General features: G+C 43.2%; 1 long non-coding RNA gene and 1 pseudogene across 1 annotated transcript; both read left to right on the top strand.

Annotated features, from left to right (window-relative positions):
• The first annotated feature begins 710 nt into the window (after positions 1-710).
• On the top strand, positions 711-1,422 carry LOC147425754 (uncharacterized; annotated as a pseudogene).
• Positions 1,423-41,869: 40,447 nt separating this feature from the next.
• Positions 41,870-42,493, top strand: LOC147425753 (uncharacterized). Its single transcript, XR_015186338.1, has 3 exons — positions 41,870-41,991; positions 42,085-42,186; positions 42,298-42,493. It is a non-coding gene; the product is annotated as an uncharacterized LOC147425753 (long non-coding RNA).
• The last annotated feature ends 29,596 nt before the right edge of the window (positions 42,494-72,089 follow it).

Raw genomic sequence — 72,089 nt, 5'->3', positions numbered from 1 at the left:
TTTGGTCAACGGTCACCTAACGGCTACATTCGACCGGCAACCGACGACCCTTGCTTTGCCACGAGGCCTAGCAGGCCGAAATATAACCAAATCCGTAGCGGATTGATTTACACCAGGAAAGGCTTTGGTGGTGCAAACAACCAGGTCATATGCTGGGTTGACAGCGCTTGCGATGGGTCGATTCTGTGTGGATTTAACGCAAGTCGTAATTCCAGAGGCAATGTGGGCAGGGGCTGCGCCTGCAACAGTATGTCGTGCCTAGTGGATTGAAACAAGGCGCTGAGGTTAGCAGTAGATCAGACCTCATTTCCCGAGAGGACTTGAATGGTGGCATCAGCACCATTGGCATCATCAACCTTGGGCAGTGCCTCATGTGGTGGTGGGGAGAGGCAGCCTGGATAGGATGTTGAGCGGTGAGACTTGAAAAGTTCAACATCAAGGCATGCAGCTAGCGGCATGCTGACGCCAAGCGGGTCCTCATAGGTGCCTGCAGGTTGGACCTCAGCAAGGGCTTGCGAACCAGTATTGAGGTTGCATGAATATGAGGCTGCAACAGAGTCGCCTGCAGGTGCGGCGGCAGCAAGGTTGACGACTGTCATGGCCGTAGAGAAGGCGGCGCAGGAGGCATGGTGAATGGCACGAGCCAGGGACTCACCATCAACAGGTGGCACTGTGTGAGTAGGCAAGAGATCTCCATGGGTTCCAGGGCTATGACGGGCCGTATCAGTGGGCTTGCAGAAAGAACCTTGGGTTGGCTTGTTGCATGAGCAGACGTTGGTTCTACGTCCAGTGCAAGTTCTGCAACAGCCAGGTTCTGCAGGAAAGCGCCAATGATGGTTGCATCATCATCATTGGCGTCTGTTGCTGGGCATGAATTAGAAGGGCGAGTAGCTGCGTCTGCAGGAGGTGTCTGATCCATAAGTGGAGAGCAAGGCAAGGTGTGTGCATCTGCCACTGGGCCTTCGGGCTTGAAGGTGGAGTACCTCGCCACAACAGATGGTCCATCAAAGGCATGCAGGACTCGCTGTATAAGGGCTGAGAGGAGAACCAGGATGAGGTTCTTTGCCCATAGCAGAGGATGCACAGTGGGCATGGCGTGGGACATGGCAGGAGGCAGCATGATGGTGCTTTTCAAGCGGGTTAGCGGCCACCAAGGGAATGTGCAGGGGCTGGTAGGTGTGCGCAGTGGGCACTACAGGGCTCCTCATAGGCCGGGAGACAGGATCTTTTGAGTTGTTCGATGATACCATGTGAGAACTCACAGAAAAGAGAGAGAGAGAGAGAGAGATATATATATATATATAGATAGATAGATTGAATTATCGTCCACGGAGGTCAGATATGACCCATGGGACCAAAAACAAAACATTATAACCAGTTCTTCTAACTGCGGACAATCGATACATATCAGTTAAGGAGTGAGGGTCCATCAAAGAAAAATAAAAGCCTAAGGAGAGGTCCTATGGGCTAGGGACCAGTTTAGGCGTTCGAAACTCCTGAATGATGGCCTTCCCTCCGCGGTATACTGCCCACTTGCCTTTGGCTCGTGCTTCACGCACTTTTTTCAACTCTCCACCTTTGTGCTTGACTTGTGTCGGGGTGAGTTCTTCGGCGATCCAAAATCCGGTGTCTCTAAGGAGACACGATTGCTGGAGTAATCGGAGCCGTTCCTCCTTGTCTTTGAACTCAAGAATGGCATGTCCACTAGGTGTGCGCTTGGTGTTGAACTTGTTGACGATACATTCCACCGAAACGTAGTCGATATGGACCGGTTTAAGAGTTTCGTTGAGGAGGTCAATTAACTTGCAGAAGTCTTGTTGGCACTCATCCCATGCTTGGGGCAGCCCTCCAATGCGAAGCTTGAGGGCATTCTCTTCTTGAAGTTGACGTTCCCGCAATTTTGTCTTCACACAAGTTTCCACTTTGGCGAGTGCAATCGTATGAGCTTGAGTGACCTTTTCTTTGACTTCCTTCACCTTGTCTGTTGTGAGGCCGATCATGGAGTCAAATCGTGCCTCGAGCGTGCTAAGGCGCGCTTTGAGGTCGCGGTTTTCTTCCATGACCATGTCGAGAGCAGCTTGCAATTGTCCGATGCGGTCTGTCTTGCTAGGAGCTGCGAGGACAGCGGCAAAGCTAGCCCGTGCTCTCCCCGATGTTTTGGGGCTGTTGGTGGCCATCTTCTCGCTTGCTGGAGGCTTTGGTGAGAACATGTTCTCAGAGCTCTTGAAAACTTGAAACAAGTTCACCTTCTTGTTGAGGGTGTGAGTCGAAAACTGTTCGAAAACAGAGACCTAGCTTGAAAACCAGAGACCTGAGGGGTGCTCTGTGTAGGCGGGAACAGAGGCTTTTTAATTTAAGTTGAAGCCTTAGGGTCGGTAGCAAATGTGCTTGCTGTATAGTCGGCAGAGAAGCGCTCTGTGTAGTCGGCAGTTGTATAGTCGCGTCGGCAACAACAAATCTGTGTTGTATGCAGAGAAGCCTCAGGCGCAGTTGAATTCGATAGGAGGGCACAGTTGAAGTCCCTTTGTGGCGGGTCAGCAACAGAAGGCAGCGGGCTTGTATTGAGCTTAGGCCTTGGGCGGTGCTGACGCATTAACGCCCCCCCACAGGGCCGCCCTTGCCCAGGGGGAGACGAGCAGAGGAGCTTAGGGTTTCTATGTAGTCGGCAGAAGAGAGAGAGAGAGAGAGAGAGAGAGAGAGAGAGAGAGAGAGAGAGAGAGAGAGCACTCAGAGGCGTGGCAAGCTGTAGGGGATAGGCCAGAATGAGATATGTATTGATTAGGGAAGACACACTTATATACAAGACGTATGGCAGTTACAATACGGTTCACTTCAGGTGATTCATGGGAATGCGAGCCATTTGGTATCTGACCACGTGTGGGTTGCTGACTGGTGTGATGACATGGATTAATCATCTAACATGGTTACCTTTGGTCATGCAAGCTATGGGAGTTAGGCTACTTATGTACGAGGGCGACGATGTGGAAAAATGGGAAAGAGATCTATCAAAACTTATGGTACTTTCATTGGGATTCATGATGTGTATCTGCAGTTTGCAAAGGGTGTTGAGGAATATGGTACCTCCAAATATAATATGACAAACAACTAGTGCTGGCTAGATCGCCGAAATGTTGGGGTGGAAAGGAGCTGTGATTTACTCCGGTTGGATGGGGATGAGATTTCAAACGAATATGGGCAAAAGTCAAGAGATTTGGTCTTGGAGCTGCAGGGAGAATATATATTGCCACCAAAAGACTTCTTGGGAGGATGCCCAAACTTGAAACAAGTGGAAATGCGCTCCGCCTTTGTCAGGCAAGAACAATTGGCCTTAAGAGTTTGGAGGTGGTGTACTTGGGTATTGCCACGACACTAAGTAACACATAACATTAAAGAGAGGGGGGTGATGGGATCGATGGCGTGGAAGTGGACGCAGGAAGCCCGAGGCAGATTAAACCCGGACGCGCGGCAAGTCAACGCGAAAAAGTGGGCGGGCGTCGACTCGATTTGAACCCAGGGCCTCGTCTCCCAGATTGAGACGCATGGGGCAACCCTTCCACCCGCGCGCACATACTGTTACCATGGCTTGTTTTTTTGGGTTTTATTATTAAAACATAGGTGCTGCCCGGTGTCGAGAAATTTGCGGTTTTGCCGGAAAAGCACCGGGCTTATGGCTGTGAGAGTTTGTGAGAGAACTAAAAAAAACTATATGAAGGAGTTAAACCATAGATGCCATGAAGACTAGGGTTTGGACGGAAGTGCAATCAAAGAAGACCCACTCTTTCTCTCTTGCACTCACACACACAAAGAAGGAACACAAAAGAGAATGTCAAAATAACACAAAGATGAAAACATCAAGGCTATGGTCATATCGTATCATGGGTAGTGTGAAAGGGTTAATAGATGAGTTAATGGCATTCAATCTTGGCTGACCAAATAGGCTATGAATTGTTCTTTGGAATTGTAGCTTTGTGCTTACCATAATATATATATTTTGTCTAGTAATTGGGATTAATTGTGTATACAAATCCTCTTGGTTCATAGCAAGATAACTACGCTTACGTCAAAAGAAAAGTTATAGTCTATGAGAGGTAGTATAATGGGATCCGGTGATAGAAGTATCTCATTGAGCCTTTCTGGGCCAAAGAGAAACACTATACGTTGTTGAAAGTGTATTTTACGGCTAATCCATACGTTAATTCTAATAGATCGTACAGAGTGAAAGCGATAGAAATTATCATCATATGGATTATTCATCTACGATAACTTTAGTAAATGTAAAATGTAGATATGAGAGAAGAGAAGGGAAGAGAAGAGAAGAGATTTTCCCTCCCAAGCCCTATTCTTGCCCATAGGCAATAAGGATACTACTTGGAGAGATGTACCTGTAAGCAAGGAGAACCTAAAATTTGTAGAGAGGATGAATTACTAAGAGTGAGAGAGATAGATTTGGTTAAGGAGATGATATTATATATATATATATGTTGGATTAGAGATGAAAAAGAAAACAACAAGAAATCAGGAAAACATCAATGTAGAACACATCTTACTTGACAAACCCTTTGGCACCATTATTGATGGAGAGAGAAGAAGAGGAGAGAACTCCACTTTGATTGATACGCCAAGTGCAGGACCTTCTTTGATTAGAGTTGATCTTCCAAGAATAGCGTACAAGAATGGCTAGTCTTTCTCTAGGAGAAAGTGTAGGCTTGGGCTTATGTTAATGGCTAAGTACAATTAGGCATTACTACTCACTCCCTCAAGAATTCCTCTCATCAATGGCTTGAATACTTGAGTTCTTTTCAAGGAAGAAGAGTTCCCCTTTTATAGGTGAAGGGAACCCCCAAGGGTTTACACAAGAAGAGAGGAGCCAGTGTGAACAGGAATTGGAAAAGTTTGAAATGAGCTGTCCCTGCATGATGTGGGTAGACTGGGGTCCAATATTTTGATCATATCTCCTCAACCGTGGCTCCAAATAAAAAAGTGAAAATATGGGCAGAAACTTCAGCTCATTAGCTACGATTTTCATTTTAAAATCGTTAACCAATTCAGATTGGAACCTTGTGTAAAAAATTCATCAAAATAGGGTCCATTTCTGGCAGCAAAAGTCTTCATGTGGTCCCCTTAGCTTAGACTTTCATTTGATTCCAAAGGACACCTCATGCCATATGAAAGCATGAAATTACTCCTTGACAAAGTTTTGTAATCATGCTTGAAATAATGCATTAAAATAAGTGTATCTTTGAAATCATGCCACCTAGTGTCCCACTAGGATTTGATTCCCTCCTAGTAGCTATTTAAAAAGAAATATAAGAAAAATATGAAAAATACATAGAATATATATATATTGGAGTTTACCCTAAATATAGGATCTTGCTAGGGTGTGAGATGATGATGAGATAGTAGAAATAAAGAATCAATGCTTTTTGTCCCAAGTTAAAGAGGCGGAGCTATTGATGCTTTTCCCATAGTATTTTCTGATGGTAAAGTAAGAATAGGTTACCCTTGAGAAAAATAATAGGATGAGATAGAAGGCTTACTATTATACTTAAATATGCATATGTACATTATAGGAAAGATAATTATGTATCTAAAAAGTTACAAGATAACTCTTGTAGGATACGTTCCCACTATGTACGTGTCACAGCATGACACCGGGTTTAGTCTGTGGTCGGGTTTAGTTTTTAAGTGTCCATCTAAGGCTGCAATCTCCCCGATCTTCTCTGCTCTCAATCCCCTTACCCCTCTCTCTTTAATGATCCGTGTTATTTAGTCCTGAGGCGGATATTGGTGCCATAGAGCTTCCAGATCTTAATTTCTCATCGAGAGCCCACACAATTCTAGTACAAGACCTTAAAGTTGGGTTTGAGATCCTCAGAACCCTCATTATTCACAGCTGCCATGAAATTGGTGGAAATAGTTGGGCTTGGGTCCCTTTCCAGCCTTCGTGTCTTGAAAATTTCAGGGTGCATCAAGCTTTAGAGTTGAGAAGCTTCGAAAAACTGGAAATGTTGAGGGAGATTTCGTGCTTCAACTCGAGTAATTTGAGCGACTTGCACACACTGAGGTTAGAAGGCTGTGCCATCAATCTATCGACGTCAATAACAGCTCATCTGAGTGAGATGGCAAAGGTCAAATATGCGCCGTTTCTGCCTTTCAAACAATAAGAATCGTGAATTTGTCGAGGTGAATTATAGCACTGAATATATATTGTCCAAGCTGGATATTTACAACTAGATGGCCCGACACATGTGAATTTTGGGATACTCCCTGGTGGCTCAATCGTTGAACTTAGAGTTGACCATTGTGACTCGATAGACTTGACTATTGTGATCAATTGCATCTAGGTGCCACGCTCCAAGCCTGTGCCTTTATTTTTCTAGACTAGTAAAACGGCGCCGCCGAAGGCGGCGGCATGCCCCTCTTACCCTCAAGCTCCTCACTCTTGACATATTTCACAAAAAAAGATCAAGAAAATCTCTCTCTCTCTCTGTGTGTGTGTGTGTGTGTGTGTGCTTTTGTTTGTAGCGGGTTTCGTTCTCTCTTACCACCAGTGCAACGGTAAGACCTTCAACTGTGCTTAGGCATGCCAACAATATCTACATAAGCCCTACATTGAGAGAGAGAGGGAGAGAGAGAGAGAGACATGTTTGTTTCAAATAACCTACTATCAGGAATATCAGCATGTATCATACTACCTTGGAACAAATCCTTCTTCTTAGCACAGTTTTCAGTGAGCTTACAAAAGAAAGATGTATTCTCCTCATCTCCATGTTTGCTTATGTAGCAGATATTGTTGCTCTCTCTCTCTCTCTCTCTCTCTCTCTCTCTCTCTCTCTCTCTCTCTCTCTCTCTCTCTCTCTCTCTGGGCGTGGTGAGCAAGAACGTGGATAGCTCTCTTTCCCTCTCAATGCTGCAAGCATCAATCGCCGTAAGTGCAATGTTGAAAAGGGAATGGAAAGGAAACTTGTATGCTTGGAAAAACGATTTTTCCCAAACACTACCACTCGCCAGTACTCTGATCTCTCTCTCTCTCTCTCTCTCTCTCTCTCTCTCTCTCTCTCTCTCCCCACCCCCCTTTACGTCCACAGAGGACGCCAACTCCCACCCATCACCATCATTGTTGTCTTTCGCTCTTTGGGTCTCTCTCTCTCTCTCTCTCTCTCTCTCTCTCTCTCTCTCTCTCTCTCTCTCTCTCTCTCTCTCTCTCTCTCTCTCTCTCTCTCTCTCTCTCTCACTGACGGTGGGTCTGACATGGCCGTTGGCCTTTGGTGGTTACTCAATGGAGCCTTCATGCACACTGAGCGTACGCCAGCCGCGAGCGACTTTATAGGGGGCCAACGAATTGAAATTTGCACCTGATGCCACATGGGGGCAGGGACTCCCGTGTGCCCGCCTCTCTCTTGTGCAGTCTCCTCTCTCTCTCTCTCTCTCTCTCTCTCTCTCTCTCTCTCTCTCTCTCTCTCTCTCTCTCTCTCTCTCTCAGCACAAACAACTGCAAGGATCACTGTCGAGGGAGGCCGGAGCAAGCAGGGTGCCACGTGTTGGTTGGAAGGGGGAGGGGGGGGGGGGGGGCGATCCCTCCCCCTTTTATTATAGTGTCTCATATGTCATTTTGGCCTCTTGAAGACGTTAATATATCATTTTGGTCTCAATCTTGAAGTTAATATATAATTTCATTTCTCTGTGGTGGCCATCAACATCAAATTCAAGGCATTACCTAACAACAATCTCACTCTCTCTCTAGAATGTCTCGCTCTCCAGTTCGCTCTCTCTCTCTCTCTGTCTCACCAATGTGTGTGTCTCTCTTCCTCAAAGTTCCTCTCTCTCTCTCTTTCTCTCGTTTTTTTTTTGGGAAAAACTTGCTCTTTATATTACAATAATTTACAATCTGCTGTCACACTGACAGCTTTTGTATGATCCATACCACTTTGTCTCTGAAGGCTTGATCTGTGAAAGAGAGAGCATCTTCCATCATCCTATCTCTAATGACAAACATGGGAACTGTATGATTGACACTCTGGCCCCGATCAAATGTACATTGATTTCTCATATTCCATACAAACCATAAGAACCATACTCTGAAGGACTGTAGTGAAAATTAACTCAAGTGCTCGATCTTCTTGGATTTGGAGCTTGAAAAAGGTCATCTGATACCTAGATATGGAGATCCCCCAAGCATCATACCACATCCATTTTTCCCACTTCCACTATTCCATAACAGGCTTGCATGACCAGAATATATGTCTAGTGGTTTCAGGGCAAGAGCATCTGATGCATTTGCCAGAGGTAATATCCTTTTTCTTTAGATTCATGGCAGTGGCCAATACACCTGTGAGAGCTCTCCACAAAAACAGCATGAATTTAAACTGGTTAGGAATCAACCATACATCTGCAAGAGTTTTTTGCCACCAATATGCATCTTGATGAAGGGACCATTGTGAATTACATCTTACAAAAATATTTGGTTTTGGTAACAACAAAGCATAAAAGACAGAGGTGTTAGCGATCCACCAATTAACTGCCTGATTAGGAATGTTCCAATCCCGATGTCGTTCTTCCAGATTGAGAGCATCTCTAAGAGGCAAGCCGTGAATCTGAGCACAAAGCTGATGCCAAGGTATTCTGAAGCCAAACCCTACTCTATATTGTTGTTTGGCAACCGAAAAGAGTTTCAAGTCAAGGTTAGAATCAACCATCTGCTGAATTTGATTAAGACCTTTTCTATGCATCGACAATGCAGCCTTACCCAACAACCTGGCTGGTGGGGTTTTAAAAGCAAAGCTCCAGAACAAGCTCTCCCCCCCCCCAATGAGTTCCCTGTATACCTAGCCCTACCTTGCTAGACCAAAGCAGAGCATATCATATTCCAAGAAGATATTAGCATACTTGACACATCATATCCTTTTTTAAGAGGAGCAGCTGAGAAAACTTTATCCCAGGCTAACATATTCCAGATTCCATGGAAGTAAACAACTGATTTGTCAACCAGCTTCCACAAACATAAAGCCCAGTCAGTATCAGAAGCCAGCATATGCTTGATAAGGGAGGCCCTCCTAGCCTGAGCATGGACCTGTAGATTCAAGATGTTTAAGCCTCCCTGAGAGTATGGTACTGCAATTTTGCTCTAAGCAACCAAAGCATTGGAATATCGAGAGGAGTTCCACAAAAACTTAGCCAAGACCGAGATGCATTTCTGAAGCATTTTATCAGACCAGTTGATCAAGGGCAATTAGTAAAACAGCAAATAAGGCATGAGAATACTCTGAACGATTCTGAGCCTGACATGTAAAGGCCATTCATCACAATGCCAAGAAGCAAATTTAGCCAACACTCTCTCCAGAACCCACTGTTGCAAGTGTTTCTGAGAGACCATGACCCCAATTGGGTAGCCAAGGTGTCTAAAGACATGACCCTTAGGAATTCTTTTCCCAGACCAAATCAGAGAGTCAAATTCCCTTGCAGATATGTCAATCAAAGAGCATACACACACACACACACACACACACACACACATATATATATATATATATATATATATATATCTCACTGTCTCTCTAAATCACCTACACACGCCTCTGCACTCTCTCCAATTCTGTAAGATATATCAACATCTTCTTTAATGCCACATGCCTTCAAGGTGCAAACATGGTATCAGATTCACCAGTTTATGTCTCATAGGTCATTTTGGCTCGTCGATGCACTCCATGAGACAACATTTCTGTGTGTGTGTGTGTGTGTGTGTGTCGCACTCACTGTCTTGTCGAGCTGACTCGTGAGTCTCTCTCTTTGTTTCTCTATGTGTGTTTGTGTGTGTGTGTGTGTGTGTGTCACCCTCGCTACAAAGGAAATTAGGTCAAAAATAATGAAGCAATTCATCTCCAAAGCCTACATAATCAACTCGGGTGTGAGGAACAATCAACCAACCAATCAGTCCATACAACTAAGGATTCATTTAAGAGTAGGATTTCCCCGAATATGTAATTTTCCAATAATGCAACAATTTTAAGACCCAAATGAGAATTAGCATGAGAATGGGAAAGAGTCGACGGATGAAAAAGTAGTCTGGAGGTCGTCTCTCTCTCTCTCTCATGCGCAGATACCAAGTTCCAACGCTGCAAGTCGTCTCTCTCTCTCTCTCTCACACGCTCTCTCTCTCTCTCTCTCTCTCTCTCTCTCATGCGCAGATACCAACAAATAGCGCAGGGCTCTCTCTCTCTCACTCTCTCTCTCTCACTCACTCTCATCAGCAGACCATACTAATTACCCTTAATACTCGGACTTGTTTGCAAAAACGATGGGCACAGACACCGTGGGTGTGGAGCTCAGAGCAGGCGTACAGAACAGCCCGACTCAGGCCGTGTAGAAGAAAACACAGGTGCAGTTGAAGGAGACTCAGAAGAGAGAAAAAAACCGACGCAGACGCAGAAACGCTAGAAGGTGCGAGAACACAGGCGCAAGCAACATGGAGGGAAGGGCATGAGAGCAGAGAGAACGTCTATGTTGGAGCTGATGGCATGGGTCGCATCAAAGCTTTCATGAGCCTTCTCTCTCTCTCTCTCTATCTCTCTCTCTCTCGCGTGCGCCAAATAATGGATTAGGCGGCTTTCAGTGCCTAGCCAATAATCTCTTTTCGCGCAGCCGCCCGCCCCCCCCCCCCCCCCCCCCCCCCCCCCCCCCCCCCCCCCCCCCCCCCCCCCTCTCTCTCTCTCTCACAACACACTGAGGGCTATCTGTGATGCCGAGGGCTCGGGCCACACTGGCTGGAGGAATGTACTGCGGCCATGTGGCAAAGGGGGGGGGCGGAATTCCCTCCCCCTTTATCTATTAGTATAAATAATTTGAGGAGCTTGCGGGGACTAGAAGCTCGTGTGTACCACCCGGTGTTGCCACTTACATACCGATTACACCTCTTATAAGCTGCTTCTCCTGCCTTAATTAAGATATTTTCAATAAGAGCTCCTCTCCAAACTCCTTATAATGATCCCACATGTATTTTGGTGAAACCTAGACTTTGCTGACTTTTCTGGCACTTTACTTTTTGAACAGAGCTAGCTATGTCGATGCCACAACCACCTCGGATGCATATAATTGCATAAGTATGTGGCCCCTAACAAGTGAAAAGTCCCAGAATAGGAGGTAATCTAAATGCAATTCTCCCCTCTCAATCTCTGTCACATCTCTCTCTCTCTCGCTCGCTCGCTCGCTCTCTATATGGCGGGTTCCCTCTCTCCCAGGTGGTACGTTGTCCCTCTCTCTGGCAGGTCGGTGCCGTCTCTCCCTTTCTAACTCGCTCTCGCGCTTTCTGTCTTGCTCTGCAGCCCAGCTTTGCTCACATCTGCCTCTCTCTCTCTCTCTCTCTCTCTCTCTCTCTCTCTATCTCTCGCTGCATGTGGAGCACAGAGACGCTCTCTCTCTCTCTCTCTCTCTCACCTGAGCAAGACGGGAGGGTGTAGGTTGAAGTTATCACCATGCCTCGGGAGGGTGTAGGTCGAAGCTATCACCATGCCTATGACGCTCTCGTCCGTGTGTGTGGAGTGAGGCAGCGTCGGAGAGAGGCGAAGAGGTGCAGGAAAAAGGAGGGGAGGGGGGGGGGGGGGCAAGGGGGGGCGAACAAATCTTGAAAAGATTCAAGCCACTCCGATTAAATAAAAGTCCTATACTACTTGCTCTCCTTTAAATAAAAGTTATTAACGGCGAATATTCGGCTCCCCTCACGCCAGCCCCTAACGAAACCCCTGCGTCGCCGCATTACCTTGCCTCCATCGCTCTGCAGCGCTTAGCCTCCATCGCTTTGCTCCACACTTTCTCTGCGTAGCCTCACCTCCTGTCATGCCTGCGCGATTGCTGCACATATGGATTGAGAGAGAGAGAGAGAGAGAGAGAGAGAGAGAGAGAGAGAGAGAGAGAGAGAGAGAGAGAGAGAGAGAGAGAGAGAGAGAGGCGAACAGCCTTGTGCCCTCCTCCCTTGGCCTATCCTCCTCCTCCTGTCGCCCTCCATGGCTTTCCCTCTCCCCAAGGCGTTGCTGACCCCCTCTCTTCAGGGACTGTGAGAGAACGAAAGAGCAACACTGCTGGTGAGAGAGAGAGAGAGGCGAACAGCCTTGCGCGCTCCTCCCTTGGCCTATCCTCCTTCTCCTGTCACCCTCCATCGCTTTCCCTCTCCCCAAGGCGTTGCTGACCCCCTCCCTTCAGGTACTGTGAGAGAATGAAAGAGCAACACTGCAGGTGGAACTCGATGTAATCCTCATGCACGAGTTGCAGTTCCACTGGAACTCCCAAAGCAGAGAATATCTTCGAAGATTCTCTCCCACATTTCTTTTTCACAATGTGTAACCGCTACTCCCAATTTTGGTGAGGGAGTCACTACTATGTGACCACGTTTGTGGTTTATCCTCTAAAAGAGGGAATAAACCAAAAATGCCTCCTTTGATTTATAACCATTCCCTATGTTTTGTCCCTCTCTCTAAATCTCACACGTCTCTCCCCTCGCCTGACAGATGGAACGCCATTAGCTAACTCTCTCTCTCTCTCTCACTCGCGCAGTCGAGAGCGCTCTCTCTGCCCCCTCTGTCATGTCCGCGAACTATCGCGAGCTGCTGTAGCAGGTGGGGGTAAGGAAGAGCTAGTGAGGGACAGAACCGTCTAAGGTGAGGGATGAGGGTGCAGGAGGTGGCGAGAAGGGGGCGAGGGGCAATGCGACAACCTAGAGGGCATCAGGGACAGGGCAGGGGAGGCCGGAGCTTGGAGGGGATGGTCTCGCATGAGGTAGGCGAAGGAGAGAGGAGGGCCTGGGGAGGGAGGGAGGGAGGGAGGGAGGGGTAATCTTCGAGGGTAATGGGATTTTTTAAAAGGTGAGCGAGAAAGAGAGAGAAGAGAGCCAATAAGAAAGTAAGAGAGTAAAGTAAGCATAAGGGTTTTCCCCTCGTTGGGATTTTTACCTTTGGTACTAATAAGCGTCCATGGCTCACCAGTAATCGCTTTAGCTCAACCTAAACTCCTTTCACTCATAGATCCACTTGACTTATCTACTAGTCTACTAGCATAATATTATGGCAGAAGGGGGAGCCCTTGACACGTGTCGCAATCTGCGATCTGAAGGCTAAAATTCAAAACAAAAACAAACCCTTTTGCACGCGATAAAAAGGGAAAGAGGGAGAGAAAGAGAGGCCGCCGAAGATGACCGGCCGTACTAGTATTAATAAAAGCACTCTCTTGATGTGTGTGTGTGTGTGTGTATATATATATATATATATATAAATGTATATATATATTTATGGATTCTCTTGCACAACAAACCTTTCCCTATAAAAGGCGACAACTTTGCAAAAAGCTACTCTCGTCATCTTTTGGTATCAAGCTAGTTTAGAGACACAAAGGCAAAAAAACATAATCTTTTTTTTTTTTTTGGGGGGGGGGGGGGGGGGGGGGGGGTGTGTGTGGTTGGTTGTTGTTGTTGTTGTTTTGTTTTGTTTTTGCATATCTCATCAAAAAAAAGATTTGAAAATTGCATCATATGCCTTGTGAAAAGACGCATTGAATGATACCAAGTTGGATATTTTTTAGATTTTATCTCGATACTTTAATTTAGAAAATAAAAAATTTGATGCTTTTTAAGGTTTAAAGACACTTAAGCCCCAATAAAAGTACACTTTTCAGCAAATCAAGAGACGACACATAAACAATATTCCAAGAATATTCCAAAATAGTGTCCCTAAATTGGGGGTACGTCCGTGTTCCTACAGGGGCGTGGACATTTATTGGCACTCTTACCCTACTGCTAGGCTTGTTTGAAATCACTTTCCCTTTCCTTTTAAAAAAGACATTCAGAGTACTAATTAGCATATGCTCAACCCTTGAGGCAGTTTAGTTTCGTTCTTTGTTGCTAGGAGGGCCTTCAAATTGCACTTTTTGGGTACAAAATTGCATGGCACTTTCTGCATGGAGTCACTCTTAGAATTAGGAATCGTACTATTCTGAATTTGTTGCCACATTTAGGGATTTTACGTTTTACTACTGCTACCCGGTGGACTTCAAGTATACAAACGTTTTTTTAATATGATTGTTCCGGCTCATGGTTTGAAGCAAGATGTTATTCTTTATTGCACAACCAAATCCCAACTGTGGTGGAATATCGCATTGTATGCATCTTTTAAATCTAATTTTTTTCAAATCCCAAAAGGGGGGGGGGGGGTGTTTTCAATTTAAAAATAATTGGAGTGACGCCTAAAATTTTTAGAAAAAGAAAAAAAGGTGTGGCTTACACGAGCATTTTGCTTCACATAAGCAACGCGAATCAACACAAATAGCAGAGCAATGAGCATAAGAGATGCAATTTTGCGACGCTTGAAACATGAAAAGCGTCGTCGATTAAGCGATGTCTGTGAATATCGCATTGTAGGCATCTTTTAAATCTATTTTTTTTTTAATCCCAAGGGGGGGGGGGAGGGGGGGAGGGGGGATAGGGAGAGGGTAGGTACAATTTAAATTGGAGCGACGCCTATAATTTTTAGAAAAAGAAAAAAGGCTGTGGCTTACACGAGCATTTTGCTTCGCATAAGCAACGCGAATCAACACAAATAGCATAGCATAAGCGATGCAGTTTTGCGGCGCTTGCGACATGAAAAGCCTCGATTAAGCGATGTCTATGAATATTTTTTTTTTGGTATATTTTGTGGGTTGGGCTCATTCCAGCACACACACCAGATGAGGAGAGAGAGAGAGAGAGAGAGAGAGAGAGAGAGAGTATGAAAACGAAATGTATATTAACGTCTGCAAAATGTCTGAAAGACCTATGAGACCAAAAGAGGTTACATCATCATGATCATATGATCCATATCTTAGCATGAAAATACTAAACAAAATACCAAACAACCTAAACAAGCAATGGCATCACATGAAGTCCCTCATACGCCTATGTATCATGGTCTCAATCTCCTCCTTGTGAAGAACCTGATAGGGGCGGCTCTATGCCTCTCAATGATGGCATGAACTCCGACAATGAAACATACACCATTGGCGTGATCTACCATAGAGTTGTGGTCATCTGGATCAGCTAATCTGTGCAGCTCTATCTATGAGAGTCCCATGTGTGGGTGTCAGGAGACTCCTCGCGGTCTCTTGAGGATGACCCCCTCTAAAGAAATGAGTGACTTGCCTCTACATTGATACTCTTAATGGAGTTGAACTCCAAATTAATGTTTTGCTATGTCTACGTATCTCTAGTAGAAAAAGCCCAAGACATCTCTCATCAATGTAGTCCATCACTCTAGCAAGAGGACCAAAACCCTCTCTAAATAAATAGTGGAAGAAGCCTGATATCTCGTAACACACTAGGCATCTACATATGTGATGCTCCTATCTATCTGGATCTAGGTGACATAGCTGACAAATCCTTTGATTTGGGGGGAACTAATGTACCACTATCTAGAGTTGGTGTGAGGATGTGTATAGCTCACGAATCAGACATGGAACCCCATGTGAAAGATGCTCATTGCTCATCCATGTAGCTCCGTCGTATGATGAAGCCATCCTCACATGCTTGGAGAAAGTTATCTTTGCACTACAAGAGGCTATTCATATTAGCGACGCTCACACAGCGACGCTCAAAAAAAAATTTTCCGGCATCGCTATGAGCGTCGTAAATTTCTTTGTAAATTTGCGACGCTCATAGCGACGTCGGCTGGGCTAAAAAAATAACCGAGCGCGCCCAAAAACTCAGATCTCAGATCTGAGTTTTTCGGCGCCCTCAAGCAAGGAGCAGGTAACGCTCTCCCTCTCTCTCTTTCTCTCTCTCTCTCTCTCTCTTTTTCTTCTCCACACACACACACACACACACACACACACACGAGGAGAGGAAGGAGAGCCAGGTATGCTCCTTCCCTCTCCTCATTCTCATGTTGCCTTCCCCTCTTTCTCTCTCCCTCTCTCTCTCTCTCACACACACACATACACACACACACATAGTGTTTTGAGAGAGAGAGAGAGAGAGAGAGAGAGAGAGAGAGAGAGAGAGAGAGTACAAACAAAAACAAAAACGCACACACACATACATAAACAAAGAATGCACACACACATTGAGAGAGGAAAAGAGAGAGAGAGCATGCATAAACAAAAAACGCACGGATTGAGAGAGGAAAAGAGAGAGAGAACATGCATAAATAAAAAACGCACACATTGAGAGAGGAAAAGAGAGAGAAAACATGCATACGATCCAAAAAAACGCACACACATTGAGAGAGAAAGAGAGAGAAACTAATTTAACGTCGTAGGAAACTAATTAAAATTAAAAGACCTAAAGATCTAGCCAACGAGGAGTTGAACTCGAGACCTATTATTCAAGAGGGAAATGGCATAATCAATCTATCATACTTGGCATGGGTGATAGAAAGGTTATACCATTTATCTCTTTTTATTGGCACACACATCCACACACGCGCACACACACAAGAAGAAGAGAGTTATAACGTCATAGGAAACTATCTTAAAAGACGTTAAAGATTAGGTTATATGTAGACTTACATTAAATTAGATTTAGGTTTATTTTTAACTAGATTTACGTTTATTTACGCTAGATTTAGATTTACGTTATATTAGATTAGATTTAGGTCTCCATAGACTGCGATGCTGCATGAAGAGGGTGAAGAAAGCCCTCAATGGAATATAGGGTATTGCTGCCTTCACTCATGGTGGGCTCCGTCGATCCAAAAGTACTGGTGAAATGTCTTCAGAAGATAGGGAAGAAGGTGGATCTTCAGGGCGGCAAGAGTCACTACATCCCCGACACAATGACCATCTAGACAACCTCTAGTCATTCAACAACAACTTCAAAGTTAGTAACAAGAGCAAGAACGGTCTAAAGGGCCAATTGCTGTCGTCAGATGTGGATGGAGATGAGGCAGCGTCACCGCCGGAAGTTAACTCTCACATCTTTAGTGATGAGAATGCCAACTCTTGCCGAGTTATGTGAAAAATTATGTGTTAAATCAGTTTTAAGGTTCTTATAATCCCTGTTAGTTTAGTTCTTTGTTTTTAATATAACATAATTTATGTTAGATTTAGATTTATGTTATAGTAGATTAGACTTAGGTTTATTTAGGTTTACCCACACACACACACACAAGAAGAAGAGAGTTTTAACGTCGTAGGAAACTATCCCAAAAGACGTTAAAGATTAGGTTAGATGTAGACTTACGTTAAATTAGATTTAGGTTTATTTTTAGTTAGATTTACGTTTATTTAGATTTACGCTTATTTACGTTAGATCGAGTCCACGCAAGAATTACTTACGGTTTAGGGTTTAGAGTTAGACGAACATTGAAAAGATCTACTGTGAAAAGATGTTAAGATGCTGTATAGTGCTACAGCTAGAGAAGAGGCAAAGGGGTTTTGTCCACTACATGCAGTATCATGTAGACGTGGGTGTGTAGATTTCTTGTACCCGCAAATATAGGTATTGACCAATAAAGACGAGATTATAACCCGGTGGTTCTGATCTCCGTGCACCTCTAGACCGAGGTGTGCGGGGATTGGACATGACTAGAGAATGTGAGGTAGAGAGAGAGAGAGAGAGAGAGAGAGAGAGAGAGAGAGAGAGAGAGAGAGAGAGAGAGAGATAAGACGAAGAATGCCAATAGAATATTAAATTTGTTGTCCAGGATATAAGTTTTTTATCCTCATTATGAGTAGTGACGAGGATGTGGGACCGTCCAACCGAAACACCTATCTCTCAACGAGGGTCTTATGTCCTTGTAATCAATGCAAGCATGCTGTGCAACGGACAAGACGTGTTTCTTTGCAGCACGTTCGCGAATTTGGCGAGTTCGATCCATCTATTATAGATCGAGTTGTTGCCAATTATAACTCGTCGGACTCTGACGCTGGCCAACAAGCAGCAATCTTGCAACCCAATAGACGTGTTCGCAGGCGCTTTGTCAAGCAGCATATGTGAGGCCACAAGATGTAGCCTCTGACAGCTCGGGGGATGATCATGCAGAGCACATTCCCAACGAGGCAATGTTTGAGCCCGAGATTGATGAAATGATCGAGACGATCATGGATTCAGAAAGGCTTATCTATGATGATATGAAAAGTGAAGCCGATACGCCATTGTATAATGGAGCACGTATGTCTATATTGAAAGCACTCCTGGTTCTTCTCAACATGCAGGCAAAGTTTGGATGGAGTGACACTAGCGTCACAGCGCTTTTCAGGTGATCTATTACAATTAGTTTACTTTAATAAAACTCTAAATGTATAATGATCTGATAGATTTTTACACGACTGTATCATATTTTTATGTTGTGTAGATTGCTGAAAGAGCCCATACTACCAGCTGACAATGTGATGCCAGATTCCCGAGATGAAGCAAGAAAGATTTTGCGAAACTTGGGGATGGATTACAATTCTATCCACGCTTGTCCTAATGACTGCATTCTTTTCAGAGGGGAATACATAGACATGGAGAAGTGTTCGAAATGTGATTCCGAAAGATATCGAGTAGATCTCCACGGGACAAAAATTCCACAAAAGGTTTTGTGACATTTCCCTCTGCTTCCTCGCATCAAGCATTTCTTCGAATGTAAGTCCATGGCCGCCCTAGCATCATGGCATGCGGAGAATAAATCTTCGGATGGTGTGCTACGAATTCCTGTAGATTGCGTAGCGTGGAAACATATAGATGGAACATGGTCGGATTTTGCCAGGGAAGCTCAAAATTTATGCTTAGACCTGGCTATGGATGGCGTAAATCCATTTGGTCAAAGATCAACATCTTACAGTGTATGGCCCGTTGTCATCGTCAACTACAACATTCCCCCGTGGTTGACTACGAAGAAGGGGCACTTATGGCTAAGCTTGATTGTGCCAGGGCGATATAAAGTGGGGAATATGGATGTGTATCTTCGTCCACTATTGGAAGAGCTACAACAATTGTGGATTGGCATAGAGGTGGTGGATATGAGCCGACACACAGGACGACGGAATGCTTTGATCAGAGGCATTCTAATGTGGACCATGCATGACTATCCCGGGCTAACAGAATGCTCAGGTGATCTATTGACACTCCTCACTCAGACACTGTAAATCTTGTTTTTTCCCATAGTTGATCTATTATCATGTGTATACATGCAGGGCTTCAAACAAGAGGATACAGAGCATGTGTCGCATGTGGACCTAGACTGAATGCACGTAGGGCACCCTCACTGAAGAAGCAAATCTACGAAGGTCATCAAGCATATCTTCCAGAGAATCATGTGTTACGCGACAGCTTTTTGGGAAGAGAGCCACCAAGGATGTCTGCACAAGCATGGTTAGAGCAGAAGGAGATGTGCGATGACGGATTGCCGCCAGGGATGAAGAGACTATCTCTATGGTACGAGTTACCATACTGGCCCCGACTCATGATCAATCACTTGCTCGATCCAATGCACATATTCAAGAATGTGGGTAATCTACTATGGGACCATCTGACCGGCAAGAAAGATACTTTGGGAGCCAGAGTTGACCTTAGAAATGTGGATCGTATGGAGCAATATTGGCCGCAAACAGCGTCTGATGGATCGATAAAACTCCCTAAAGCACCATGGATATTCACAGGAGCCCAAGAACGCAAAGTAAAAGAGACCATTCGATCTTTGCGGACCCCCACTGGCGTAATGCACTCGCTCCGAACGTGTTTTACTAAAGAAGGAAAGCTTACCGGTTTGAAGTCACACGATTGGCATAAAATGTGTCAGGTACGTTCATAGTGGACTTTAATATCATTGCATAAAATGTGGACTTTAATATCATTGCTGCACATACTTAACAATTTATTTTACCGGTTGCCATTGAGGGATGTTTGTCTCTCGACATCCGTAACACAATCTACAAACTTGCGAAGCTGGTGCAATGGATCTCACAAAAGGAGATCAACGTAGACTCCATACCATTCGCCAAACTAAATGCTGCGGAGCTTGTGTACATGTTTGAGAAACATTTTCCTACTACAATGCTAACCATTCAGGTGCATCTTCTTGTTCACATAGTTGATGAGGTGAAAATAGCTGGCACAGTTCATTCCAGATGGATGTTCTTCTTAGAACGTTTCATGAAAACGCTTAGCGGATATGTGCGTCAAAAGGCATGTCCGGAGCGTAGCATGGCAGAAGGTTGGTGGGTATCAGAGTCCCTAGTGTACATTGGAGAGTGGCTAGACGGATTTGATAAATCCCGGGACACGCTATGGAGAACCATAGATGATGAGCGCATATCTGGGATTGTCATGTGCAATCTCGGTGTTGAGAAGAAGATGACGGAAGATCTAGAGGCTAAAATCAACCGATTTTGCATGCTTCACAATCCAGTGATGCAAAAGTGGATTTCACAATATGAGGATGCAAAGCAAGAGCGACAAAGGGCACGAATCGAGTGGAGACGGGGAAGACGACCACCGATGCACTATCCAACGGGTCTGGAGAGCCTACCAACCTTCATGAGCTTAAGATGGTTGCACAACCAATTGAAAAGCGCACAAGAATGCGGTGACAAAGTGACTGAGGAAGAGTGGGAGTACTCTCGGGGTTGCGCGACCAAGGTAAGTTTGCAATGTACGACTAGCAAGTGACTTTATTTATAAACGTTTGAACGGCCACTCATAATCTTTGTTCGTTGTAGTATAAGTCATACACAGCAGCATGGTGTAAAGGTCGACATTTTAGGGTGGAACGAATCGACAAAAAGCGTTTTACTCAAGATTGTGGAATCATGGCAAAATTTGAACAGTCTAGTAGACGACGTTCCTCTGATGCAGATCCTGTGGTGGCGGAACTCACTTACTTCGGCACGCTACAAGAGATTTTGAGGATCGATTACAGAGGATTTTTTGTCGACTTGTTCGACGTGCAATGGTTCAAGATAATCATGGAGGGTCGCAACGCTACTGTGCGTAGAGGAGAGTCTGGTTTTCTTGAGGTGGATTCTACTAAGAAATGGACTGACCTAAGAGACACTTTCGTACTACCCGAGCATTGTGAACAAGTAAGTATGTAAATAGTTAACATGCCCCTTTTACAAGTTATGTGCCTGAAATCTCTCATGTAAGTTATGTGGCTCTGGCAGGTAATATTTCATCCTACAAAGTCTACATCAAACTGGTGGTACGTCATAGAGGTAGCCCCTCGTAGTGCAAGGACGTATGAAGGCTACCATGTGCCAATCACAACGGCATCAATGGAGGAGATCAGAGAAGATGCTCAATCAGAAGCCGCTGCGGTGGTGCCAGACGAGCCAGACGAGCATCAAGATGCTACTACTCTATATGGGGTGCATGCAGAGGAGCTACAAAATGAAACAGAGGATATGTGTTTAAACGGAGAGCTCTATATAGATATAGGAAGTTATGCTGAGTTATGCGAGGATGAGAGAGAGATCTCTTAAAGCCACAAATATTGTATTTGAACAATTTTGCTCCGTGTTGTAAAAGCTCTGGCTCTCTAAGTACCTTCCATGGTGTATAACGCTCTTTTCTACTCGCGCTCACATCTTTTGATTGAAAATTCTGAGTTTTCGACTTGCCTCTTCTATCACTCAATTCATTGCGTCATTGTATTTATATGCGTCATTACGTCATTGTATTTAATGGTCTTTGCGTCATTGTCTACTCTATTCATTCAATATTAAGTTTAAATATTCGTGTGTTTAATGCAGGTATGGGTGATGAGGAGTTTCTTTCTTCTTTGTCACCGCATTAGAGACAGTGGTACGTGGAGCGTCATCGCTCTGGCGCATCATCGCGCGTTCCTACTCCATCCGCATCTCCCTCTCTTTCGGAGCATTTGGCGCGCTCCGAAGCTTCGGCGTCGACGAGACGAGCTTCACACTCGTCTAGACACCGGCGCTCTAGTGGTGGCGGTGGCGGTTGTTGTGGGGATTCCGCCACCGATGCCTCCACACCGCCTCGTGTTCGACGAGGCTCTTTACCCTCCCCTTCTTTGCCCGCCCCCACACCAGCCACAGCATCGCCATCTACGCTAGGTTTTGCACGGCTGACTGTTCCTAAAAGCTACACACCTCTACCTACTCCGCCAGGAGCCACCCCTCTCGACACTCCTCACTTCGGGGCCCAGAGGCCGGTGGAGACACCTGACGTCCGTACCCCCATCGACACGCCGCTAGAGACCCCTGCCGGGACACCCAGGTTCACGCGTCACCGGCTAGAGGGCTTGTCTTACTCCATCGACTTCAGCGGCGGCATCATCATGGATGATGACGGCAAGAAGGTGATCTCGCGCATGCGTGGTCTTTGCTCTCAGCTGTTTAGACACTACATACTAAACAAATGGAGTGAAGTACCAAGTGATTTAAAAAACAGAGTCGTCAGCATACTTCATGATGAGTTTCCCGTTCCAACACGGGATCAGCGCTTCAATGAAGACCTGATGAAGATTCGAATGCGCGAATACTGCAAACACAAGCGTTCCGAAGTGCAAAAAGCAATCAAGAATGGGTGGAACAGGCCAGATTGGCTGGCCAAAGAAGATTGGAAGAATGCGAAGAAAGCAGCGCGCGAGAATCCCGACAAGTGGAAGCAACAAAAGGATGCAGTCAGAGCGCGAGTAGAGGCAGGGAGCTCGCACCACTTCGGGAGCGGTGGATGGGCATCATTTGAGGCCGATTTTGTAAGTGTTTTCACATTGCTCTTTATGTTCGATAGTTTAGGGTTTATGAGTTTTTTAATTCTAACATAATGAAATCTTTGTATGTTTTGACAGTGGTCGATGACAGGACGTGATCCCACACCGTACGAGCACGAGTACACAGGCAGGAAGGGCTTAAATGCCCTGATGGACATTCTCAGTTCTCGCGGCGGCATGGTTAGTATTAGGGTTTACTCTTTTTTATTTTTTGTATTGTTTTATAAATGTCGTTATATGTTTATACTTACTGAAAGCTGTCTTATTGTCTTTTTTTGCAGAATCCGACAGATACGCCGCTTGGACGCGATGAGACGTCTGACTAGACGACGTCAGTTTAGCCGTAGCTAGATAGCATTAGTTTAGGGTTTCTCATAGCTTATGTATCATGAGACGGATTTTATACGTCTTTTTGAACCATGTATATTATTACATTTGTCACCGCAGTTCCTTTTGCCAATCAATTCTTTATGCCTATGATGTTGTACAATTGTCATTATTACATTTGCCAATCAATTCATTTTGCCTATGATGTGTACAATTGTCAATTTTGCAAACAATGCGTCTTGTGGGTGACTATTTTGGGTCTATTATCTACCCTTGCACTTTTTTTTAAAAGTGAATCAAGTACAATATGGTTGATGGGTGGCAGGGCATTCAATGTCCTGCCACCAAAAAAAAATTCTCTCGGGAGTCGCTATAACCGTCGCTATTTATGGCTCTGTAGCGTCGCTATGAGCGTCGCTATAGTCTCCAGTGTAAACGTCGCTATAAGCGTCGCTATGAGCGTCTCTATATATCGACGCTTATAGCGACGCATATAGCGACGCTCTCGTAGCGACGCTTGTAGCGACGGTTTTAACGACGCCAGGGGTTATAGAAACCCAGTGTATTTCCATCGCTAACAGCGTCACAAGAGCACACAACCTCTTGTAGTGCTGTAGAAGGCCTTTCTTTTCTAGCTCCTCTTGAGGTGACAACCATGTCCTCCTCGTGTCCAACAATGTGAGATCTTGTCTAATAGTCTTGATAGTCTCTCATTGTGTCAGTGCGAGCAATGGTGCATCCTATGAGTACTGAAAAGGTGATAGTCTATCCATAGTGAAGCCATGCATTTGAAACCAGGTTGACATTTAGGCATACCAGCAAGAGGAATCTCCTCCTATAGCAAGGTCTCATGATGACTCTAGTGATAATCTGGTATATCAATGATGTGGAAGCTCCCATAAGCCATGTATATATGATACTAATCTCATTAGTGCCTTGACCACAATCAGTGTCACCCCTAGCTTTGCTCCGACAATGTCATGCAAGATTGTGGCATGGCATTTGATCAGCCTCGATATCATAGTCACTAAAGGTCTCTTCATCACTCTCCATCCATCATAGGTTCGCCGAGTCAGAGTGCATTGGTCTAAGCTAGGGCCCCAAATCTACACTTCATACAATATTAATGTGGAGGTCACCAATGTGTCAAAAGTCCATAGCTTAGTTTAAAGGGCCCCCTAGAATTTCACCTGTGAGTGCATCCGCTCTAAGCATCCTAATGTTGCATTCCCTCGTGTCAATCTCGCTGCTACTGCCTCTCTCATGGAGAAGGACGACTGTCTAAACTGCACTCCCAAATACATGTAGCACTCCAGATATGCTAGCACCTCCTGACCATACATAAGAGTCGGTGCTAATGCCCTCACCCATTGCATTGTATGGTTAAAGATCATTACCTTTGTCTTGCGAAGAATTACCGACATGTCTCTTTCCTATTCAAAGGCTTGTAATGAATCAATCTGCTTCTGCATCCCCTATTGTGAGTCGTCTATGAGCACAATGTCATCTTCATATAACAATCGGGATGTCCAAGTACCTGATAGTTGTGCTCCTCTATCTCCCTGTTTGTCAACTCTTACACTTCATCAACATACATACCAAAAAGAGTAGGTGAAAGTGGACATCCCTATTTCACTCCAATGGTGGAGTAAACCACCTCTATTGTGCGTACTTTTCCCTTCACTCTCTCATATAATGTCATGATTCCCCATCTAAGGTCAGTGGGGACCCCCAAATCATAAAGTCTGCACATCAGCCTCACTCTAGGGACTATGTCAAACACCTTGCAAAAATCCACAAAGCAACAATAGATTCGCTGTTGCCATGCGCTCTACCCTCCTCAATAACGGCTTTGAGTGTGAGTATATGATCCAAATTAGAGTACCCCCTCCTGAACCCTACCTGCCCTTGAGCTCTGATACCCTCTCTCTCTGTCCATCGGCTAAGTTAACGCTCCAATATAGGTCATATAACTTGGCCAATGTATGACCAACCATGATGGTGTGATAGTTTCTAGGAAGCATAGGATGTCTTGCCTTTAGTATGAGCATGATGGTAATAGTGCTCCAACTCCCAGGAAAGGTTCACACATCACTCTATTGAACATGTCTCTCAATAGAGGTGCCATCATATTTTTGAGCATGAGATAGGTGCTCTGATAGTAGCCCATCATGGTCCTGTGCTCTCCTAGTATGTAATTTGTTAATGGCATGATGCACCAGTTCAAGGGTGAAAAAGGTAAATGTAAGGGGACAAGATCTTGGTGGTGGTTGTATGGGGGGCTGATCTAGTGCTGTATATAGACTCGTAGCATGCTCGCCCCATGTGTCTAAAGAGGTGATTGGTGTAGGTGTCGGTTGCTCCTAAAAGAGCCTCCATGCATCTCTAGAATCCTTACTCAAGATTAGTTGATAGATGTCCTACTCAAGTTGTGATAGAAAGGCCATCTTCTTCTACCTCACTAGGTGTCGAAAGATATTCCATGAGTAATCTCCATAGGGGCTACCTCTTGTTGTAAACATGCTCAAGTCTCCCTGCACTCATCATCATACCAATTGTTCTAGGGCACGGTCCTAGTACAAGGTACACATATCGCTCGATAGTGGGGGAGGGCTTTTCCTTCTGCAATGTGGATGGCATCAGTGAGCATACAAGTCTACTCTGTAAGAGTTACATAAGGGCCTGCAAAACTGCTAATGATCTATAAATCCCAGATGCATATATACCCTTTGTCTCTCTAGAGAAATGATATCTGGGGTGGCACTGTCTTTGTATAGCCCTCTGTTGTTTAGTATTCTAACAATCTAGTCATAAAGATATGTATGCATGGTCTACTGCAACTCCAATATGCCTGCACAATACTACTAAATCTCATATCCATGGAATGAGAGTGAGTGGAGAAAGTACATAGTCTACTATACTAGCGCGATGTCGGTGTTGTGTGTCGCATGTAAATCCTCTAGATAGTGACCATCTAGCAACGCCATCGAGTGTGGACAACTTAGGTGGAACTCCCATCTCCAGAATCTACCATACTCAATGTATCCTCTTGCATCCTATTAGGATCTCTCAATGCCAAGATCTAATGAGTCATGCTATCGGAAGCCTTCAGATGATGTGTGAAAGAAAGCCATCTGGCGTACAAAATTAAACAAGTGATACTTGGGTAGTAGAGGTAGAAGATTCACGGCATAATGATACAATGATAGATGGGGGTATGGAGCTCTATGTCTACGAGGGGATGCATGTCTATATGTGCAGGGTAGTACAATCATGAAAATGCATGAAACTAACTAGTTCCATCTTATCTTGATCTAGGGGTATATTACATGGTACATAGGTGGATTTGGGGCGAGAGTAGATCCTAAGAAAGCTATTGGATCCTCCATCATCGGGGATCTCCTCTCCTCAACTACCTGGTGGTTTTAAGCCTGGATCTCCTTGATCTATCTTTGGTGAAGTCTGGGGGCTCTATATCCTGGAACTCGTGATTGCCTCCTAGTTGTGACCCACTCAACCTGCTAGAGAGCAACCCCCCTCGTGTGGTGGGTGTTGGTGGGGCTTTGATGCAGTAGAAGAAATTAGCGAGGAGAGACTACCTCCCACCCTCTATCATGGTAGCTGCGGGCTCCAACAATGTCTCTCTATGTCAATGTATCTTTGATAGAAAGCGGACGGAGCTGGCGCTGATCCTTGGACTCCATAAACTCTTGTAGAGTGGGCTATCTAATAAATAGAGTCTCGTATCTGTCTCTGATACCCTCATAAGCTCTACATCTATAGACAAAGTGCTTTTCACTCTTAACCTCCTCCTTATATACGCGGCATGTCCTCTCTGCTCTGGGAACTATTGCAGCTCTACTAGTCTCTATCTCAAGTCAATGGGATGATACTCTGAGCTGGACTGTAGTACAACATGTTTGGGGGAAGAGGTTGTGTAGGTGTGATCCATGCCTCTCTGATGTGGAGCTGCCATAGGTCCTGTTTGAAACTCTATTACACTCACTATGTGAGAGGTGGGTGTAGGGTGAGTCCGGATGGTACTAGAAGGTTAGCTATGTCTCCATATCCAACCCATGGGCTATAAACCACTGTGTGACCTATGAATACTAGGATCCTTGCTCTCTTGAATTAACTAGTCGCATAGAAGCCTCAAATGCTTTGTATGTGAGTCTGTCTAGTTGTAGCTCCCTCTAGATGAAACAGACTATCTATAAGAAGAGTGCCTCGGCTAACATGGGTGGGGTGGCCAACTCTGCTCTAATAATATCATGTGGATGTGTCATCCATCCTTCAACAAAAGGACATGAGGTACAAAATAAATCATGCGATCTGTGGGTTGCTCGGGTATATAATACATGGCATAGTAATACATGGGGGGGGTGGGTATGGGCCTCTGGTATCCCAAAATGAAAACTGAACTGAAAAGAAACTTCTAACTTACTAGATATGGAGGCTAGAAGCTATGGCTATGTGGGAGTACAATTCATGGGGTACAATAATGTGGGAACAACCATAATGCATTCAGTATTTAGCCCAAGCATCAGGTACATTGTAGTTTGAATTGTGCAATCTAAAGCAAGTACTGCTCCAATAATGGAGTGGAGGCCTTAGAGGGGGTTTGGGATCCCGTCTCGTGTCATTTAATATCTCTCTCTCTCTCTCTCTCTCTCTCTCTCTCTCTCATCTCAACAAAAGGATTTCCTCTTCCACCTAGACGAGTACATCAAGTACCCCCAACTTTCGACATCTCGTGGTTCCCTCATTGCATGGATTGCTCAATCTCTGCTTTTCAATGGAGCTTCATCCCCCTTTTGATGCACTTTCACATTTGGACAACACCCTTACTTTTCTCTGTTAGCATCCCTTGGATTCCACTTACCTCTCCCATCATTTGCCTCTTCTTTCCGCTCAATTTATAAACGAAGAAATTTGTAATGGATATACTTAGCTTATAGTGTCCAAGAGAGATTTTGTATCCAACATACCAGCTTTTGCAACCTGGACCACAAACCCTGCATTATTTTGGGCACAGCCACCACTTGTCCTCACAACCTCAATCTCAAGCACTTCACCATGGCGCTTTAGCAAACAATGACCACAAAATGCAACCTTGTCAGAAGAGTGTGTGTGTGTGGAAGCGTGAGAGAGGAGAAAAAGAAATACTTTTTTACGTCTATTAGAGGCCAAAGTCGGCCTATCAGACAAATCAGATGTACATGTGTCTGTCCTCCGTCCTCCATGAATGAAAGGATAAAAGGTACAAAACAAAACATATGACCCTAGATAACTGAGGTACATGATCTATGGGATATGATGATCATAGGTAATTCCGATTTGAACGATCAAGTACTTGTTAGAACCGGGCAAGAAACTCTATGCATAGAGAAAATCAAAGTTAAGTTTTGTGAAGTTCCAAATTTCTGTCAGACATCTATCGCGACTGTGTTTGGGTCAGGATTTTGGCTTGAGAAGTTGAGGGATCAGTGAGTCCAAGGCGGTCGGTCCCCCATCAGGTGGACGTCGGCACAGAATTTCCATCAGGATTAGGGCCAGAGCCGGGCGTGTCCAGGCGTCGGCGAAGGGAAGAGGCTGCAGACCGCTGTAGGTGGCGATGAGTGTGCTTGCTGTGGCCATGATGATTCGGCGGGTCCAGACTGTGTGACCCGTCTCTTTTTACAATGGAGCGGCATTCAGCAGCAACAAGAGGAGGAGGAGCGAGGGGGCCTGCCGTGAGAATGAGCGCCTGCGGGGTGGAGCCGCATGGAGGGCGGCTGTGCCCATGCAGTCCTTTACACGCGCAGAGAGAGAGAGAGAGAGAGAGAGAGAGAGAGAGAGAGAGAGAGAGAGAAGAAGAAGAGTTTTAACGTCGGCGCGTACGTAGGCACGGTGCAGACAGAGAGAGAGGGGGGGCCGGGGTTGGGTGGCTCCTCAGGGCCGCCGCCTCACCAAGGGTAGCCCCTTGGGCACCCCATGGGTGGGACGGGCCACTAGGGGGTATCCTTGGGCACCCACGTGGCGGCAAGAGCCCTAAAATAAAAATAAATTTTTTTTTTTGTTGCAGCGATGGCGTGCCGATCTGTGCAGGCAAGGAAGGCGATCTTCTACGTCTGTGTGATCATCATGCGGCCGTGCAGCAGAAGCAAAATTTGTTGCTCAGGCCAGCACGCATCTGTAGACCCTCTCCATGCAGGGTGTCATGCAGGTCAAAGTCGGCCCTTTCTCTCCCACAAGCCTTTGTGCCCACGGTTGTACTTGCCGAGCCTGAGCATCCATGCATGCCATATTCCTATCGTACCTTCATGCAATTCCATGCATGCCATATTCTTCTCGTACCTTCATGCAATTCCATGCACGAATTTTGCCATGGTTGTGAGAGAGATTGAGAGGGATGCCTTGCAAGAGAGATCTTCGAGAGAGAGCAAGAACGAGAGGTAAAGAGAAGACCGTGCTTCTTCCCCTCCTCCATGCCTCCCCCTCCCCCTCCCCTGAGCTTTGATACCAGTGTAATTCCCAGGGAACTGCCTGGCCTGGATTCACCACCCAACCTCCCTTATATAGCCCTTGGCTACTAAATCCCTTGTTCCACACTGGCAGCCGGCCACTTACTGGCCCAGGTCCGTGACCTCCCCTGGGTATGCCCTTGGCATGACACTCCCCTCCAATAGGCTCTTGTATTATAGATTCTCCCATCAAGAGAGACTTGCTACAATACAATCTTTGTGTTCCTTGTGACCTAGGTGACGCAATGAAGATGCAAAGATTCATGCATCACGAGCATAACATAAAATTCGCAAAAGCATTAACCATCCCTAGCCTGATTCCCAAGGCCTCAAACACCTTCAAAGGTGGATAGAGATCACAGGGAATAAGGGTAGGGAAGAGGAAGAAGAAACATTCATAAGAGAAAGAAATAGTTCCTAACTTATTATCACTCTTCTTGCTTAGCATACATAATAGCATAGTAATGAAGATGGAGAAGATGGCAAGCTTAAGCATTGGAGCATGGCTCTTGGTTGGATTTGCATTCCATAGGCAAGAGTGTTGGTGTAGGCTCTCAACTTCTCTACAAGCTTGGAGAAGGAGATGGAGCTCTTGAACTTTGCACTTCTTCACCCAATGAGAGTGTGCACGTGCGTGTGGGAGAGTATACCCTACAACCAAGTTCCCTAGTTGCTTGGATCGACCCCTCTTTCTAGCTAATGATTTTTTCTCATTAGATCTCTCAAGCCTAGCCAAACACAAGCCTGGGTCAAGTCAAGCACTACAGGTAGTCTTTGGAAAAGTGTCCCCCTTTCCTCTTTGAGAGAGAGGACTTGAAAAATTCCTAAACAATTAATTTAATTAGCTAAATCCTCATTGGACCTCTGTAATAGGCTTTAGAAACTCCTTGAGGGAAACCTAGCTAGGGGCTTGACATGTGTCCTTCTTGTCTCTTGAGCAAGGTGTGCCCTTTGGGATAGAGAGAGAAGTCATCCACCCATCCCTCCTACTTGCATGGCTCGCCCCCTCCTTTGTAGGCTTGCATGTTGACTTTCAAGCCCAAGCTACTTGGCCCCCTCCTTACTTAACCACCTAGTCATCAATGGCATAGGGTTAGTAAGAGTATGGTCTCTCTCTCTCTACCATCCCCCTGCCTTCAAGGGCTCGCCCCCTCCTTGTAGGAATTGACTTGGACCTTCAAGCACATGCCTAGCTTAATTTTCACCTTAGCTATCAAACATCTCATGCACTTTTAATTATCAAGCACCTCAAGCATAGGGCTAGCTTTAACCTAAGGTCTAAGGACAAACCTTTGGAAGTCTTTAATGAATCTAACCCTAAGGTCTTTAAGCTCCATTAGCTAGCCTTGCGCTTTGACAAACCATCTCTCATTTGGATCCCTTTAACCTCAGCCCCAGGTTGAGACAGATCCATACGCACATGTCTATATTCTAACCCTTGTTCTCGTTTATTCTCCCACATTAAATGATCAATTTAATGACTAATCCATTTGGTGCTTGGGAGTCATAGCTGTCACAAGCATGTCTTCTCTTTAGTCCATTTCATTCTCCCAAGTAGAGTGACAAATTCTACTTGGTGTTTGAGAGATGTCGTCGTCACAAACATGATTGTAAGCATGCATACTACTTAAATCTGTGCACAATAAAGAGAATTAGTCTTATAAGACAAAAACATTGGTCATTTAAAAGAAACATGTACATTAGCTTACTCTAATATAGCATTGTCAGCATTGACAAGGTTCATACTATCCTTAAGATGTATGCCTTGCATCCATCTAGCATCTTCAAAAGGATAATTTTATACTTAATAAGATACCATTGGATAAAATTACCATGGAGTAATACGTTGTCTTCATGTCGAAGGATAGCTTCAAGTTGTAGCACTTCTTCTTGGTCTTTGATTTTTGGAGGGTCTTCAATAATTGGTTCACTTGGGGGCTCTCCTTTGTAGGGCTTAAGTAGGCTCACATGAAATTGATGGCCGGCAGGATTTTTGCCCATTTTTTACCTCAATCGAGCCTTGGGGAAAGATTTTCAAAGTGACCTTTCCAAAAATTAATGGTCATTGTAGGATCTCTATATCACACGATGGATGCTGGTGAGGCGGTCCGGGGCGGGCAACAAGAAGAGCAACCTCTAGACACCCTTCAAGTCTCCCGTGTTGCTCAATGGGGCTGGGGCACAACACAACACAAACCAAAACAACAAACCCACAGCCAAATCCCAACTACACAAGGGGCACCACCTAGTTTAAGAGCGAACTAGGACGCAAAAGAGGAAAATCGTTAGAGCAACCCACAAACAAGCAAGGAATTTACACTAACCCTAACACCAATGGAACATTCTCACACACTAAAACACGAGAGAGAGAGAGAGAGAGAGAGAGAGAGAGAGAGAGAGAGAGAGAGAGAGAGAGAGAGAGAGATGGTGTACAACTTAGCTTCAACTTTATATTTTGCACAAAAAGGAACTTAGAGCTTGCGGAATCAAGTGACAAGATTTGGTTATAGCATCACTAGCACATTGTCTTAGGGTTATGGGAGCCCTCTCACCATCCACCCTCTTACAACGGTAGCCAAACAATAGCCAATGAATCACAAGCAACAAAACAACAACCTTCAATGAAACAAGTCACCTTATGAAGCTGAATGAGTTGGCCAAGCCAAATTGGAGGAGAAGCGTGAGCCTTTGGACATGAATTGCACCCAAAACTACCAATTCATTGATGTTGGGGTAGATACAACAATGGTAGGATGAAAATCTTCTACTCGCACTCACTCAAACTAGCTCAAGCTTTTCTATGCACCAAGGTGATGGTGTATAGAAAGCTTTACAACCAAGATAGAACTGGCGTGTGGTACGCTCAATCTAGTGTGCAATGGTATAGTCATGTCTTTTACAAGGAGGAATGGGTTCTATTTATAGGTTTTAGAAGCCTTGATTAGGATTAAGCCTAATTAATTTTATTAGGAAAGATCAAGGATTATGAATTTTTATGAATTTCAAATGAGAATGGGGTCTCTCTTTTCTCTTGAGTCACATGGATGTGGGCTCAAGTAAGAGAATTATTGATGTGGTGAAAGGAGAGAAACTTCCATGGGAGTGAGTGAATTTGGTTTACTTGTGCGGTTGCCTACTCCATATGTTGATAGTGTGGGTGCATTTTTACAAGAGAAGTTAGTTGTTAGTGCTAATAATCACTAGAATTGTTAGTGATACATTTACAATGGGTAGGATGAGTTGATTTGATGAAGGAAGAGGGGTGAATTAAAAGAGAATCATTGAGATGGTGAAGCTTTGAAGAAGCTTGAACTCACCCTTGTGTAGATTGTGGAAAAAATGACCGCTGGTCTTCTTCTTCTTCTTCGCTTCTTTACGCCGCCGCCACGGTTGACCACCACGATGAAAAGAGGATTTGTTGATGAAAAATCCTCAATTTGCAAAAGTTATCATGGTTAAGATGCTGAATTTTAGATATTTTTAGGAGAGGTAAATGAAATTGTAACATAGAAGCAATAGAGAGAGACATGGAGAGGGTGTATGTATGTAGAGGTTCATAAAAGAACTATACGGATGAGAGAGAAGGGTAATGGTGAAGAGGGTGGGAGAAGCCATGGAAATTGCAGGTTTGAGTGAGGGAAGGAGAGGGAGGGATGTGTAAGAGTGAGTAGGTGTGTGGAAGGGTGAGAGAAGACTAAGGGCTACTTGTGAGAAAAGTGGGCAGACTGGGGTCCACTCAAAAAATCATAGCTCACCGCTGGTAGCTCCAAAAATCATGAAAACATTTGAGGTGATTATTCAGAGCGTGGGCTACATTTTCTCTTTTTACCACCGCTCCAAATTCGGAGTGGAGATAGGTGCCAAAATTCTCACCAAAAAGCCTGTTTTTATGCTTGCAAAAGTCTTTTAGTGGCCCCCGCCTTTGTTGAATTTGTACAATGCATCCAAGAGTGAGCCCCTCCTTTATCATATTATAATACAAATCATCCAATTTACCCTTGACCCATGTATGGAGGAGGATTATTGGTGAATAAAGAAATATATACATGGTGGGACTAGTGTATGGACTATTCATGGACTTTAGCTCAATGAGCACATGGTGTTAGAATAATGAGTAAAAATAATAATAAAAATATGGAGGATTTATGGATATGGAATGATATTGGAATCATATGATATGGTCTCTCCTTGAACTATTTTGGGTGAAAGAGGAAAAGGTATGCAACTAAATAATATAATAAACGTAACCAATGAGTAGAAATCAATTTTTTGTTTTCACGAGGGTGAGGGTGAAAATGTGGGAGTGATTTTTATAAAGGAAAAATATGAGGTTAGAGTATGTACATATTGGAAAAAAATATAATTATGGTGTAAGAGGATGAAAGAAGGTGTACATAGGTTTAATAAAACACACACCTAAGTAGAAATATTTAAATAAAATACCAAAATAATTATAAAAAATCCCTATATTTAGGCCATATATACAATGAAATATTTACACACAAAGAGGCCATAATATACTTTTATTTTTTTATTTTTTTTATTTTTTTGGCTCAACTAGCGTAGTGACTATCTAGCTGAGGGTTTTTAAGAAGATATGCGAAAAGCCCCCTAACTCACACACGCCTATGTACAGTGAAATGGTAGGGATAGCCATAGCGTTTGGGTGAATTTGGTAGGGTGGAGTAACTTACTATGGTAATTATGGAGAGTCGAAAAACGGCTATCATTAGCGCTCCCCCATGATGATGGTATATTCATGTACCATCGTAGAGGATCTTTTCCAAAGAGAGTGCTTTAGAGTCCTTCACGAGATCTTCATTGTTTGGCCCCTCAGAATTTTGGCTGGAGTTACACTCATGCTTCATGTAACAATACTTACATGAGACAGCGGCCTTTGGACAGATCTTTGGTAGATCCTTTGGTAGAAGGCGACTCAAATAGGGCTTCAAGCGATACCCGTTTACCTTCCTAGAGTGCTCTTTAGCCTTCTTGACTATGTATGGCCCTTGCCATCTAGTTTCAAACTTGGCATCAAAACGATTTTCAAGTCGATTGTCATACCTTAGCACAAGCTCTCCTTCCTTGATGCCTTTGTCCTTTAGTTTCTTGTCGTGCGTTTCTTTCGCTTGTGTGGCTTTCCTCTTGTAGCACTCATATGTTGCTTCTCTTTTCCACTCAAGCTCCACTAACGTAAGAAGTCGATCCATCCATACCTCTTGATCATCTTGTGCTCCTTTGCCATGAAGTGACATTGTTGGAATGTTGAGCTCGATAGGCTGCAAAGCCTCTTGACCATAGACCAAGTGAAATGGTGTGAACTCCGTGGCTTCCCTATATGTGGTTCGATATGCCCACAAGGCACCATCCAAGAAGTCATCCCATAATTTGGTCTTGTTTTGCACCATCTTTCTAATGATTCCTGCAATGACACCATTAGCCTTCTCCACCAAACCATTTGCCTGTGGGTAGTATGGTGTGCTATGACGATGTAGAATGTGAAGCTCTTCACAAACTTCTGTGAGCAAGCCCTTCCTAAACCCTGGACCATTATCAGAAACAATCTCCAAAGGTGTGCCAAATCTGCAACAAAGGTGATTGTACACAAACTTGCTAACTGTCCTCTCATTCAGCCTTGCCACACTTTGAGCTTCCACCCACCGGGGATTTCTAATCATCGAGCAAAAAAAATTGAGCGAAGTCACATTCCGAGCAAGTCCAAGGGTAAGCAGCCACAATAGAAACAATTGTGAAATAAAATAATTATGCCATGCATGTTATTTTCATTAACACAAGTATGTGAACCAATGGAGACAAATTTAGATTTTAGAATCATTCATAAAACATAATACTCGACACATTGCGTAATTCTAGGTGATCCTCTCCAAAATAGGCAACCACAAATTTGGCACAAACATTTCCCAAAAAAAGTCAATACATGAACTCTAGCACCTATGATGCTATCCGAGAACCTCCTAAAGCTTGAAATAGCTCTACTTTTGTAAGTGCAGATTGATGCACAAACTCATGAGCAAAGGAGTCCAAACCCAAGATTCTAAAAAACACAAAGTAGATGTGCTTGCAAGGCACATATGCCACTTGTTTGCTATCACGCCTTTGAAAATCCTCACATGAGCATCGAGGGAAGTCTGCAAGTGTGATAGCATACGTAACACCTTTCTCCACCGATCCAGCTGTACTAACATGAAACACATGTGATACATTCGGGACCACAATTACCTCCCTTACTAATTTGGCAGCCATAGTTCTTCCCTGCGCAATCCTATCGTGAAAATCTCTTGTAAGTTTTGATGTCCATCTAACAAGTTTGCCATCTCTAAATTTTGGACGAAATGAACTCGGTGTGCTCCCACTTGTTTTAACATTGCGACTACACTCAGCATTTGCATTTGCTTCTTTAAGAACAAACCCATTGTTCAACAACATTTCAACTTCAGATGGCTGCAAATTAGTGCCCTCATCCACAACCCAAGTCCCAGGTGCAGGTCCTGGAGGACCGACAATCATGTCATCCATATTCCAGGTATGAGTGTTACTACTGTTGCAGAACCATACAAATCCCTCAAAAAATGCCTCCTAGATTGGATCCTTTTGCAGGATATCTCCGCCTTCCCCAGAAGCTTGGTGCAGGCACTCCGTGTTTAACAGAAGGTGCAATTTCATCAATAAACCTACCACATCTTGTTGTATGATTTGCAAGAACGCCAAAGCATGTCATTTTTCTCCGTGGCTCAGTACGCCTAATTGCCCACAGAGTCCGAGACACTTTTTGCTCCAACAACACGAGGGGAGTTGTGGAATCTTTCTGCTGTGCACTCCTAGGTAGCCCATTGGTCGTTGTGACTGTCACATACTCAGTTCTGTGGCTATCATCTTCTAGAATTTCATCAGGCTCCACAAATATTGGTCTAGATCTTCGAACACTCTTTTACCTCATTGATTCTCTGTTCATCTCAGGACATGGCATGCGCATCTCCCTCAAAGAAGAATTAGCCAGGTCTATGAGCTTCTTACCCGACCCACTAGCAGCATGTTGACTCATAAACCTTGCAACCAAATCTGCCACTACTGGTCCAGTGCATGTGTTACTCCCTTTAAGGTATGCATTGTATCTAACACTCTGCAACACAACTAGAGCCATATCTGCACATGTGGCTTCATACAAACCGATACTAGACTTGTATCCAATAGCTGCATGCATGCTAGCATGCTTTGCCTCAGCTAGATTGGTTCTTGGCACAAAAGCACCTGCTGCATCTTGACAAACAAATCTATCACCCCAATGAGGCACTCTTACATCCCACCAAGACAACCATGTTTCCAATGATGGAATCTCTGACTCAATGGCATGCCCAACATGCCAAAATTGTCTAATCTCCTCTTTACAAACATTTGCAGCATTCTCTGTGGAGGCATGCATCCACTTTCGGCATTTAAGTTTGTGCTCTTCTTGGTAAGAAGGTCGGATACATTTTGAAGTATGCCTAACCATACTTTGCTCCCAATGGAAAACGCATGATCTTTCTTTCTCAGGCATTTTCTTATTTGCACCGCCAAAGTAAACCGTGCGAATAGCAATCCAATTTGCATTAGCCTCATCTGCCATGAAACCTCTAAACTTAGGTTTTTGGAATCCCAGATCCATCACCACCTTGTTAAGCATTCTCCAAAACTCAATCTGTGCATGCTTATTTTCAACTGTAAATTCACATATTGCAAAAGTTAAAAGTTCTCGAACGTAAGGATCATATACATGTGCTGACATAGTAGGCCATCCATCAACTCTATGCACATGGTCAAAGTGTACCCACATATCTTGCAAGTTACCTCCAGGACGCATACGATTCACCAAGTCCACCCCACTACCTGGACCCATTGTAGACATTTTGAAAACATGAGGTTGTTTCTCTGCTCCCAACTGGCCTGGAAAAAGAACACTGTGCAGGTATGGGTATTGGCTATTGCTTTTTAATTTCAATATGGACTCAAATCCCATTGAAGTGATGCCCTTGGCTTTCTTGGCTGTTTCCAAAATTTGCTGCACACGATGCTTATTAGAGAGTGGAGTCACTGTGTCAAGGAACGTGACAAATTCATCTTCGTCCAAGGCAGTATTCCTAGAGGAACTTAGCCCCATGAACCTATCCATTATTATCTCTTCTGTTGTTAATCTCTCCAATTGTTTGGCTGTTGTCAAAGGATCTAAAGCTGCGCGTGCAAGCAAAGCTTGGGAAATAACCTTGTCAGTAGCTCTTCTTTTTCCCTCAGCCACTGGATGCTTGTGATAACCAAGATGAAGCACACATCTACTAACAGACTCCTTTTCAATAGGGATGCAATAATAAATGACTGCAGCACAAGCATTTACACAATCTGGCATCTGATGACAATGGACACACACAAGCTTTCCAAATTCTGCTCCAATTAATCCCCTTTGTGGTGCTCGCGATAATCGTCCCTTCCATTGACTCTCATTTGGAAGCTTTGTTCTCAAATGATAACTACAATCAAGATTGACACATCGCAGATGGCCACAGCATCTGCTAAATCGCACGACACCTTTGGACAAATCACTGCTACAAGTCACATATTCTACCCAAGAATGACCATCAAAACGTTTCTCCATACCACTCATACTTGAGTTTTCAGTTTGTGGAGGTAACTCAAAAGCAATATACCCATCATACTGAGATGGACCTCAAACACTTGCACAACTTTCTGAACTTGACTCAAAGCCACAACCAGGTTACTTTGCAGTGGTAGAGTTCTAATGAAGTCAATTACACTCGCACATGGAAGCCACAGGTCATCTAATTTCTCTTTGATCACTATCGGTGAAACCTTTGAGCCATCAACATTAGGCAATAGATAAGAGGTGACAAGAATCTTGTAAAACTGTGAAACTTCATGGTCAAGGGTGTAAAATAGTTCCCCATCATTGTTCTCTCTGGTTTCAAGATGGCCAGTATCTCCAGACAATGTAAGGGGACATAGAGCGAAATCAACATTTTGAATATCAAAATGCTGCTTAATTGTGGCTACCTTGATCTCTTGGAACCGATTGTCAGATAGAAGAACAAGCTTTTGACCTCTCTGGGTTCCGTAAATAGTAAAGTGTCTGCTCATTGCTCCAGATTAGACAGGAAATAGCAAGAAAAAAGAACAGATGTAGTGGGAAAAGAAAGAGAAAAGGTGATACTCGCCACAATAATATGTGTTATTTAGTATAACATTTTTTATATTTTCAAATGTTATCAAAATCGTAGTCGGTGCTTGCTTTTTCATGAGCATAAAAAATATTTTAACAATGATTTGTATTTGAAGATCATCCTTGAAAACGTCGTAGGTGTCAGAGTCTTAAAGTCGTTACTGACAGCCGTGTCGAGATGAAGTGTTGAAAAATACAATATACCTATAACGTGGAAATAATTGCAGACTAAAAATAATACAATTCAAAAAAATCATACTTAAACTTATCAATTTTATTAATTTTTTTAGAGCATTTAGTAGTGATTCTAAATGGACTATAGTATTTTCTTGTTTAAATCTGTGAAAAATATTGCCTTAACATATTAAAATTTGAAAAAAATATTGCTAATTTTTAAATATTTTCCTTTTTTCACGCATTAAATAGTGATTCTAAATGAACACAAGCTAGATTTTATTGCTCCAATTTCCTTGCTCATTCACAGCTCTTCTTGCCTTTGTGGGCGTCCGGCCAAGTTTGAATCTAACATCTATCCTATTGAACCTAATTAATTTGGCTACTGTTGGCGCACAGAGCTCGGGCCATACCTGCGCATGCTCGCCGCCTCCAACCACAGTGCTTGTTGCGGGTAAGTGAACCTCTTCAGTCGCTTGCTACTCTTGCAGTTTATATCAATTCCTTGAATATTATTTCGCCCTCCTGCTGCTCCTCAGCCCGCACGTATTCCAATGGGCAAAGGGCTGGTTCGGTGCTCCAACCAGTCCGCGCCGGCGGGTAACATGGCAGAAGGTTGGTTGGTATCAGAGTCCCTAGTGTACATTGGAGAGTGGCTAGACGGATTTGATAAAGCCCGGGACACGCTATGGAGAACCATAGATGATGAACGCATACCTGGGATTGTCATGTGCAATCTCGGTGTTGAGAAGAAGATGACGAAAGATCTAGAGGCTAAAATCAACCGATTTTGCATGCTTCACAATCCAGTGATGCAAAAGTGGATTTCACAATATGAGGATGCAAAGCAAGAGCGACAAAGGGCACGAATCGAGTGGAGACGGGGAAGACGACCACCGATGCACTATCCGACGGTTCTGGAGAGCCTACCAACCTTCATGAGCTTAAGATGGTTGCACAACCAATTGAAAAGCGCACAACAATGCGGTGACGAAGTGACTGAGGAAGAGTGGGAGTACTCTCGGGGTTGCGCGACCAAGGTAAGTTTGCAATGTACCACTAGCTAGTGACTTTATTTCTAAACGTTTGAACGGCCACTCATAATCTTTGTTCGTTGTAGTATAAGTCATACACAACAGCATGGTGTAAAGGTCGACATTTTAGGGTGGAACGAATCGACAAAAAGCGTTTTACTCAAGATTGTGGAATCATGGCAAAATTTGAACATTCTAGTCGACGACGTTCCTCTGATGCAGATCCTGTGGTGGCGGAACTCACTTACTTCGGCACGCTGCAAGAGATTTTGAGGATCGATTATAGAGGATTTTTTGTCGACTTGTTCGACGTGCAATGGTTCAAGATAATCATGGAGGGTCGCAACGCTACTGTGCGTAGAGGAGAGTCTGGTTTTCTTGAGGTGGATTCTACTAAGAAATGGACTGACCTAAGAGACACTTTCGTACTACCAGAGCATTGTGAACAGGTAAGTATGTAAATAGTTAACCTTCCCCTTTTACAAGTTATGTGCTTGAAAGTTCTCATGTAAGCTATGTGGCTCTGGCAGGTAATATTTCATCCTACAAAGTCTACATCAAACTGGTGGTACGTCATAGAGGTAGCCCCTCGTAGTGCAAGGACGTATGAAGGCTACCATGTGCCAATCACAACGGCATCAATGGAGGAGATCAGAGAAGATGCTCAATCAGAAGCCGCTGCGGTGGTGCCAGACGAGCATCAAGATGCTACTACTCTATATGGGGTGCATGCAGAGGAGCTACAAAATGAAACAGAGGATATGTGTTTAAACGGAGAGCTCTATATAGATATAGGAAGTTATGCTGAGTTATGCGAGGATGAGAGAGAGATCTCTTAAAGCCACAAATATTGTATTTGAACAATTTTGCTCCGTGTTGTAAAAGCTCTGGCTCTCTAAGTACCTTCCATGGTGTATAACGCTCTTTTCTACTCGCGCTCACATCTTTTGATTGAAAATTCTGAGTTTTTGACTTGCCTCTTCTATCACTCAATTCATTGCGTCATTGTATTTAATGGTCTTTGCGTCATTGTCTACTCTATTCATTCAATATTAAGTTTAAATATTCGTGTGTTTAATGTAGGTATGGATGATGAGGAGTTTCTTTCTTCTTTGTCATCGCATCAGAGACAGTGGTACGTGGAACGTCATCGCTTTGGCGCATCATCGCGCGTTCCTACTCCATCCGCATCTCCCTCTCTTTCGGAGCATTTGGAGCGCTCCGAAGCTTCGGCGTCGACGAGACGAGCTTCACACTCGTCTAGACACCGGCGCTCTAGTGATTGCGGTGGCGGTTGTTGTGGGGATTCCGCCACCGATGCCTCCACACCGCCTCGTGTTCGACGAGGCTCTTTACCCTCCCCTTCTTTGCCCGCCCCCACACCAGCCACAGCATCGCCATCTACGCCAGGTTTTGCACGGCTGACTGTTCCTAGAAGCTACACACCTCTACCTACTCCGCCAGGAGCCACCCCTCTCGACACTCCTCACTTCGGGGCCCAGAGGCCGGTGGAGACACCTGACGTCCGTACCCCCATCGACACGCCGCTAGAGACCCCTGCCGAGACACCCAGGTTCACGCGTCGCCGGCCAGAGGGCTTGTCTTACTCCATCGACTTCAGCGGCGGCATCATCATGGATGATGACGGCAAGAAGGTGATCTCGCGCATGCGTGGTCTTTGCTCTCAGCTGTTTAGACACTACATACTAAACAAATGGAGTGAAGTACCAAGTGATTTAAAAAACAGAGTCATCAGCATACTTCATGATGAGTTTCCCATTCCAACACGGGATCAGCGCTTCAATGAAGACCTGATGAAGATTCGAATGCGCGAATACTGCAAACACAAGCGTTCCGAAGTGCAAAAAGCAATCAAGCATGGGTGGAACATGCCAGATTGGCTGGCCAAAGAAGATTGGAAGAATGCAAAGTAAGCAGCGCGCGAGAATCCCGACAAGTGGAAGCAACAAAAGGATGCAGCCAGAGCGCGAGTAGAGGCAGGGAGCTCGCACCACTTGGGGAGCGGTGGATGGGCATCATTTGAGGCCGATTTTGTAAGTGTTTTCGCATTGCTCTTTATGTTCGATAGTTTAGGGTTTATGAGTTTTTTAATTCTAACATAATGAATTCTTTGTATGTTTTGACAGTGGTCGATGACAGGACGTGATCCCACACCGTACGAGCGCGAGTACGCAGGCAGGAAGGGCTTAAACGCCCTGATGGACATTCTCAGTTCTCGCGGCGGCATGGTTAGTATTAGGGTTTACTCTTTTCTATTTTTTGTATTGTTTAATAAATGTCGTTATATGTTTATACTTACTGAAAGCTGTCTTATTGTCTTTTTTTGCAGAATCCGACAGATACGCCGCTTGGACGCGATGAGACGTCTGACTAGACGACGTCAGTTTAGCCGTAGCTAGATAGCATTAGTTTAGGGTTTCTCATAGCTTATGTATCATGAGACGGATTTTATACGTCTTTTTGAACCATGTATATTATTACATTTGTCACCGTAGTTCATTTTGCCAATCAATTCTTTATGCCTATGATGTTGTACAATTGTCATTGTTACATTTGCCAATCAATTCATTTTGCCTATGATGTGTACAATTGTCAATTTTACGCTTGTCAATTTTGCAAACAATGCGTCTTGTGGGTGACTATTTTGGGTCTATTATCTACCCTTGCACTTTTTTTAAAAAGTGATTCAAGTACAATATGGTTGATTGGTGGCAGAGCATTCAATGTCCTGTCACCAATTTTTTTTTTCTCTCGGACGTCGCTATAACCGTCGCTATTTATGGCTCTGAAGCATCGCTATGAGCGTCGCTATAGACTTCTGTGTAAACGTCGCTATAACCGTCGCTATGACCGTCGCTATGAGCGTCTCTATAGAGCGACGCATATAGCGACGCTCTCGTAGCGACGCTATTAGCGACGGTTTTAGCGACGCCGGGGGTTATAAAAACCCAGTGTATTTCCGTCGCTAACAGCGTCACAAGAGCACACAGCCTCTTGTAGTGATCTAAGAGATGAGTTGGTGAATTGCGCAAACATTTTCTCTTCGGATCATGAAGATTACCTTCGTGCATTACCGGAGAATGACCAGAAATTGATCGACACTCTGCGCAAGAGAACCACAAAGGGAGAAGAGCCATGGCATCCTCTTACACGAAGATATCTAGCTAGGCTTCTTTTTGATGTAAGTGTGTTTGACATTGGATCTCTTTTTTGTATGCTTTATCTGAAGCTGTTTGTTTTAAAAAGTAGTAGTTTATTTTGAAGGTTCAAATGTCAAAAGAACTACACACTAAGCTAGAGAGCAAGAAATTATTGCTTTCTAAAGAGGACTTGAAAAAAGAAGAGACTAAGATCATGAATGATCTTTATTATAAATATTCATATCGTGTAGGGAAGGTATATAACGATCTCTTGGTGTTTTTTTTAATACATGGTAAGATGCAATTTTATTTTAATTGAATAATGTCTTTGTTTGGTAGATTCTCAATATTGTTGATCCAAGGTTAGGAAAGGATTGGTTTGATCGTGTGATGAGCCTTCAATGGGGGGAAGATAGTTGGGCCACTCTAGAGAAACTTAACTTGATTGCTCTACATGATGCTTCCATAGAAAATAAAAACCTCTGGGTGTCCTTACTAGAGGCAAGCAAGATCACTCGTGCTGCTTATTGCATGGTGAAAGGAGACCACAAGTTTCGAGGGTGAGCATCTTTATGCAAATGGTTTATGATTGAACTCGTGAATGTTAATAAGAAGTTTGATTCTTCTCTTGCATGCTTGGTGTGAAAGGTGGCTAAAACGAGAGGGAGCTTTGCAAAGGATCTTGGAAAAATCTAAGAAGCTTCTTGTGGACTATGTGGATGTGCCTGGAGGGATTGATATTCCTCCCTCGTGCACCATGGATATGTTTTACACGGAGATTGTGGTGGAGGGAAGAAAATTCTTATTCCCTCTTGAGGTGGCTTTGAAAAACAAAACGAAGGATGTAGAGTTGCAAGCCTTAAAGAGGATTGACTATTGCCGCATGGCTTCTCAGCGACTGGTTTACAGGTAGATAATGATTTGACTATTTTTGTATCATAATATGTGCTTCAACTAATATAGGGTATGCATTCCTTTTTGAGTTTAGAATAATTCTTTGTTGTCTTTTGTAGATACTTTGCTCACCTCTTGACCATGCATCACATTGCTGCGATACCTGTTCTTGCACGCTCTTGGCCACACATTGAGAGCGGTGAGGGATGCATGTATCCACCAACCATGCATCAGCTCTCACAGTGGGAGCTTGATCATTGCCCTTGGTGGATTGACATGGATAGAGGCCATGTCCTTGCTAGAGAGAGAGAATTGCATAATGTGCAGTTTAGAGGAGCCGCATCTACGGATCTTCCACCACCCAAAGCCACAGATGTTGCTGATCCATCTTCTCAATCTCTACCATCTCGTCCACCTACTCGAACTTGTGAGTTAGATTCATTCTCACTTTCTATGTGTCCTACACTTTGCTAATTTAATAATTATTAATAATTTTGACACTTTTTTCTAAATTTAAGCAACAAGCTTTTTGGATAAGAATCAGAATGCATCTGCTACTACAAATCATGTGATTGATGATCTGCCGTCTATCTTAGGTATAATCTTGTTTTTTATTGGAGTCTTGTTGTTGCAGCTCTATTGTATTACTCATATTTATATAGATAATGTGTTTGCTCATGTAGAGAGTGGGGGCACACACAGATTGCGACGTGCCCTACATTTTGTGTATGCACCATTGCCTATTCAGCCTGTTGTGCAGAATGGTTGCAGTGATAGTAGGTGTGTTGCTTTGCATGGTGACTATATTGCGATTGCTGAGGATTTTCGTAGCGGCGTGCAGTCTAGATCATGGATTCCTGTACACGAGCATATGACTAGAGCTCGATCCACAGATATTACATATCGGAGGAGTGGTAGATCAGTGTCATGGGCAGCTGACTTTATCTTTGTTGACTTACCTTTTGGAGGCTTTCTACACTCACCATCACCTCAACCTACATGGGATACATGTACAGAGAATCATGTACGATCAATTATTCATTTGAGCCATAGTACCTTGGCGGACTCGGGGTGGCTACTTGTGATGGCGCCTCCTGCAGGTAACAAAATTAGTCCTAGATATTGATATTGTCATTAATATGTTCAGTTTTAATCATTGATGGATTTTTTCCTTGTAGGAGACACAGTCTTTTGGGTTGAGCGATTTTGCAGGGCATCGGAGTTGATTATTCATCGACGTGTGGTGGTTTTGCATCATGCACCTTATGGATATGTAGAGTCATCCGGTGAGCGACATGAGGTGATCACTCTATTTATAATTTCATGGTAAGTAAGCGCCAATGTGCAGCTTTTGAAATTGGTTTTTTTGCTTCCTTGTAGTGCAACACTTCTATCATGTTCTTGGTCCACAGGCATGGACCACCCCCACCACTTTACATTGCAGAGAGTGCTTCTTTGTTTCATGCACTAGGGATGAGTGCGATGGATAGCACTATGCGCCACTATTTGCCAGATTCAGATCGAGTCCTTATGGATTCCGGATTGCCATGGAGAGGGTCTGCACAGAAGAGCCATACTTTTGTGGCATGCTTTATTGAGTTGTTGTGTCGTCCTGGGGGGTTGTGCCTTGAGTTTGGATGTGGGACGGCTCCTATTTTGACAGGTTGTTTGGTCTCTGGCCGTGCATGTGCATCTCTAGATTTTGATGAGGCACTTGTTTCTACTTGCTTGCAGCCCTTGCTTCGACCAAGGAAGCGAGGGAGAGAGGATGCGACCACATCCATAGATGTGGTGGACGACGGAGACCGTCCCGTGGGTGGGAACTCTTTTGATGATTTGTGAGATTCCCATTCTCGACTTACCACAAGACATTCATAGTGTTTTTCTTTTGTTTGGGTTATGTTAGTAGACATTTATGGTTGATTATCTTTTTGTTGTCTTCCAAAACATTGTATGATTCATGGATAGACATTGCTATTACCACTTGTAGATTTTTTTGCATATGAATTTATGGGTCATGGTTGTTTTGTTGAATTGAAATTTTGTGTGTATTTTGTTTCATTGAAGTGCATTACCTGAATATATCGAGGCGGAGGCGAGACACATGACATTGGACCCACGTTACGATGGTCGTCCAAAAGATAGGCCTCGAAGATGGCATCTCTTCATAGATGATGAGTGTGCTTCAAGTTAATAATTTGTATGTATCCGATGGTATAATGTGGTTTGGACTATTGATCCAGAGTGCAGTTTAGTAATGTTTTTTAGCATTTCTTTCTCACAGGAAGTCCCACATATTTTGTTGGGTACCTTCTCATGTCAATCTCTCGTGTATACCAGCATGTCTCCACAATAGAGTGACTTTGTTTTTGTGTGTGTGTGTGTGTGTGTGTGTGTGTGTGTGTGTGTGTGTGTGAGAGAGAGAGAGAGAGAGAGAGAGAGAGAGAGAGAGAGAGAGAGAGAGAGAGAAGCCTCATTGGGTTGGCACACAACCATCTAGTGCAACTACTTTTTAGTTTTTGCGAAAAAGAATGTAAATTTAATTTCATCCATTTTTTAAACCAGTTTTCTTCTTGAAAACTAGTTTGTCTTTTGACTTTTAAGCTAGTGATAATATGTTAAAGTTTATTTTTTTAGAAACCTCTAGTTATAGCAGTGGTCTAGTATTATGACCCTAGGAGCCTTGGAGGAGCATCATAGGGAATGTATGTGATGTTTCATTGTCGCAGCTCCATGAAAAATCAAGAAGAGGTAGTGGTAGTAAGTGGTGTGGCTACATTTGTGCTAGTAGAGTGACCTATTGTCAACTCATATGGTAGAGTTTGAACAAAAGTTATTTAATTAAATCTGGCACTCAATGTATGGCAACCATAGGTCTCTCGCCTAAGGATAGTGTTCAATTGCATTCTTTCGGATGGGTCTTGCTCGGCTTTACCATTCGCTCGGTAAATTTCACTCAGTCTATTGTAAGACTCCCACCCACCTAGTCATATAGTCTACAGCCACTAGAATGTAGAGTTTACCATTTTTTGTCCTAGGCAGAGGACCCATAGCATCAATGCCCCACTTTTCAAAGGGTCCATTTGCAAGCACTATTTGCCTCGGGCCATGCACCAACCTTCTATTTCCATTTATCTGACAATTGTGACAACTTTTACACCAATGTTGAACATCCACATGCAAGCTTGGCCAAACATACCCCGCAAGAAAAATCTTCTTCATAGTTGATTCTTGGGCAAAATGACCACCACATGCCTCTTCATGCAAACCTTTTAGAATGGCTGGAATTTCCTCGATAGTTGGTACTCTTCTGCACACTTGATCCTTCCCTCTTTGATAGAGGGAGCCTTCTAGGAAGAGATAGAAACTTGCCTTCTTCATGAGTCTCCTCTTCTGAGCCTTCGTGAAGTCTTGTGGAAACTCACCCTCCAAAATGTAGCCAATAATGGGAGCGAATGACTCCAATCCCTGGTATCTCGGTTGCTTGACAGCTGCTACCACCATGATGACCTGCACTTCTCTCTCAACACATGTAACTGCTTGTTGTGCAAGTAAATCAGCATCTTCATTTTGTTTCCTCGGAATATGATATAGTTGCACTTCTTCAAACTGATTAAACATCCTACGAATGGCATGAAATTTTGTCCTTAAGCTTTCATTATTGCATGCCCAAATGCCTAAAATCTGTTTAACAATGAGAAGTGCATCTCCCTTTACCATGAGACGTTTTATCCCTTGGCCAATGCACATCTTCAAACCATGAAGTAGTGTGTCGTATTCTGCTTCATTGTTGCTAGTTGAACCTGGTAGATTGACCTTCTCTTTCATGACACCTCTCCACTTGGGTTGAGCAACACTAGCCCTCCCCCTGCTTTCCGTGTGGCTCGTCGAAAAGCTCCATCAAAGAACAAGGTAAAAGCATTGGGAATACTCTTTGGTGGTGGCAATGGTAGGGTCTTTACTTGAGGCACCTTCATTTCCTTCTCATGTACCCTATAAGTGAGAATCCCTGCCAATTGTGCACGCACACTATCTTCTACCTTGAAAGAGTATTGGAACTCTTGCAAATCCATAATCCACTTTGAGATCCTAGTACTAAGATTCATTTGAGATGACACCCAAGGGAACAAATTTTCTGCAGTGAGAATTACAAAAGGTTTTGGTAGCAGGTAGGATCTAAAATTTCTCACTGCAAACATGAGAGAAAGCATCATGAGTTCTGCTTCTGTGTAGTCTCTCTCCAAAGCATTCATGACCCTACTAGCAAAGTAGATGGGTCGCATCCTTGTACTGTGGGGATCTTGTTGTAGCAACACAGCACCAATTGTTTCCCTTCCAACATTAGAGCTAACAAAGAATGTGTACTCCCAACAAGGAGGCATGAGTGTTGGTAGCTCTGACAAAATGACTTTAATGTTACAAAAATACTCTTCAAGCTCATCAGACCATGCAAATTCTACTTGTTGTGTCAACTTTTGCAAAGGATGAAGCAACTCCGAGGCTAAGTGAATGAAGCGTGACATATACTTCACCTTCTGAATGAAAGAGATGACCTCCTTAAGACTCTTCGGTGATGGGAGCTCAATAAGAGCCTTTGCCTTTGAAGGATCCACCTCAATGCCTTTATAGGAAACCTTGTGACCGAGCAAGATCACTTCATCCTCACCTATGTGGCACTTGTCGGGGTTGAGTTGACCACCCATGTCATAGAGCTTCTTTAAACCTTCTTCTACCCTTTGTAGATGCAATGATTTTGAGCTATAAATGCAGAAATCATCAATGAACACCCTAATTGACTTTCCAAAGAATGCTTGAAACACCATGTTCATGAAACGTTGGAATGTTGCAAGAGCCTTTGTCAGACCAAATGGCATGACTCTAAAAGCAAAACAACCCCAAGGAGTGATAAAGGTTGTTTTCAATTGATCTTCCAATGCGATACCTATTTGAAAGTAGCCTGAGTAGCCATCACACACAGTGTACTGCTCATGACCAGCTACCTCATTTAGTATCTCATCCTGAAATGGGAGGGAAAAGTGATCTCTTTTTGTTGCCTCATTGAGTGGACGATAATCCACACACACCCTCCACTTTCCGTTTTTCTTAGGAGTGACAACAACGGGAGAGACCCACTCTGAATTCTCCACTGGATAAATGAAACCTACTGCTAGAAGCTTTCTTACCTCCTTGAGTAAAGCCTACTCCTCGATGACTCCTAGCCTTCGTAGCTTCTGAGCCTTAGGTGTGGCCTCTGGCTTCAACTCAATTTTGTGTTGAACAGCATCTACTCCACGCACATCGGTGTAGTCTTTAGAAAAAAGCCTAGGAAATTTCCTTAGCACACATTTGAACTCCTCTCTTTCATCCTTTGTAAGTGTTGTAGATAGCATACCTTCTAGCATTCTTTCATCTTCCACTTTTTGGTTCTCTTGGGAACCTACCTCCTCCAAACCTTGACAAGAGGTCTCTTGGTTGGTTGGCTTAAACCTTACCCCCATGACTTCCATGGAAGACTCCTCTTCAGTAATGCTGCCGCTACTTTCTTCTTCTGAAGTGTTATCGGTCCAACCTTCTTCCGTCTCACTTTGAGATGATTCTTCATGGAGCTCCTCTTGGCGTTGCTCCTTCATGTCAAAGACAACCTTCTTATGATTTTCGTTCCTGCAAATTAGCTTTCCACTCTCCCAATCCTGCAAAGCTCGCATTTTCATTAGCCATGGTCTCCCTAGGATAAATGGGTAACCATTTCCTTTGGTAGACATGACATAGAAATCCACTGCCTTCTTAATGCCAAAGGCCTCCACAAAAACATTTTTACAAATGCCTACACACCTAGCCTTGCTATTGTTTGCCATCTTGACCTTAATTTCAGGTGTCTCATGGATGTGCATGCCTAGTTTTTGCATGAGTCCCTCTGTCATGATCCAAATTTTTGCACCCCCATCCACTAGACCTTTCCTAACCAATCTCCCTTTTATGTAACAATCTAGCACAGGTGTAATGTCCTCATTCATTTCAGCTTGTGCAATTTTTGCAACAGGCACACTCTCTTTTACCTTTGTCCTAGTGCTAACTGCCCTTGTTAAATCCCTCCTAACTTGTGGACATAATGCAAGAAATTGAGGCCATGAGATATCAGGACCCTTACCTCTCATGTCTTCCAACAGGTTGTATGGAGCCATTCCATGTCCAAGAGCAAAGTCTTGGAGGTTGATACGACGTCGAGTCCTCTTAGCTTCCTTGGTCTCCTTTGCGTTCTTTTCTCGTCCATGGTCACTTTGTGATGTAACTCCTTCTTTCTCCTTACCTTTCCCTCGGCCACGCTTAATGCCATTTGCTTCCATGTCACCCTCTCTTGAATTTGTCACCTCTACCACATGCACGTTTGGGTCTGGCAAAGGTGGAACTCCTTCCACTCCTTGTGGAGGTGGTCTTGCTCCATTTGGCCTTTGTATAAGCCGTGGTTGCTGACTAGTTCCTTCACCTGCATTCATCACTGGGTAATTCAAGTTAGGTCTCCCTGGCTCCCCACGGGGCCAAGGACAATTATACATCCCATGTCCAGACTCACCGCAATTCCAACATTGAAAGACTCTCCTAGGTCGTGGGTCTCGCTCTTCAGACTTCTTTGCTTGTCCCTTTGGACCTACAGCTTGAGCAAGGTGAATTGACAAGCTGCTTAAAGATTCATTTAACTTCTCAATCACTTCCGTCGTTACCTCAGGAAGCTCCTTAGATGTTGATTCTTGTGACTTACCTTTGGGTCTAAGACCTTCTATTGGAACCTCCCCCCTTAAGCACTTGAGTTTCCTATATTTCTCAGTAGCCCTAGTTTCAGCTGCATCAAAGGTAGCAGGTGCACCCGCCTCAAATTTTACCTTAAGGTCAGGAAAGAGTCCGGCTATGAACCTCTCCTTCTTTAGAAATTCTGCACCATCACCAGGGTTAGCAACATTTCGTATCCATAGAGCCCAAAGACGTAGGAACTCTTGCTTGTACAAGTAGTAGTCATCTAAGTCTTTTTGCTTATAAGAAACAATGTCTTGCCATAATTTCTGAGTGTTTTGGGGATCAAAGAAGTATTTCTTGAAACGATTCAAAACTTCTGTGTAATTCCCTTTAACTTCCTCAGGCAAAGAGTCAAACCAAGTGCTAGCATCTTTCCTAAGGACCACCTCAAACATTTCTACATGTTCTTGATCAGTTACTATCCTCTTGATATGGCAAGACATCTTGAAATTTGCTAGAAATAATTCTGCATCCTCTCCAGGCTCTCCAAAGAAAAGAGGATATCCAGACATTTGGCGTTGGCTCTCCATTGAATTGATTTCAAAGTGACGCGTTTTTGTTTTTTCTTTCTTTAAAAGATTTACACAATAATATTTTCTAAATTGCAATCTATTCTACAGCAAAATAAAAATATTCACATCAAATGACCTATGATAATCAATAAGAGGTAGAATGACAGGGTTTGGTGACGTGAGAATTTCTCCTACTCTTTGGGCACCAAACATGAATACCATACGTTGTTGAAAATGGATTTTTCTACTAATTGCAATGTTTACTCTAATGTATGGAGTGAAATGAAAGGGAAAAACCTGTATTCCTGGGCCATTATCCATGGTCTATGCATGACCTAATTCTTAAAACAAAACAAAAATATAGACGTCCAAACTAAGGTCGTACCTAATGAATTTACTGATGCGTTTATCTCTACCAACCTAAGACGACCTAAAATTCTACGAATTACTCGCTGAAATTGCAAATTAGTACTAACAATTATGTGTACCTTTTGCCTTGCAATGGGAATGAAGGGATCATACAAATTCTCGTGATTCATGCAAGCTACTTGATTATGCTAAAGGTTGAGCCTTCACAAAACATACACAAGCCTGTCCTCCGTGGGGGCACCAAAATTGAGGCGGTCTGGGGCGGGCAACGAGAAGAGCAACCTCTAGACACCCTTCAAGGCTCCCGTGCTGCTCAATGGGGCTGGGGCACAACACAACACAAACCAAAACAACAAACCCACAACCAAATCCCAACTACACAAGGGGCACCACCTAGTTTAAGAGCGAACTAGGACGCAAAAGAGGAGAATCGTTAGAGCAACCCACAAACAAGCAAGGAATTTACACTAACCCTAACACCAATGGAACATTCTCACACACTAAAACACGAGAGAGAGAGAGAGAGAGAGAGAGAGAGAGAGAGAGAGAGAGAGAGAGAGAGAGATGGTGTACAACTTAGCTTCAACTTTATATTTTGCACAAAAAGGAACTTAGAGCTTGCGGAATCAAGTGACAAGATTTGGTTATAGCATCACTAGCACATTGTCTTAGGGTTATGGGAGCCCTCTCACCATCCACCCTCTTACAACGGTAGCCAAACAATAGCCAATGAATCACAAGCAACAAAACAACAACCTTCAATGAAACAAGTCACCTTATGAAGCTGAATGAGTTGGCCAAGCCAAATTGGAGGAGAAGCATGAGCCTTTGGACATGAATTGCACCCAAACCTACCAGTTCATTGATGTTGGGGTAGATACAACAATGGTAGGATGAAAATCTTCTACTCGCACTCACTCAAACTAGCTCAAGCTTTTCTATGCACCAAGGTGATGGTGTATAGAAAGCTTACTCTCTCTTTACAACCAAGATAGAACTGGCGTGTGGTACGCTCAATCTAGTGTGCAATGGTATAGTCATGTCTTTTACAAGGAGGAATGGGTTCTATTTATAGGTTTTAGAAGCCTTGATTAGGATTAAGCCTAATCAATTTTATTAGGAAAGATCAAGGATTATGAATTTTTATGAATTTCAAATGAGAATGGGGTCTCTCTTTTCTCTTGAGTCACATGGATGCGGGCTCAAGTAAGAGAATTATTGATGTGGTGAAAGGAGAGAAACTTCCATGGGAGTGAGTGAATTTGGTTTACTTGTGCAATTGCCTACTCCATATGTTGATAGTGTGGGTGCATTTTTACAAGAGAAGTTAGTTGTTAGTGGTAATAAGCACTAGAATTGTTAGTGATACATTTACAATGGGTAGGATGAGTTGATTTGATGAAGGAAGAGGGGTGAATTAAAAGAGAATCATTGAGATGGTGAAGCTTTGAAGAAGCTTGAACTCACCCTTGTGTAGATTGTGGAAAAAATGACCGCTGGTCTTCTTCTTCTTCTTCGCTTCTTTACGCCGCCTCCATGGTTGACCACCACGATGGAAAGAGGATTTGTTGATGAAAATCCTCAATTTGCAGAAGTTATCATGGTTAAGATGCTGAATTTTAGATATTTTTAGGAGAGGTAAATGAAATTGTAACATAGAAGCAATAGAGAGAGACATGGAGAGGGTGTATGTATGTAGAGGTTCATAAAAGAACTATACGGATGAGAGAGAAGGGTAATGGTGAAGAGGGTGGGAGAAGCCATGGAAATTGCAGGTTTGAGTGAGGGAAGGAGAGGGAGGGATGTGTAAGAGTGAGTAGGTGTGTGGAAGGGTGAGAGAAGACTAAGGGCTACTTGTGAGAAAAGTGGGCAGACTGGGGTCCACTCAAAAAATCATAGCTCACCGCTGGTAGCTCCAAAAATCATGAAAACATTTGAGGTGATTATTCAGAGCGTGGGCTACATTTTTTCTTTTTACCACCGCTCCAAATTCGGAGTGGAGATAGGTGCCAAAATTCTCACCAAAAAGCCTGTTTTTATGCTTGCAAAAGTCTTTTAGTGGCCCCCGCCTTTGTTGAATTTGTACAATGCATCCAAGAGTGAGCCCCTCCTTTGTCATATTATAATACAAAGCATCCAAGTTGCCCTTGATCCATGCATGGAGGAGGATTATTGGTGAATAAAGAAATATATACATGATGGGACTAGTGTATGGACTATTCATGGACTTTAGCTCAATGAGCACATGGTGTTAGAATAATTAGTAAAAATAATAATAAAAATATGGAGGAGTTATGGATATGGAAAGATATTAGAATCATATGATATGGTCCCTACTTGAATTATTTTGGGTGAAAGAGGAAAAGGTATGCAACTAGATAATATAATAAACGTAACCAATGAGTAGAAATCAATTTTTTGTTTTCACGAGGGTGAGGGTGAAAATGTGGGAGTGATTTGTATAAAGGAAAAATATGAGGTTAGAGTATGTACATATTAACAAAAAATATAATTATAGTGTAAGAGGATGAAAGAAGGTGTACATAGGTTCAATAAAACACACACCTAAGTAGAAATATTTAAATAAAATACCAAAATAATTATAAAAAATCCCTATATTTAGGCCATATATACAATGAAATATTTACACACAAAGAGGCCATAATATACTTTTATTTTTTTATTATTTTTATTTTTTTGGCTTAACTAGCCCAGTGACTAGCTAGCTGAGGGTTTTTAAGAAGATATGGGAAAAGCCCCCTAACTCACATACGCCTATGTACAGTGCAATGGTAGGGATAGCCATAGCGTTTGGGTGAATTTGGTAGGGTGGAGTAACTTACTATGGCAATTATGGAGAGCCGAAAAACGGCTATCACTGGTAATCCATGGTGTTTGAAAATCTCAGATATGAAGAGATTTGTTATTTGGTGTTCCTTAATAGTCTTTTTGACAAGAATAAAGTGTGCTTGCTTGGTAAACCTGTTTACTATTGTCCACATTCTTGTATTCCCATGGATAGACTTGGGTAATCCAAAGATAAAATCCATGGATTTACTCTTCCGTAGTGAATTAGGGATTGGCAATGGCTGGAGTAATCCAGGTTTCTTTCTTCTATCATAGTTAGTCTTTTGGCATACCACACATTTTTAAACGTACTCTTGTATGACCACTTTCATGGTAGGCCAATAAAAGTATGTCTCTACTCCTCGAAGAGTACATTGAATGCCTCTATGACCCGCATAGGGAGGAGCATGGGATTCGTACATGACTTTCTCACGAAGGGAGTGGGTAACACACAGCCTATTGCCGTTGAGAAGATAAAAGCATGGCCTAAACCAAACAATCTACATCAGCTTAGAAACTTTATTGGTATGTGTGCATACTATAGATGCTTCATAGAAAAATTCTCTCAAACATCACAACCATTACATGACTTAACAAAGAAGAACATTAAGTACTCATGTACGTCTAAGCAGCAAAATTCTTTTGACAAGCTCAAAGGGAAGCTTACCTACCAACTAGTCCTAAAGCTTCCGGATCTCTCAAAGCCATGTGAGTTCCAATGTGATGCCTATGGTGATTGCATTCTTGCTTCAAGAAGGGCATGCCATAGCATATGAGAGCCAAAGGCTCAATATGGATGAGCAAGTCTTGGGCAAGTACCACCAAAGTCTCAAGTACTTCATGACGCAAACCAAGCTTTCCGACAAACAAATGAGGTGGGAAAATTTTCTTTTGAAATTTTATTTTTATATTGCTCACATTGCTAGTAAGCACAATCAAGTGATCGATGCACTTTCACAACAACCAAAAGGTAATGTGGTGTGTATAGCAACTCACAATGATCTATCTTCTATGTAGATGAGTATGCTATTGAACCTCATTTTAAGACATAATGCCATCCCTTGCATTGGGGAAGAAAGAAGAACCATTCACCTTGCACAATGGTTATCTTCTCCATGGCAATAAGCTATGTGTTACCCACTCCCTTCGTGAGAAAGTCATGTATGAATCGCATGCTCCTCCCTATGCGGGGCATAAAGGCATTCAACTTACTCTTCGAGGAGTAGAGACGTATTTCTATTGGCCTACCACGAAAGTGGACATACAAGAGTATGTTTCAAAATATGTGGTATGCCAAAATACCAAGTATGATAGAGGGAAGCAACCTAGATTACTCCAGGCATTGTCAATCCCTAATTAACCATGGGATAGTATATGCATGGATTTTATCTTTGGATTACCCAAGTCTATCCATGAGAATATGGGAATATGGACAATAGTCAATAGGTTTAGCAAGCAATCACACTTTATTCTTGTTGAAAAACCTATTAAGGCACACCAAATGGAAACTCTCTTTATATCTCATATTTTCAAATACCATGGACTAGCAACATCCATCGTGTTAGATAGTGATCCTAGAGTGACCAGTAATTTCTGAAAAGGTCTCTTTGAAAATCTAGGTACAAGGGCCTATCACCCACAAACGGATGACCAAAGTGAGATAGCCAATCTTACATTACTCGATCTACTAAAGAATTATGTTATAGAAGTAGATCAATGCTCAAAATGAAAGAATTACTTACACCTTGTAGAGTATGCGTACAATAATACTATCCATACCTCAATAGTAAAAGCACCTTCTGAAATCATAGAGGGAAGACCTAAAAGTCCCTTGCTACTTAAAGTACATGGGAAGATCTTCACTACAGATGAGTATAGCCATGACCTACAAGAATCTTTTCAAAAGATTAAGGAGGCTATATCCATCTCTCAATAAAGGAAAAGAGTTGTTTCTAACAAGCACAGAAGGGCCTTAATATTTAAAGAAACTGGTTGGGTATTACTTAAGTTCCCCAAGCCTCAATTGAGGCAAATGACGGGAAAAACTCCTACGGGCCATCAAAAGTATTATGCTAGACTAGCAAAAAGATACTATGGTCCTTTTCAAATATTAAATCCAATCAATGAGATGGCTTATCAACTCAAGTTGTCCAACCATTGGCTCATACACAATGCTTTTCATGTAACCTACTTAAGCCCTACAAAGGAGAGCCACCAAGTGAACCAATTATTGAAGACCCTCCAAAAATCGAAGACCAAGAAAAGGTGCTACAACCCAAAGCTATCCTTCGGCATGAAGACAAGGTATTACGCCATGGTAAGATGATCCGACGGTATCTTATGAAGTTCAAAAATTATCCTTTTGAGGATGCTAGATGGATGTAAGGAATATAGTTTAAGGATAGTATGAACCTTGTCAATGCTTATAATGCTACATTAGAGTAAGCTAATGTACATGTTTCTTTTAAATGACCAATGTTTTTGTCTTATAATACTAATTCTCTTTTTTTGTGCACAAATTTAAGTAGTATGCATGCTTACAATCATGTTTGTGACGACGACATCTCTCAAACACCAAGTAGAATTTGTCACTCTACTTGGGAGAATGAAATGGACTAAAGAGCAGACATGCTAGCTAGGTCTCCCAAGCACCAAATGGATTAGTCATCCATTGGGCATCTATCTTGGAATTATGTCTTGGGGTAAAAAGGGATCCTCTATCTGCTAAGAAACATCGACTAATGAATAATGCTTTATCTCTTCTACCTCATAGTCGAGGACGACTATAATTTCAAGAGAGAGGTAATGTCATAAAATCTAATATCTAACCAACCAAAATGATTTTCATGTTTAAACTCATCATTTAATGTGAGAGAATAAACGGGAGCAAGGGTTAGAATATAGACATGTGCTTATGGATCTATCTCAACATGGGGCCAAGGTTAAAGGGGTCCAAATGAGAAACGGTTTGTCAGAGAGCAAGGCTAGCTAATTGACTTAAAGACCTTAGGGTTAGATTCATTAAAGACTTCCAAAGTTTTGTATAAAAGATCTTAGACCCTAGCTTAAAGCTAGGCCTATGCTTGAGGTGCTTGATAATTAAAAGTGCATGAGATGTTTGATAGCTAATGTGCAACTTAAGCTAGGCATGTGCTTGAAGGTCCAATTAAGTCCCTACAAGGAGGGGGTGATCCCTTGAAGCTAGGGGGATGGTAGAGAGAGATAGAGACAGAGAGAGAGAGAGAGAGAGAGAGAGAGAGAGAGAGAGAGAGAGAGAGAGAGAGAGAGAGAGAGAGAGAGAGAGAGACCATACTCTTACTAACCCTATGCTTGATGACTAGGTGCTTAAGCAAGGAGGGGGACAAGTAGCTTGGGCTTGAAATTCAACATGCAAGCCTACAAAGGAGGGGGCGAGCCAGGAAAGTAGGGGGGATGGTTGGATGACTTATCTCTCTCCCAAAAGGCACCCCTTGATGAAGAGGCAAGAAGGGCACATGTCAAGCCCCTAGCTAGATTTCCCTCAAGGTGTGTCCAATGCCTATTGGTTGATCCCTAGAGAGGTCCAATGAGGATTTAGCTAATTAAATTAACTGCTTAGGCATTTATCAAGCCCTCTCTCTCAAAGAGGAAAGGGGGACACTTGTCCAAATACTACCTCTAGTGCTTGACTTGACCTAGGCTTGTGATTGGCTAGGCTTGAGAGAGCCAATGAGAAAAAAGCATGAGCTAGAAAGAGGGGTCGAACCAAGAAACTAAGGGGCTTGCTTGCAGGGTATCCTCTCCCACACACATACACACACACTCACTTTGGTTTACAACTTTGCTGCTGCTCTTGACCTCCTTTAGAGAGGCAGAGTGGGACGTAGCCCCCTTCCAGTCAAATTGTTTGCTAACGATTGCACCCTTTGGCCTCCTCTCTCATGACGTCGTGACCTCATCTCTCTCTCTCTCTCTCTCTCCCCCCCTCCTCCTCCTCCTCCGTTTCTTTGACTGTCTCCTCATTTTAGTCTAATTTATGACACTTCCACATTCCTGTTCAACCTTCCTCGTGATCGCCATTTCAAACATTTTCTGTTGCTAGCCTACGCTCACCCGACGCTTTTGTCTAATGTTATGTACACACCATGTCAAAGACAAGGTCACCAACTATAGTAAACAAAGACATTGCAAAGCATTGGCCAAAACAGCACCCAAACTTCAAAGGACCAGTTTCTTCAACGATTTGATCTTCTTAGAGGTTAAATGTGCTCTTCATTCTCTAAAAGTTTCCCATGATACTACATACTACATGATCATAATGCAGATGCTGGGTGGAGTCTATCCTCTCTTTACCATATTCTAGTTTGTGATCCACGCGTTGTCGAGAAATTTGCGGTCTTGCCAGGAAAGCACCGGGCTTATGGCTGTGAGAGTTTGTGAGAGAACTCAACAAAAACTATATGAAGGAGTTAAACCATAGATGCCATGAAGACTAGGGTTTGGAAAGAAGTGCAATCAAAGAAGATTCACTCTTTCTCTCTTGCGCTCACACACACAAAGAAAGAACACAAAAGAGAATGTCAAAACAATACGAAAATGAAAACATCAAGGCTATGGTCATATCGTATCATGGGTAATATGAAAGGGTTAATAGATGAGTTAATGGCATCCAATCTTGACTGACCAAATAGGCTACGAATTGTTCTTTGGAATTGTAGTTTTGTGCTTACCATAATATATATATTTTGTCTAGTGATTGGGATTAATTGTGTGTACAAATCCTCTTGGTTCATAGCAAGATAACTACGCTTACGTCAAAATAAAAGTTATAGTCTATGAGAGGTAGTATGATGGGATCCGGTGATAGAAGTATTTCATTAAGCCTTTCTGGGCCAAAGAGAAACACTATACGTTGTTGAAAGTGTATTTTTCGGCTAATCCATACGTTAATTCTAATAGATCGTACAGAGTGAAAGCGATAGAAATGATCATCATGTGGGTTATTCATCTAGGATAGTATGTGAGAAATGTAGATATGAGAGAAGTGAAGAGATGAGAAGTTTCCCTCCCAAGCCCTATTCTTGCACGTAGGCAATAAGGATACTGCGGGGAGAGATGTACCTGTAGCAAGAGAACCTAGAATTTGTAGAGAGGATGAATTACTAAGGTGAGAGAGATAGGTTTGGTTAAGGAGATGAGATTAGATATATATATATATATATATATATATATATATATATATATATATATATATATATATATATGTTGGATTAGAGATGAAAAAAAAAACAACAAGAAATCAAGAAAACATCAATGTAGAACACATCTTACTTGACAAACCCTTTGGCACGATTATTGATGGAGAGAGAAGAAGAGTGGATAATTCCACTTTGATTGATACACCAAGTGCAAGACCTTCTTTGATTAGAGTTGATCTTCCAAGGTTAGCTTGTTGCAAGAATGGCTAGTCTCCCTCTAGGAGAAAGTGTAGGCTTGGGCTTATGTTAATGGCTAAGTACAATTAGGCATTACTACTCACTCCCTCGAGAATTCCTCTCATCAATGGCTTGAATGCTTCAGTTCCTTTCAAGGAAGAAGAGGTCCCCTTTTATAGGTGAAGGGAACCCCCAAGGGTTTACACAAGAAGAGAGGAGCCAGTGTGAAAAGGAATTGGAAAAGTTGGAAATGAGCTGCCCCTGCATGATGTGGGCAGACTGGGGTCCAGTATTTTGATCATATCTCCTCAACCGTGGCTCTAAATAAAAAAGTAAAAATATGGGCAAAAACTTCAGCTCATTAGCTACGATTTTCATTTTAAAATCGTTTTCCAATTAGGATTGGAACCTTGTGTAAAAAAATCATCAAAATAGGGTCCATTTATGGCAGCAAAAGTCTTCATGTGGTCTCCTTAGCTTAGACTTTCATTTAATTCCAAAGGACACCTCATGTCATATGAAAGCATGACATTGCTCTTTGACAAAGTTTTGTAATCATGCTTGCAATAATGCATTAAAATAAGTGTATCTTTGAAATCATGCCACCTAGTGTCCCACTAGGATTTAATTCTCCCCTAGTAGCTATTTAAAAAGAAATATAAGAATAGTATAAAAAATACATAGAATATATATATATTGGAGTTTACCCTAGATATAGGATCTAGCTAGGGTGTGAGATGATAATGAAATAGTAGAAATAAATAATCAATGCTTTTTGTCCCAAGTTAAAAAGGCGAAGCTATTGATGCTTTTCCCATAGTATTTTCTGATGGTAAAGTAAGGATAGGTTACCCTTGAGAAAAATAATAGGATGAGATAGAAGGCTTATTATTATACTTAAATATGCATATGTACACTATAGGAAATATAATTATGTATCTAAAAAAATACAAGATAGATCTTGTAGCATGCGTTCCCACTATGTACGTGTCACAGCACGACAGCGTTGCCACAAGCAAGAACATGTGTAGTGACTTTTGATCTCCTTCCTTCCACGGCGGTGGGTAAATGCGATGAGTATGATGTGTCTTTTTAGAGCTCTTTGGTACAAAAGAAGACACTTGAGTGTCTCTTTCTCGTGAATTTACATTGAATATACATGGATTCTAGAAAACATCTCAAAAAATCGCTTTTGCAAACTTATAAAATGTTAACCAAAGTACTCATAAAAGTTATAATCTCTCACTTTTCTACACAACATCAATAGTAACTTCACTCATAAAAGTTACCTATGCAATACAAAAAAATTGATGTATCATTAAAAAATGCAAAGGGACTGCATCTGAAGCTCAGCACAAAAGGTGGCTTGGAGCCAAAACTAACTTGGTAGATCATCAGATGGAGGAAGTAAAAAAGGCCAGGTTGTTGTCAAGAGAAACCTACCTACATCTCGAGGCGGCAAATCATGAGCACTTTTTAAGAGCCTTAAAAGTCAAGAGAGGCCGGGGCCTAATCCACTCTAATAAAGATGGGGAAGAGAATGAAGTGAAGGATCATGATGAAATGGCTTAGCTGATGCTTGATCATATTTGCCAGATCATAGGTCAAACTAAGGTCCGCTCGTCGAAAATGAATGAATCCATGAATAATCTCTTGAGCAGTGTCAAGGCTACAACTTCGCACTCTGAAGCCAATCTCCTGGAGAAGGACTTTACCGAGGAGGAATGATTCTATACGTTGAAGGCTCTAGTTAAAGAGAAGTCCCCTAGGTGGGATGGACTGAATACATAATTCTTTATTGAATTTTGGGACAATCTCAAGTCCCCTATTTCGCAAATGGCTAACCAAGCTTTGAATAATGGAGCCCTTGACACAAGTACTAAAAGGGGCATCATCAAACCGATTTCAAAGCAAATATGTTGCTCTGAGCTAAAACACTGGAGACCTATAACGATGATGTTAGTGACCTACAAGATTATTAACAAGACCGTTGCCCTTAGGTTGTCTCTTTCATTGAGGAGATCATGAGTCTTTAAGATTTGGGCCACGATTGTGTCAGCTAGTTCTTACTCTCAGTGTCGAAAGCCACTCTAAGCTGCTCTTTATTATAGGATTGTGGATGCATTTGAAGGCAAAAGATCAATTAAGCAAGGCTGCCCTCTTGCCCCATTTCTTTTTGCCATCGGCTCACATCCACTGGACACCATGCTGCCAGGATAGTGTTGTGAGAGGGGAGATCCAAGGTTTGTCCTTTCTTAACAAAAACCAACTCCTAGCAAAGTTCTCTCCTTGATTCTATGCTCTCTCCCAAAGCCTTCCCACAGACTTTTCGAAGGGTTTTCGAGCTTGTATAGATGTTCTCCTTAGTCTCTGTTTCAAAATGCAATATTTTTAAGTCTAGATTAATCTCGCTGAAAAAGAACGACTCGTTCAATCCATTCTTGTGTATTGGAGAGATTGTTCCAAAAGGGAAGATATGTTGCCACCTTGGTGCTCCGCTGGGGGTTGATATAACACATAAACAAAGACTCAAATTGGTTATGGAAAATATTAGAAGCAAGATGAGAAGGTGGGATTATGTGTTTCTCCCATTCCCGAGCATGGTTAAAGTGATCAATTCATTTTTTCTCCCATACACAGCTTTCACTAGCCCGTTGCTCAAATTAGCCAAGTGCAATTGAAAGGATTTCTTGAAATTGGTGAAAAGGTTCCTATGGAAAAATAACACAAAGACTCGATGCCATGGTAGTGGGCCAGTTGGGAGACTGTGGCAAGGCGGATGGAGCAAGGAGGCATTGGGATTTTAAACCCTGCTATTCATGCAAGGAGCTAGTGTGCCATGTTCTTGATGTAAATCACTTTGCACGACCATGCTTGGGCCATCATGGCGAAGGACTTGATTGACAAGGAAAAACTTACTGCTAAGGGATGTTAGTGAAAAAATATACAGGTACATGAAAAGATGCTCACGCCTTGATGGGCCAGCTTAAGACTAGGAGGCATAACATACGAGATCGTGCAAAAGTGTACTTGATCTTTGGAGGCGCATGAATGGAAATATGTGGCAAGTTATTTCCAAAATCCCAGTACTAACTAGTCCCCTTGGCTGTCCAAAGTCCGAAGCCTCCAGCTTATCCCCTTCTTGAGAGAAATAGCTAGAAAAAGAAACAACAAAGGGCTCAGACATCTAGGCCATGTTTGGGACAACATCAAAAAGAGATGGAAAATTAGAGACCAACAGTTGGCTACCCAATTCCACCTTAACGGGATCAAAAGACTACTATTCAATAGATTTTTGTATAGGTTGGGAAAAAAACATATGTTAGTGTGTGAATCTGGTTCAAATGGAAGGCTCGGTGATGGCCCAAGTATAAGTGGGCTGGTAGGGAGGAAGACGTGCAAATGGGTACAAAAGACTTGGAAGATTGGTTTCTTCAAGAAAAACTTGATCTTTGGAGGGATTAGAATGAAAAGCCACATTTACTAATTTACATAAAAACTGTTAGATTTAACTACTACAAGCAAGCATTGAAGGCTAGGAACTATTGGGTCTTTGAGAATTTTCCCTCATGTAACATGTGCTAGTTTCTCATAGATCGTGCAAGAAAGTAGGGAATTTATCATATCAAGTGGTAAAAGAAAGGACCTAGACAAATAATATTGGGCCATCAATGTTGTTCTGAGAGGCTAGAGCTAACCTGAGTCTACGACACCTCTGGCTCTTGGTTGTCCTTTGAGCCTTGTGATATCTTGTGTATCTTTATGGTCCTCTGGATGCCGTGGCTTGACTTGTGAGCAAGGCTTACCTTGTAATTTTCTGATATCTTTAATATAGCATCACTCACTTTTGTGATTTTTGATGAAAAAATGAGCAAGGTGCATGTAACCAGCCATGGTGACTACTTATATATGTGCTTGAAAATTTTTGCAACTCTCACATGAATTTTTTTCTCTTTGTGACTAGTATTAAATATAGAAATTCATGTGGGTCAAATATGAAACATTTGTGAATTCAATTAATTACCACAAAAAACATTTAGTTCATCTAAATTTTCATTTTCATATAGTTCCTCACTCCATCACTCTTCTTGCTTAGCATACATAAGAGCATAGTAATGAAGATGGAGAAGATGACACGCTTCAGCATCGGATCATGGCTCTTGGTTGGATTTGCATTCCATAGCCAAGAGTTTTGGTGTAGGCTCTCAACTTCTCTAAAAGTTTTGAGAAGGAGATGGAGCTCTTGCACTTTGCACTTCACACAGGCACACACATCGTATCATGCATGGTCTTGCGAGAGCCTCATCAAGTGGATCATGGCTGTAGGGCATGCAACGGCATGAAAGGTCGCCAAAGGCCATTTGCAAGGTCACGGACAAGGCACTTGGAGCTGGCACGCGAATTCGAAGGACGTGGTTGACCTCAGCTAAGGACAAGCAATGATTATCAGGTTTGATATTTCGTGTTATTGAAGTTTTCATAGCTTTATGTAGGTGATTGTATGCACTTCTATGGGTCACATATGACCATGGTTAAGAATACAACAAGCTCTTATGTGCACGAGCAAGGATCAAGCATGCATGGTCATGCAGTATACACTATGGAGTTTTTACTCGATTGTGTAAGACGCGCTGCGGCTACAAGCCACACTCGAGACAGGCACGGCCTATTGCTCGACTAGTTGAAGGCGGCAAAGGTGTTTGGCATAGTTGACCACTTGTTACAAATTGAGACGCTGCTTATTCTGAATTTGACTTTTTGCTAAGAACATGGTTCCTAGGGAAAGTTTGTCCGCATTTTTAGTTGCTCACAACAAACCTATACGATCAAGAATAACAGTAATCAAGATAAGCAAGTACGCATACATACCTTGCCATTATTTTTTTGCTTCTCAATCCACTGTACATGTAGACAAGGTCATTCTTGGTACATGATCGACAAGGTCGAATCTCTTTGTTATGACATCTGTCGCCAATAGCGTTGACGGGAGCAAAGCGAACCTCGAAGCCCGACGGCCTCTAAAACACCGGGGACCGAATGGCGCGCCTCGAGCCTGCTGTCATGGTAAAGCAAACAGGGGGGGCACCACCTAGCTTCAGCGGCTAGGACGCAAACAACACACCACCATAACAAAGTTTTCATCCAAGAGAGATGGATGCTTGGGAGCAATGATGAAGAGGAAAGGGAATGAGATCAAGTGAGAGAGAGAGAGAGAGAGAGAGAGAGAGAGAGTGAGGGAGGGGGTATATCGGCTTAGTACTTAGGCACCACAAAAGGATGGCGAATCCGCACACCCTTCACACATACAAAGCTCACTCCAAACACAAGACTAGGTGGCGATTCCACACACCTCACATGGGCAAAACATTGCAAGAAAACATACTCACAAAACCTCAAGCTTTATTTAGAGAATAAGGCGATGAAATGGAGAGCATAGGGTAGGGGAATGAGAAGGGAGAGCGTGGTAGAGCACATGGCGGATAGGTGGGAGTTGATGGCGAAGACTCGCACGAGGGTTACGGCCATCATCCTTTATTTAGTTTCCCTTGATCTTCCATAGCCCAAGGGTGTAGAGGTCATGCTTAAGACGAGCATGGTGATTACGGTGATGGTGATGGTGTGGGTGTGTGTGTGTGCACTAGGCACACACAGTGCATAGTGTACTCTTTGGTGATGGTGTGTGTGTCTGTAGTGTGATGGTGACCCCTCTTTATATAGGGGAGGAGGGGGGAGAAATTCTAGAATTTAGAAATGAAGAAATCATTATCTACAGAAACCATGTGATTGTGGGCCCCACTTGTCTGGCTGTGTGTATATATGCCAGAATAGCAGTCTCACGAGAGAGAGAGACTAAGAGAGAGAGATGGGCTGATGAAAAAAAAGTGAGAGGTGACATGGAGAATAAAGTAATTACAAGACGGGAGAGAGGGGAGTGTGTTCAGAGGTGAATCTGTGTGCAGATGTGTGTGAACAGAAGAAAAATCAGGTAACCACCAGGTGGGGAGGGGTCTGTGGGCACCTTTTTCAGTGAAACTGAGTGTGTGTGAGTGTGGGGGAGGTTATTTAGCTACAAGACAAGACACATGGTGCCCTTTAGAGAGAGAGGGGGGTATTTGGGTCATGGGATATGATAGGAGAGAGAAAGACGGGGTGGGGTATACTATTTTGGAAGATAGGGTAAGTTGTATGTGAGTTAGGGTGCATTATTGGTGGGTTATAATGCATTATTGGTGAGAGGTGGGGTAGCTTGAGGGGAGAGAGAAAGAAGAAAGGACAAGGGGAAGAGAGAGGGGGTTGACCTTTTGAGTGGTGGAGAGAAAAAGGGACACACGGCGGGGCAACAGTGAAGAAAAAGGAGGCAAGGTGGGGATGGGCTACCCTGCAGGCATGAGGTGGCCTATTTTACCTTTCTTATATATTTACATAATCATAATTTATTTTTTTTCTTACTTTTTCCAATGCCTTTTATCACTCCCTCCCTAAGAGGGGGTTTTCATGGGGTGGGGACGAGATAAGAGGGGTATGGGAGCTTGGCTTGTGAAAAGCTCCCATCATTAGCCCTCTTCTTTTGGCTAGAGGCATTCATGTCTCTAGCTCATCTGTTTGATCATTATCGTCGGAGGTGGCGGCTGATGGTGTGTCCTCATCTGGAATGTCAATTGGTGGAGCATGGTCAAATCAAAGAAAATAAGGTTTAAGTCGCCAACCATTTACCCTGGTTTTATGAAGTTTTCCATCAGCCTCCATAAGCTGGTAGCTTCCATTGGCATACTTTTTCCTGATGATGAAAGGCCCTATCCATGGGAGCAGGAGTTTCTTATCCTTGCGCGTGTCGAAGTGATTGTCGTAGTGGAGCACCAACATTCCTTTCTTCAATTATTTTTTCCGGAGATGCTCGTTAAAGCTAAGCCGTCTATGCTCTGCTTGTGCTGCATAATAATTTATTGCTTCTTCTCTGTCCAGCTGCAGTCTTTCCAAGTTGATGATGTGATCTCTCAAATGCATGTTGGGTTTTTGAAGTTGCCTTGCCATTACTCTGAGACTTTGTAGTTGCACTTCAATGGGCAAGATTGCTTCCTTACCAAATACTAGATGATACGGTGTGAATCCCAAGGATGTACGAAATGAAGTTCTGTAGGCCCATAAAGCTGGTAGTAGATACTTATCCCAGTCTCCGGGATGATTGTTTATCTGCTTGGTAATAATTTTAGAAACCATTCCATTTACCTTTTCAACTAGGCCATTACATTGAGGGTAATATGGTGAAGAGGGCCTCCTTATAATGCCCATTTTCTGCATTAATTCTCCTACCAAGTCTGCTCTGAAACCTGGTCCTCTATCAGATATGATCTCTAAAGGTGTGCCAAACCTACAGCATATGTGCTCGTAGATAAATTTAGCTACCTCTACCGCTGTGATTCTAGTGGTGGTTGTAGCCTCTGCCCATCTAGTCATGTAGTCGACCCCCATGATAATGTAGAATTTTCCTGAGTTGGCCCTAGGTAATGGCCCAATGGCATCGATACCCCATTTTTCAAATGGTCCATATGAGAGAATAGGTGTCTGTGGTTCAGGCATAAGTGACCTAGTGCTGCCCTTTTGACACAACTTACACGTTTTGCACCAATGGTGTACATCACGGTTGAGGCTAGGCCATATGAAGCCTGCCTGCAAGATTTTCCTACTTGTTATGTCTAGGGCAAAGTGACCACCACAAACCCCGTCGTGACAGCTAGCAATTACTCCCATGATTTTGTGAGAGAGAGGGACCTTCCTGAGTATTTGGTCCTTACCCTTACAGTACAAACCATCATTGATGAGTCGATACCTTGTGGCCTTCCGCGTCAGCCATTGCTTTTGTCCCTTTGTTAAATATGATGGGCATTCCCCTGTTTCCAAAAAATGCATAATGTCAGGCAAGGCATCACTGCCTTGAAATAGAGGGAGCTTTAGTTTTATTGCTCCAACCACCACTTCCTGTAGTCTTTCACTTGCTAGGGCATCTGCTTCTTGGTTTTGAGCCCTTGGGATATGGTGTATTTTAACTTCTTCAAACTTACCCAACAAGGTTTTTACACCACTTAAGTGAGTCCTTAAACTAGGATTCTTGCATGTCCATGCTCCATTTACTTGCCTTACCAGAAGTAGAGCATCCCCAAATACATTAAGGTGTTGTACACCTTGCGAGACGCACCATTGTAGACCCTTGGTTAGTGCTGCATACCCAGCTTCATTGTTAGAATGTGAATCTAACAATTGGCCCAACGAAAATACCTTTGTCCCTTTGTCATCAAAGACCACTATGCCTACAGTTGCTTTGTCGGACGCTCGCTTGTAGGCTCCATCAAAGTAGAGAGAGTATGCTCCTTCTACCATTGGTGGTACTGGAGGTAATCGGACTTCTCCTTCCTTAGATTGCTTCTCCTTTCTTTCAAAGACTTGGTATGTCATGAGTCCCCCCAAACTTGCCCTTGTCGTGCTTTCTACCTGTACCGTGTAGTCAAACTCTTGCAGACGAACTAGTCATTTAGTAATTCTAGCAGACACATCCATGTGTTGTACAACATAGGGAAATATTTCATCCGTGGTTAGAATCACAAATTGCTTAGGTAGCAAATATGACCTAAACTTTGTAGTTGCAAATCTAAGAGCTAGGACTAAGTGTTCCACATGGGTGAAACCTTTCTCTCTTGCTGTCATCATTCGACTAGAGAAGTAGATTGGCCTCATGAAAGATGTCGTCGTATCCTTTTGGAGTAGCACAGCCCCCAATGAGTCATCACCAACACTTGAGGTGACATAGAATTTTTCATCCCACTTAGGTGGTGAGATAGTTGGCAGAGTGGCTAAGACCTCCTTTACCTTGTTGTAGTGATGTTCGCTTTCCTCGTCCCAAGTGAAAGTTGATCTTTGAGTGAGTTGTTGTAGTGGTAGAACAAGTTGTGATAGTAGATGTATGAATCTATTTAAGTACCTCACCTTCTGTAGAAAAAGGACCAGTTGACGTGCGGTCGTTGGTGAAGGTAGGGCCATGAGTGCGGACACCTTACTTGGGTCGGTGTTGATACCTTTTCCTGAAATTTCATGGCCTAGTAGAATGACTTTACTCTCCCCAATGTGACATTTATCCACATTTAATTGCCCACCTAGGCTCTGCAACCTGGCCAAACCTTCAGTTACCTTTTCTAAATGTGAAATACGGGAGCTATATATACAAAAATCATCAATGAACACTCTTATGGATGTTCCAAAGAACGGTTGAAAAACATATGTGACATATCTTTGGAATGTGGCAGGTGCATTTGTGAGACCAAATGGCATAACCCTGTATGCAAAACAACCCCATGGCGTGATAAAAGTGGTTTTTAGCTGATCTTCCAAGGCTATGCGTATTTGAAAGTATCCTAAATAACCATCACAGACGGTATAGCATTCAAAACCCGCTACTTCATTCAGAATTTCATCCAAGAAAGGCAGAGGAAACTGGTCTCTCTTTGTAGCTACATTTAGTGGTTTGTAGTCAACACAGACCCTCCACTTACCATTCTTTTTAGGCGTCACCACTACGGGTGACACCCATTCTAAGTTTTCTACAGGATAGATGAATCCTGCCTGCTGCAGTTTCCTTACCTCGGCCAAGAGTGCCTTTTCTTGTACGACCCCCAGTCGTCGTAGCTTTTGCACAACTGGTTTTACCCCTTCCTTCAGCTTAATATGATGTTCCACCACTGTAATGCCTGTGATTCTTTCATAGTTGTCAATGAACAAGTTAGGAAATCCCATCAACATTTGCAAAAAACTATCTTTCTCCTCAAGTGTTAATTCCGTAGACAACATACCCTTCAACCTACTTCCTCCTAGGCCAGGTGATTTGCTCTCCTCTTCATTGGGTTGCCCTTTTGGGGATGGATCACCAGTTGTGCTTACCCTTTGTGGATCCTTCATAATGATACCCATCACATCAATGGAACTGTCACTTTCGTCGGTGGATGTGGTCTCCTCCTCAGAATTGGAAGATTCGCTAGTGGTTTCATCTGCCGATGTTTCCAGATTCATTTGCTTCTGCTTGCCAATCCTCATGTCGTAGTAGATTGTCTCCCCTTTCTTACCGGTCATGCGTAGAAGGCCAGTACCCCCCCTGTTTTGCCTTCATGGCTATCAGCCATGGCCTTCCCAAAATTAGTGGATAGCCCTCCCCCTTAGTAGGCATTACAAAAACATCTACCTCTACCTCAGTGTTGAAAGCTTTGATTTTCACGGCACTTACCACACCCACACACTTTACTTTTGCGTTGTTTTCCATCTTTGCCTTGCATGGAGAAGGCATGTCAACCTCGAGCCCTAATCGAAGCATCATAGCTTCGCTCATTACAAAGATTTGTGCACCTACATCAATGTAGGTGTTTCCAACCCTCTTTTCGTTTATGTTTACGTCGACAATTGGAAGGATGTCATCCATGTTGCATCCCAAAATTGCTCTGGCTACCTTTGTTTTGGAGCGTCTTGTACTTACCATTTTAGACTATTGTCGCCTTACTTTAGGTACAAGATGTAGCAGCTGTGGCCATGTAATCTTCGGTCCTTGCTCTGCCACATCCAATGTTAGATCATAGGGCTTAGAACTTTCCCCTAGCTGGAAGTCGGTGATGCCCAATTTTCGTCGTGGCCTGGATGGCCTCTTGCTAGTTTCTCCTCTCATGCTTCTCTCATCATCTGATTGTGTAGCCTTCTCCCTCCTAGCTCTTTTCACAGTCATGGCCTCAAGTGGTTCTAAAAAGGTTACCTTCTCCTTATCCTTGTGCCTCTCCTTTGCTCTGGGTGGATCCACTACTACGGCTTTTCCTTTCTCTTCTAGCCTTATGATGTTTACAGGGCGATCGGGTGGTGGGGCTGGTGGAAGAGGTGGAATGGATGCTTGTAGTGGTGTCTGGGGTGGACGTAGAATTTGTGTTGGTGGGGTTGGTGCTCGGGGTGGGGGTGTTCTTTCTGTAGGGGGTGAAAATTGGTTCCTCCTACCTCCTCTATTATAGTTTTGTCGTGGTTTGGGACAGTAGTACATACCGTGATCGTCTTCTCCGCGGTTGTAGCAATGATACTCCCTGTTTTGTCGTCGTGCTCTTCCAGGCTCTTGATCTCTTTCTTGACTCCTCCCTTGTTGTATCAAGTGGACAGACAAATTCTGTAGTTGGTCAGTAATATGGGCCAACATATCTTGTTGGTCATCTCTTACCCCAAGAGCCGGTGGTGGTGGTGGAATGGTGGTTGTCGTAGTTGCTGGTCGACGTGATGTTGATGTTTCTGTTGACTCGGTTTCTTTGGCTTTCATTCGTAGCTTCTTGTCCTTAAGGCGAGCAATCTCAACGGATAACTCGTACGTAGCCGGGAATCTACCTTTCACCTTCTCCTTGAGAAGCGGCCATAAGCCATGCGTGAACCGATCTTTTTTTAGGAAATCGGGTGCAGCTTCCCCCCTTGCCAGTGACTCAACCCACCGCTCCCACAAATCCACAAATTTGGACTCATAGGTGGCATATTCTAAAAGACCCTCCCGCTTCAAGTCTCTCAACTTGTCCCACAACTTTTCTGAAGTGGTACCTCCCCCAAAGCGCCTCTTAAAAGCGGTTTTTAAGGGTTCCCAGTCATCCTTGGTTGCTTGTGGAAGTGCATTGTACCATGATCTAGCTTCTAGCTTCATGAGATGCTTAAAGATTCTAACCCGGGATTCATCAGTATCTTTGTTGCTCACTACACATGCTACTTCAAAGTCATCTAGGAAGTCTGTTACCAAATCCTCCCCCTTCTTTCCTTTAAATGTTGGAAATGCTACACTTTCCATGATTACAGAGACAGAGCTAGAAAGACACACTGCTTAACTTGCAAACGTTTTTTTCTTCTTTACAAGGAGGCGTGTATACCCTCTTATACTAGGACATAGATTAAAACTTCAAACGGTACATTGCCTTGTACCAAAGGTAGGACAAATGGTTGATCTGATGCCAGAACCTTAAAAAATCGCTCCCCACCCAGCATGGTGTCAATGACGTGCTGGTAGTGAGCCTTCAAATCCAGTATTACCTTGATTGAGCGTACACGTGTTGGTATGTGTGATCTGTCTTGAGGTAGGTTGTACTGATTCATGTGAAGCTTAGAGGTGCTTAGTCACTAT

The sequence above is a fragment of the Adiantum capillus-veneris genome, chromosome 25, assembly GCF_014529385.1.
Source record: "Adiantum capillus-veneris isolate H3 chromosome 25, ASM1452938v2, whole genome shotgun sequence".
NCBI lineage: Eukaryota > Viridiplantae > Streptophyta > Polypodiopsida > Polypodiales > Pteridaceae > Adiantum > Adiantum capillus-veneris.
Note: the sequence above shows the minus strand (reverse complement) of the source record. Positions and strands in the feature narration are given on the sequence as shown.